Here is a 60,948-nt window from a genome sequence, read left to right as displayed (position 1 = left end):
AATACGGTGTGAGTGTGGTAAAATATACACTGGTCACACTATTCGTACCGTCAACGACAGATGTGTTGAAAGTCATCGCTATACGCGATTATTACAACCTGACAAATCTACGGTGGCTGAACACTGTGTTACAGAAGGACATAGGATGCTACACAATGAGACACAAGTGGTTACAAACGCCTCGCGTTACTGGGATTGTGTGTTAAAACAATCTGTTGACATCATACTAACACAAAATACCTTTAACCATGGTAATGAAAAATTTGGAGTTCTGTATTGCCAGATATGAAGAAATGACGGCATAAGAATAGGCCGGCTATGAGTAGTAATTTTTAACGATAGATCGTTTTTCGACGGTACTGAGCACTGGAGGCGCTGCAGCTCTTCTTGCGCCAGAAGGCAGCCTCAACGACTAAGCGCTTGCGCAGTTTACCTTAGCGCATGCGCGTTCCTACCTTCGCTACACACAAAGGTTCCGTCGTTCGCGGTTTGAATCAGTTATCGGCGAGTGCCGCTTAGCTTTTTTCACCTGATGATGACAGACAGGTGGAGCACGGAAATATTGTGTGCTGATGACACTTTCAATCCGGTTGAAGAGCCGACAGGAATTTCACCGGGTAAACTCAACCTGCTGCATCGGTGGGATGACTGCCTCAGCGCTCACGGCGAATTTGCGTGATTGGCATACCAATTCTGCTCTGTACGGCGGTCGAATGTAAACTTTTTGATCCCCCCTCGTACTGAGTTTGTAACGGCGCAATCTAAAGATATTCAGGGCAGTTACTACACACACATCCAATACTGTATTGGTAACTGGATAAGTTGATGACACACTCCACCCAAGAGGAGGAGGTATAGTTGGAAATGACCGATGATACGGGAAGATTTCAGTTGCATTACATCATTGTTCAGACAGAGATTCTCAAATCAGATATTGGATTGTAATGCGTACCCAAGAGTAGGTATAGAGTCAGATAACAATGCAGTGGTGATGAAGAGTAGGCTGAAGTTCAAGAGATTAGTCAAGAAGAATCAATACGCAAAGAAGTGGGATACAGAAGTACTAAAGAATGACGAGTCACCCTTGAAGTTCTCTAAGGTTATAGATACAGCAGTAAGGAATACCTCAGTAGGCAATGCAGTCGAAGAGGAATGGGGATCCCTAAAAATGGCGATAACAGAAGTTGGGAAGGAAAGCATAGGTACAAAGAAAGTAACTGCGAAGACACCATGGGTAACAGAAGAAATACTTCAATTGATCAATGAAAGGAGGAAGTACAAAAATGTTCCGAGCGACTCAGAAATACAGAAATACAGGTCGCTGGGGAATGAAGTAAATGCCGGCCTGGGTGGAAGAGTGGTTCTAGGCGCTACAGTCTGGAACCGCTGCCTCGGGCATGGGTGTGTGTGATGTCCTTAGGTTAGTTAGGTTTAAGTAGTTCTAAGTTCTAGGGGACTTATGACCTAAGATGTTGAGTCCCATAGTGCTCAGAGCCATTTGAACCATTTTTTCCACCAATACTAGGTGGCACAGAAGCCAGCCTGACACATATTCATGATCGCCGGACGTCTGCCGTATTTCAGTTTACGATATGCAGCTATGCAGTGTCAAGCGTCACGTGACTCACAAGGATAAGTTTGCTGTAGTCGACACTTACTGCACTGCACGCTCCTAACTGCTCCACAGCGTAGCAGTACACCGAGAGAGTAGTTCCTGGCTCAAAAAGTCTCTACAGAGCTTTCATATTGTGCACAGATGGCTGTCACATGGTATAGACCTTCTAACAATACCACCACTTGCAAAGTAGGTTAGAAATCAAATTAATAACGTTGCTCACGCCGCATATGTTCGCTTTATCGGGCAGCAACAAAGTTATTGACTGTGGATGGTACCGTCAGAACGGAAATAATGAAGTCACTGTAAAAAAGTCATTAATTTTGGCGCTATCTTGAATGGATTCTCACGTAGATTTCGTCGAAGTTGTTATGGCTCATCTTGTTGATTCTAGGGTGATTCCACTTTGACTGCTAGAAGGTCCAGATCTGTATTTTAGCAATATTTGATGACCTAACAAATGGGTTTTCCAGGAAATTCTTAATGATCAAACAATCCCAGATCAGAACAGTGGTATGGTAGAAATAATTTGTGACTTGGTGTTCACGATCCACATTTTTATTAAACTTCTTGTAAATTCACATATACTTCTTCATAATTGTCACATCATCAAGAAAACAGTATTGTATCAATCTTCATATATTTAATTTCCACTTTAACCAAACACAAGACTTGACTGTTCTTTTAAAAAGCGAAATAACAACTTAACTTCTGTGCATTCGCGCCAAAACACAAGTAAGTCAAAGATTATGACAGTCTCACAGAAATGAATACACACAAGAACCATATCACTGTAATATATCGATACATCGGAGTACCTATACATTAACAAAACCAAATGTGAATATTGTCATAAAAATATGTCTGTTACTTCGCAGAAAAGTAGTACGATATTACTGGTATCGAGAACTGGGGTTGGAGTGCCCTAATGGTCACGTAAATAAAGAACCATTACAACCTGCAGGGTATAGACTTGCAGGATAACTGAGTAATGGCTTTTAATACATGTTACCTGAATAAGTGTGTAAAACAACTCATGCCATTCTCCGGTGTCTGCTGTGTAAAATACAAATTAATCGCGACTAGAAATAATTACTTGTGTCACAAACCAGGTAATGTGGTGTTCATTCCCATTGCTCAGGATAACTGCAGCAGAATAGGATACCGACCATTACTCTAATACATGAGACCGAATGCACTATGTGAATACCGTATCTTTCATGAGCCTCTTTTTTTGAGTTATCGGTCTTCTGACTTTGATGCTGCCCGGCACGAATTTCTCTCCTGTGCCAACCTCTACACCTTACTTGCAAGCCAATTTTCAATTATTTGTCGAATGTATCTGGATCTGTTTTCCTCTACAATATTTAACCTCTAAAGCTCCCTTTAGTACTATGAGCATAGGAGTTATTGCTTGCCTAAATGATGTCTTATCATCTTGTTCCTTTTTCTTGTCATTGTTTTCCGTACGTTCCTTTTCCTCGACGATTTTGCGGAGATCTATTCCTTGTCTTATCTAGCCACCTAATTCTTAACATCCTTCTACAGTAACACATCTCAAACATTTAGATTCTCTTTTTTCTCAGTTTTCACTCAGTCCTTAGTTCACTAATACCCAATACTATGCACTAATCGTACCTTCACAGAAATTTCTTCCTTTGATTGAGGCCTATATTTGATGCTAGTAAACTTCATTTCGCCAAGAATGTGCTAGTCGACCTTTTATGTTGTCTTTGCTTTGTCTCTCGTGTGCTATTTTTCCTTCCATGTTAGCGGAATTACTGTACTTCGTCTACTTTACATCTACATCTACATCTACATCTACAGCCATACTCCGCAAGCCACGTGACGGTGTGTGGCGGAGGGTACCTTGAGTACCTCTATCGGTTCTCCCTTCTATTCCAGTCTCGTATTGTTCGTGGAAAGAAGGATTGTCGGTATGCTTCAGTGTGGGCTCTAATCTCTCTGATTTTATCCTCATGGTCTCTTCGCGAGATATACGTAGGCTCAAATGGTTCAAACGGCTCTGAGCACTATGGGACTCAACTGCTGTGGTCATAAGTGCCCTAGAACTTAGAACTACTTAAACCTAACTAACCTAAGGACATCACACACATCCATGCCCGAGGCAGGATTCGAACCCGCTACCGTCGCGGTCGTGCGGTTCCAGACTGTAGCGCCTCTAACCGCTCGGCCACTTCGGCCGGCCCTATAAACGTAGGAGGGAGCAATATACTGCTTGACTCTTCGGTGAAGGTATGTTCTCGAAACTTTAACAAAAGCTCGTACCGAGCTACTGAGCATCTCTCCTGCAGAGTCTTCCACTGGAGTTGATCCATCATCTTCGTAACGCTTTCGCGATTACTAAATGATCCTGTAACGAAGCGCGCTGCTCTCCGTTGGATCTTCTCTGTCTCTTCTATCAACCTTATCTGATACGGATCCCACACTGCTGAGCAGTATTCAAGCAGTGGGCGAACAAGTGTACTGCAACCTACTTTCTTTGTTTTCGGATTGCATTTCCTTAGGATTCTTCCAATGAATTTCAGTCTAGCATCTGCTTTACCGACGATGAACTTTATATGATCATTCCATTTTAAATCACTCCTAATGCGTACGCCCAGATAATTTATGGAATTAACTGCTTCCAGTTGCTGACCTGCTATTCTGTAGCCAAATGATAAGGGATCTATCTTTCTATGTATTCGCAGCACATTACACTTGTCTACATTGAGATTCAATTGCCATTTCCTGCACCACGCGTCAATTCGCTGCAGATCCTCCTGCATTTCAGTACAATTTTCATTGTTACAACCTCTCGATACACCACAGCATCATCTGCAAAAAGCCTCAGTGAACTTCCAATGTCATCCACAAGGTCATTTATGTATATTGTGAATAGTAACGGTCCTATGACACTCCCCTGCGGCACACCTGAAATCACTCTTACTTCGGGAGACTTCTCTCCATTGAGAATGACATTCTGCGTTGGTCGCCAATTCTGATGTGAAGTTTATCGTTACTGTAATTATTGCTACTTTCGTCATTCTTCTGTTTGCTTTCCATCCAGTTTCTATTCTCATTATGCTGTTCATTCCAATCAATAGGTCCATTAATTATTCCTCAATTTATTTGAGGATGACAACGTGATCAGTGAATCTTACTATTGCTATCCATACACCATGAATTATTTTCCTAGTCTTGAATTTTTCCGCTATTGTTGTGTACTGAGAAGTTGGAGCGAAAGACTGCATTCTTGTTTCACACCATTTTTAATCTGAGCATCTCATTACCGATAGATATTGGTACCGCAATAGTTAAATGGTTAGGTGTTTCAAAATTACCTAAATGGTAATAAATTGCTGTCACTAATTCGTGTAATCTCTTGTAAATAAAATAAATGCGAACTTCAATTAACCTAATATGAAGCAGCAAGTGCCCAGATCCTTTGGAGTGGAAGAAAGATTAACCAGACAGAAAACTGGATAACAGCGAAATTAAATGCACTGTCATAAACATGAAGCTTTACGGAAACGGAAAGATATCGCTAAATGAAAATAGCGTTCGAATTATATGAAATCGTACTTTGAATGTGCAGCGCTAACGAATAATCTGAACCAAAATATAATGCAAAATCGTTTTTTGAATGTGCAACGCCAACGGTTAGTATTACATGAACGTGTTGTATGAATGTATTATATGAACTAACATATTAAATGAAATCGTAATTTCTCTGTGCAAAACTAAGGATTAGCTGCTCTTACGTACTTTGACTATTTATGAAATCTGAGACAAAGAGCTCGAAATTCGCACTTACACACACGGTCGCTGTATACTGTAACCAATCTCGAGAAACTTCGGTGTTTTGTTTCTTTGGACACGCTTCTCGATATCGTTCAAATGGTTCCAATGGCTCTGAGCACTATGGGACTCAACTGCTGAGGTCATTAGTCCCCTAGAACTTAGAACTAGTTAAACCTAACTAACCTAAGGACATCACAAACATCCATGCCCGAGGCAGGATTCGAACCTGCGATCGTAGTGGTCTTGCGGTTCCAGACTGCAGCGTCTTTAACCGCACGGCCACTTCGGCCGGCCTCGATATCGTAGTCAAGATAATTAGCAGCTCATGCATCAAATCGACTATTACGGAGGAAATACCATTATGAAGCAGGCCGTATTTATTTGTCTACTTATTTATTTATTTTATTTATTTGTTTCTGAAATTTGATTGAGAAGTTAAAAAGCCAGAAAACTACTAGTCTGATTATTTACGAGGCATCTGTAATTCAATCCATCGAGAATTACACATCTTCATTTATTAACAGAAGACACTGAGAAAGTGCATCAGATCTCAGAAAAGACTGGTTAACAGTCCATAGATTTAAGTTCAACATTTTTGAAGACGGGAATAGATAGAGAATCCCACATGCCTGAAGATGACTATGACTGCGTAACATTTTTTGTTTCATTTCCCTTCACAGTAGAGACATATTGGGGATGAGGCACAAACACGTAAAGATCAATAAACATAGATTTCTAAAGGGAACTGAAAATTGGGAAGCCTTCGAACAACTGGACGCAGAGAAACAGAATGCTATAAAAACAACATTTACAAATGGGCGTAGATCAGCATAGGTGAAAGAATTTTTCATGTATTACGATTCATAACAATAACAATTTGACAGAAGCACTTCCAGAAAAAAATCGCACTGGGGAGTGTATGGAGGTAAATGGAAATGTCGTGTGGCTAGGGCCTCCCTTCGGGTAGACCGTTCGCCTGGTGCAGGTCTTTCGATTTGACGCCACTTCGGCGACCTGCGCGTCGATGGGGATGAAATGATGATGATTAGGACAACACAACACCCAGTCCCCGAGCGGAGAAAATTTCCGACCCAGCCGGGAATCGAACCCGGGCCCTTAGGATTGACAGTCTGTCACGCTTACCACTCAGCTACCGGGACGGACTGTATGGAGGTAAATGGGAGGGTTCCATTCTTTGCACCTCAAACGCATTCCCGGATTTGCTATACCTGGACGTGACTGCTGTATCGAAAAGACGCAACAAGTGTAATGAAACCGCTATGACTTACATAATGTGGAAAACGTGCTCCAATATCTTGGTGCATAATTCCTGATAACTTTGCCCAAAGCGGAAAGTCATGGGGTAGGGAATCTACAAATGTTTAAAACTAAATAAAAAGTCTGTGTTCCAAAAAGGAAATAGCTGAAAAATGTAATTTTGTGACTATACATTGCTGTTAATTCTGTTAGCAACACAATCTATCGAAAAAGAAATCTTCTTACTTTGTTCCAAAAATAAACATTTACCTCCATAATAAATGAAAATGCGTACTAGCAATAAAAAACAAAATAAACACTTTATTTTCAGGTATCGTCTTTTTTGGGAATGTTGTTTGAAACTTAATCAGTTTTGTAAGTACACCAAAATGTACACTGTTGATGAACAGATGCGAATTAATACGATGTAGGCTCTTAATAATTTACAACAACTGAAGCTTATTATAATATGTCGACGCGGTCTATATCTGCTGACTTTGTGTTCTTAAATACCACCATATTTGTCTGCAATTTCCCTGATGCTGTTATCTGGGAAACAGAGGATGAAACCAATTGCTAAAGTGACCATCACAATTTCCAGAGGTGAGCGGAATACCTGTAACTACAACAAACGTCTAGCAGATAACATTTAACTTTGTATTTTCATTTACAATACACACACATAGTTCTATAGAATGGTTTCACAAGCTGAAAGTGACGATTCTTGAAGCTGTCATCTCGTATCTAACTTCTCATGTCACTACCAAAGATTGCCATGTAGAAATGCATCAGTAAGTAAACAGAAAAACCTGTAGTGAACTCTGAGTGGGCTCTGGCTATGTGCTGTAGATCACAGCTGAAGAAATTATGAAAATATAGGAAGTTAAGGAAATGAGACTTGGATAAGTCGAAAGGAGCAGAGGTTGTTGAAAGTTTCAGATCGAACATTATACAACGGATGACAAGAGCAGGGGAAAGGAACACTGTAGAAGATGAATGGCTAGATCTCAGAAATGAAATAGTGAAGGAAGCAGAGGATCAAATAGGTAAAAAGAACAGGCCTAGTGAAAATGCTTGGATACCGCAGGGGTTGAACTTAACTGATGAAAGGAGAAAATTTGAAAATGCTGCAAATGAAGGAAGCGAAAGGGAATACAAACATCTAAAAAATTATATTGATAGGAAGTGCAAAATGGCTAACCAGGAATGGCTAGAGGACAGATTTAAGGATTTAGAAGAATGTTTCGCTAGGAGAAAGGTAGATACCGCTTAAAAGAAAATAGAGAATAGAGAAGAAGCTGTATGTAGATCAAGAGATCAGATAGGAAACCCGTCCTAACCAAGGAAGGGAAAGCTCAAAGGTGGTAGGAGTACATAGAGTATCTAGACAAGGAAGATGAACTTGAAAGAAATATCATAGAAAGGTAAGAGGACGAAGATGAGGATGAGATGGGAGATAAGATACTGCGAGAAGAATTTGACAGAGCACTGAAAGACCTAAGTCGAAACAAAGCCCCAGGAGTAGACGAGATTCCGTCAGAATCAGTGGTAGCCTCGGGAGGGCCATCCATAACAAAAATTATTCCATCTGGTGTGTAAGATCTATGAGACAGGAGAAATTACCTCAGACTTCAAGAACATTGTAATAATTCCAATTTAAAAGAAAACAGTTGCTAAGAGGTGTCAAAATTACAGAACTGTATGTTTAATATGTCATGGTAGTCATGGTTGCAAACTGTTAATACGAATTCTTTACAGAAGAATGAAAAAAGTGGTAGAAGCCGACATCAGGAAAGATCTTTTGGATTTAGAGGAAACGTAGGAACACGAAAAGCAAGACTCACCTTACCAATTAATTTACAGTACAGGTTAAAAAGTAAAAACTAAATTTGCAGTATTTGTAAACATAGAGAAAGGTTTGTGACGATGTTGACGTGAATACTCTAATATATACTGAAGTTCTAAAGGTGACTAAGGTAAGATGCAGGGAACAAAAGGCTGTTTACAACTTGTACAGAAACAAAATGGCTGTTATAAGAGTTGAGGAGCATAAAAGGAAAGCAGTGGTTGAGAAAGGAGTGAGACAGAGTTATAGCCTATCCCCATTGTTATTCAATCTGTACCTTGTACATTGCACAAGCAGTAAAGGAAACAAAAAAAATTGGAGTAGGAATTAAAGTTCACGGAGATGAAATGAAAACTTTGAGATCTGCCGATGACATCGTAATTCTGTCACAGACAGCGAAGTACTTGGAAGAGCAGCTAAACGAAATGGACAGTGTCTTGAAAGGTAGATATAAGATTAACATTACCAAAAGCAAGTCAAGGATAGCGGGATTAAGTCGAATTAAATTAGATGATACTGAGGGAATTCGATTAGGAAATGAGACACTTAAAGTAATAAATGAGTCTTGCTGTTTGGGTAGCAAAAGGACTGATGATGGCCGAAGTAGGGAGGATATAAAAAGTAGACGTAATAGGAACAAAAGCTTCTCCAAAGACGAGAAATTTGTTGATATCTAATATAGATTTCTACCTTTCCTGAAGGTATTTGTCTGAAGTGTAGCCATGTATGGAAGTGAAATGTGGAAGATAAATTGTTTAGACTAGAAGAGGCTTTTGAAATGTAGTGCTACGCAAGAATTATGAAGATAAGGTGGGTATATTAAGCAATTAATGAAGAAGTACTGAAAAGAGTTGATAAGAAAAGAAATTTGTGGCACAGCTTGGCGAGAAGAAGAGACTGGTTGACAGGACACATTCTGAGACATAAGGGGATTACGAATTTGTTACTGGAGGGGAGTGTGGAAGGTGAAAGTCGCAAACCGAGACAAAGAGATAATTACTGTAAGCGGATTCAAAAGGGTGTACGCTGCAATATTTATTTGGATAGGCACAGGAGAGAGTAGCATGAAGAGCTGCACCAAACCGTTATTCGGACTGAAGACCACAGAAAGAACAGTAGGACATTGTTCTCGTCTTCGAGTATTGGGAAGAGAATTCTGCACCGGCCACTGAACTGATTAGTGTCCGATAGCTATCGTAAAAAAAATTTATGCGGTTTTCGTGAAATCTGTAACTACAAGAAATCTGATTGACGTGGATGGAATCACTCACATTCCAAAATGTGTGACGTGATCCGTAGTATGCAAACCAGAAATGATCGACTGATTCCATGTTCGCTGTTGTACGAAGGAAGTATATAACATTTAACTGAACACAGTTTTGGAGTAGTGCCTCAAGAAGTACTAGAGTTGAACAGCGATTTCATAGTCCTCAACTGCTAGCATGTGAATCCATTAATGAAGTTTCAGTTTAGATTAAGAAAGCGATGGATGAGGTAGCTAACGTTTGCAGTGGTGTAGTACTTTTCTTAGCAATAAAGTGGTGGTAGCACATAGCAGTTTCTTTGTTTGATTTTTTTTTGTTTTACTCGGGATCAGGTCGAGTCTATAGGAAAGGGAATTTAAAGAATGGTTCACATGTCCAATTTCTCACGTCCAGTTGTACAAAGAAGAAAGAGTAGACGTTATTTCATTACACACCCAAAATTAAGAAAAGAGTAATTATTTTCTGATGTTCAGTTAGTTGAAGTATAAGAACTATTGGGAATTTAAAAGAATCAGCGAATAGTGCCCAAAAGAAAAACAATGACGAAGTAGTTTTAAGTAAGAGATACTTCAATTTGTTGCAAAATAAAGAAAATTCGCTCTATATGGAAATAGGAAATTGTAGATGCAGCACTGTTAATAGCACTTTTACTGCAGGATTTACGAGAAAGAGAAGTCAGCGATTGCTACACACTGTTGATTGCGTGAATATCTCAGGCAAAAGGAAAACAAAATGTGGAGATATAAGCCAGAGAGACTAGTCTCTGAATACTTTACGTAACTGGAACTATTTTTGTATTGCTTGCCGCATTGGCCGAGCGGTTCTGGTCGCTTTAGTCCGGAACCGCGCGACTGCTGAGGTCGCAGGTTCGAGTCCTGCATTGGGCATGGATGTGTGTGATGTCCTTAGGTTAGTTATATTTAAGTATTTCTAAGTTCTAGGGGGCTGATGACCTCAGATGTTAAGTCCCATAGTGCTCAGAGCCATTTGAACCATTTTATTATTATATTAAAATCGGATAATCCAGTTTATTGATGCGTGTTTGTACCCTTTTCGCTGTACAAAGCTTAAAAGGCTCTCTGCTGATGTGGAGCACACAGCAGTTCTGTAAAATTGTGACATGCTTTTATACAACATAATGACCTGTAGTGTGATCAGCTCAGTTACTCGAGCGGAAGTGAGGGCTCTTCAAGCAAATGCACGATCGCATCACACAAGACTCCAAAGCAGAACAGTTTGAACGATTTGCACTGGAACGGTTTGCAGTACAAGAGAGGATACTGTCCTATGATTTCTACAGCACAGCACAGGAGAAAAGTGTCTATAAAACGTAAACTGTATATCCAAGTACTGATGGCTGAGAGGAAATTTTTCTTACGCATGAAAAATCAGAGAAATGACATTTGGAGGTGTACAAAAAGACATTTATTGCGAGAAGAACAGTATGTTACATGGCGATTTACATAAATGAAAATCATTCAGTCTAGCTTTCCAAAAAGAAAGCTGCAGCAGTGACATGAAGAAGAATGTGTGCAGAGCGAGAGAAAAAGGCAGCACTGTGCGTGTCTTCTTGGGCGAGACATTTACAAGAGTCCCTTGCCATGGAGGTGAAGAGCAGCGCTCTGCGCAATTGGGCCGTGGAAGGACGTGCCCAGTTGTGCTCCGGCGGCCACCGAGTAGGAAGCTGACTGTGTTGCTCCACTGTAGGTCACAGTTGGAGCAGAAGCTGTGTAGGTGACAGCAGGCGCTGTCGTCACGGTCCTGGTGGTGTAGGTGACAGCAGGGGCGGAGGCGGCGTAGGTGTATCCAGCTCCGTACGACAGGCCGGAATTGTAAGCCAGGGCTGGTGCGATAGCACGTGCACCGTAGGCCAGGCCGGAGTAAGATGCGCGTCCGAGGTATGCGGCACCGACTGCGGGGGCGGCAGACGTGTAGGTGACAGTGGCAGCAGGGGCACCGTAGGAGTATCCAGCTCCGTAGGTCAGGCCAGAGCTGTAGGCGAGGGCGGGAGCTGCAGTAACGGTGCGAGCAGCGTATGTGACGGCTGGGGCAGAGTAGGTGACGGCAGCTGGGGCAATAGCACGAGCTCCGTATCCAGCTGAGTATCCAGCCCCGTATGCCAGGCCAGAGTAAGCTGCACGACCGTAGTAGGTGCTGCCGTAAGCTGGAGCTGCAGCGGCATAGCTTACAGCAGGGGCTGCGGCTACTGTGCGGGCAGCATACGTCACTGCGGGGGCACTGGCAGTGTATGCTACGGCAGGAGCAGCGGACACTGTACGAGCGGCGTACGTCACTGCCGGAGCAGCAGCAGTGTATGTAACTGCAGGTGCAGCGGCGACGGTGCGAGCAGCGTAGGTGACTGCCGGGGCAGACGCCGTGTACGCCACAGCCGGGGCTGCAGAGACGGTGCGGGCGGCGTACGTGACGGCGGGGGCGGCGGCAGTGTAGGCTACGGCAGGAGCTGCGGACACTGTGCGGGCGGCGTAGGTGACGGCCGGAGCTGCGGCAGTGTAGGCTACTGCGGGAGATGTGGCAACAGTGCGGGAAGCGTAGGTGACTGCAGGAGCGGCGGCGGTGTACGCGATTGCAGGGGATGCGGCAACAGTGCGAGACGCGTAAGCGACGGCCGGAGCAGCAGCAGTGTAGGCAACTGCAGGAGCTGCAGCAACAGTGCGGGCACCGTAGGCGAGGGCTGGACCTGCAGACACCGTCCTGGCAGCGTACGTGACGGCTGGAGCCGCAGCAGCAGTGTAGGCTACTGCGGGCGCAGCAGCGACGGTGCGGGCGGCGTAAGCGACAGCGGGTGCTGCAGCGACAGCTGGGGCGGCTGCAGTGTAGGCCACGGCAGGGGCAGCTGCGACAGCTGGGGCAGCTGCTGTGTAGGCCACGGCAGGGGCAGCAGCCACTGCGTGGCCAGCGGTGTAGGCCACGGCAGGGGCGGTGGCGACTGCGGCGCCGCCGTAGCCGTAGGCGTCGTTGCTGGAGCGCGAGATGGACACGCGCACGCTCGAGTGTGGCCCGTCGATGGTCTTGGAGTACTCGGAAATGCTGTTGAGACCGCCATAGCCCTTCACCGTCCTCTCGTGTGTAGAGCCCACAGCTCCAGCGTCTGCTGTGTTTGTAACTGTCTGGTAGGAGGCGGGGCCTCCTGCGTGTGCCAGTGCCACCAGGGCGAGGAGGAACACAGCCTGCAAACAAGACGAAAACAGTGTCTGAATATGTGTCAGGGCCACATGGAGTATCATTAATGACAGACGTAATGTTGCCAAGAGAAAACACAGAACGACCAAAGTGCTTTTCTGTATCATTCACTCTGTTACCAACCACTCCTGAGACAACTGGGTTTGGTAAATAACTGTCGTCTTAAATGTTTTGCATCATTGTATTGGGGATCCCTTTCCTACTAGGTGATGCTGCCGCCCATTACTGAAAGGAAAACAGCAGTAGAAAGTAAAATGTATGCCGTACCTGTATTTGCAACCTGAAGATCAAGGTGTGTAATCTAAGTACATCTTACGAAATCAGTTCCTTATTGGAGAGTGATTGATGCTGAAAGCAAAGTGGTGATTCAGTGAAATTCTAATATGTGGTAGTGTGCAGAAGTATGTTGATTATATCAACAGCCAGGAGGGTGGTGTGCTGACCACATGCCCCTCTGTATCGCCATCCAGTGACGCTTAAGGGCTGAGGATGATACGACGGTCTGTCGGTACCGTTGGGCCTTCAATGACCTGTGGTTCTTCTCCTATTTCAATCAGTTGAATAGAACTACCTATGATGGTTCAAATTTACCTATTTGTGATTTCATAATACAACGCTGTGGCAGTACTACTTCACAATGACTCGAAGGACCGCCATGGAAGATCAAAAAGCAGCGTCGCTTGGTTGCCTCGAAGTTATTCACACGGTAACTTTTACATAATTATTTGAAAATTATCCCTGCGAAAAAGATCTATTGCCACCACTGTGTATGTTGCTGAGAGATCATGACAATGATTAAGGCGAGCATAGAAGCGCATTGACAGCCACTGTTCGGTCGCTCAGTCCGTGAACTGAATAGGAGAAAAAAAAATCACTAATATCTATGCGAAATAACCGACGCCACACACTTTATAGGGATTTGTAGGGTACGTATGCAGTTGCAGATATACAGCTGCAGGTAGAATGTCGGTATCAGAAACAACACTCTAGACACTTTCCACTTTACCGTTTCTTCCAGTAGTGATTATCCTGCAATGTGTACAAAATGACGTTTGCATAGTTTAGAAGCAGAGAAGTGTCATATTAGCAGTCTGAACTACCGGGTGATTTAAAATTTTAAAAAAATTCAATTGTTTGTTACAGACGAACTACAAAAAACAGAAACACATGTCGTTGGATAGAGGCAGGTTAAAGTTTTGACAGGTCTATAGTGTTGTTCGTTTGTAGCATCATGGCGACTACAGCACAAGAGAAATCTTTTTGTGTGTTGGTATCTGCGCGAAGTCAATCCACTGTTCCAGTGCAATGTGCATTTCGCTGTAGATTCAGCAAGAAGCCGCGTCTGCACAATCATGTCTAGGATTTGCATACAAAATTCTTGGAAGTTGGTTGCGTATGCAAAGGGAAGAGCGTATCCGAGATGCGTTCACATGGAACTTCGGAAGTTCTCAAGAGGAGCAGGGCATTAACTCCTGCTTCCTGAAACAAGTTGCAGTTGCTTTAGCAATTACGTCCCGGCAACCGCAAAGAGAAGATACGAAATTTGCATTTCAGTTTTGCATCATATGACAGAGGACACTTTTTGCGAACGACTCATCTTTTCGGTCGAATCGAAATTTCATCTGTCGGGTAAGGCAAACACATAACGTAAGAATTTGAGAGGCACAAAATCTGACTTTGTAGTAGAACGTGAAAGAGACTCCCCGAAACTGGATGTGTTATGCGCACTTTCTGTAAACAAAGTTTGTAGAATTTCCATTTTTGCGGAGGAATCTGTTGTAGGAATGTCAAACCTGATCATGCTGAAAAATCGGTTGTTTGCTCAACTTCACTAAGATTCCGATGATTTGATTTTTATGCATGACGGCTTTCCGGCTTCCATCTTGAGGTGCGGCGTTGTCTTAACAACACCATCCCACAGAACTGGATATGAAGAGAAGAACCATAAGATCTCTTCAATGCTTTTGGCCTCCCACGTCACCAGACGTGATACATAAAAGACAAAGTCTTTGTCGCTCCTATGGCAGCTACTCTTCAAGAGCTGAGAAATCGTACTCTTGACGTTGTCGAAAAGAAAACCTGTCGACTCGTACGTAGAATGGAATGGACTACCATGTCGATTTTTCTCGAGCGACGAATGGTGTTCAAATTGAGTGCGTGGTGTAGTGTCTGTGTGAACACAGAACTTTGAACCTTCTCTATACAGTGACATGCGCAATATGTTTCTATCTTACATAGTTTGTCAGTAATAAACACCTTCTTTAATAAATCTCTTCTTCCTTTTTGAATCACCCTGTAAATCTTCCAGACTGCACAGCCGGTTGGAGAATTTCTAGCAAAAGACAACGGCCCAATCCAAGTCCCTAATTTTACGTGGCAGATTTCATACAAAATATTGTGAATAACGTCGTACTTTTATGCTGAGCAGGTAAGCAAAAGGGAAGAACAATGTGCGTCGACTGTATTCAGTGTCATTACGTAGGCTTGTTTCTCATAGTTTACGGGGGATATTATTTAGAAACTTAATAAATGTCTGTATCACAGACGCGCGGGATTAGCCGAGCGGTCATGGACTGTGCGGCTGATCCCGGCGGAGGTTCGAGTTCTCTCTCGGGCAGGGGTGTGTGTGTTTGTCCTTAGGATAGTTTAGGTTAAGTAGTGTGTAAGCTTAGGGACTGATGACCTTAGGAGTTAAGTCCCGTAAGATTTCACACACATTTGAACATCTGTATCACAAGTGATGTCAACGTGAAACAGAATCACTTCTACAACGACAGTGATGGCTCCCGGAAGCCGCCAATTCGCACCCTTAATTATTCCTGTACGTCCCTTTATTACAGACAACCATAAAACACAAGGACGAAATTCAGTGACTTACTTTCTCGGTGGCGTATTTAAGCTTGCTGTGGTACTGTTGTTTAAGAGACGTCAGTTCTCAGTAACGATATCTTGCTAATTAGAAATTCAGATCCGCATCAGGAGCCAGTCTTCTTTGCTCTCTCCGTACTTTACGGAAGATTAAACTCGCTTCCGTTCCGAGGAAATGCGTAATTTTCAGAGTGACAGATTTACTTTTCTTTCAGAGCCCGGCGACCCGTATTTGTCTCCCGTGCTTCCCTTCGCAGTTCAGCCAATGCTCTCGGACAGAAATATAAATAGCAACTGCGCTTTTGTTAACAGCTGTCGTATTCGCATTCGTGGAAGCGGATAAAGAAGAGGGGAGACAAATTACCGAATTTATACCATGGAGAGAGTTAATTCAGACCTATAGAGCATTAATCAGATACACAATTCTATTGAAAAACATTTCGAAGAAGTACACCTCAGACAACCAAAACAAAACTCCTAAAATGAAAAGTCCTGATTCATCGTCAGGAGCTGGTGTTAAAATTTCTTTATTGTACAACTATTTGCGGTCCACGGACCATCATTTGGTATCACAAAATATTTCCAACAGGCTACAAGGTGACAAAAAATCAATAGCATCACAAAATATAATTTCTTATTCGTCATTTTCGTCAAATAGTAGCAAAAATAGGAACCTCTCTCCTTCACGTTATGTTAGCAGTCAGCTTACAAAATTACGGAAGGAGACACTATACATATAAAAGCATGTGGAGTACCCGCTCTAGTAATTTTATAACTTGACTGTTAATACAACTTGAAATGGAGCAGTATCTGGCATATTTTTAATACAGACGATATAATCTGTATTACTATTTAACTAGAGTGATGAGTTTTGGTTATTACACTTTCTGACGCCATTGATTAAAATCAACTTGTAAGGTGTCGGTAAAAATTTTACTATACCAAATGATGATCTGTGGACCGAAAGTCGTATATTCAAGAAATTTTAACAGCAACTCCTGACGCTCAATCATGACATTTTTCTTACATTTTATACCTTCTTAAACCGTAAATTTTTGCATATTTTTTGTAGTGTATTGTCTTTTTTGATGTGCTTTCCAGCGCATGTTGCACGCAAACATAAACAGTAATATACAACGTATTCCCAAAATTGCTAATAGAAAATGAAGCGTAAATGAGTATTCAGAACGACAGACTGAGCAATGAAAAGTATTTTCAGTCAGCGAAAAGATAGTTAAGAATACTCGAATTCTGCTCCATTATTTCTTTCAGAAACTAGAAGTACATATGTAACTAACTGCATCTTCGTTTCTCTCAAAGACGAAATAAAGGAAGAGAAAATACCCTTTACAATCGTAATTGAAGACTGTAGGGAACAGGTGTAATCCTAAAAATCACTGAGCACTTCCGGTCTAAGTTGGTGCATCCAGCATGCTTAATATGGAATAAGCGGCAATAGTAACTGAAACAATAACATGAAATGAATTCGTATGGTATGACTGGCTGAAGGACCCCCAAAAGCGATACTCAGCCACCTGTTTACAAATTCTTTCAATTGGACACCACTTCAGCAAGTAGCGCGCACCCTAGGAGATAGGAGATCTGCAGTTAAACATGGAATCTAAATCACGTGTCCTTCCTGGTATATCTACCACTGGACCACAAAACAATGACATGATATAGGCTATTAGAAAGCTGGAAACTGACGCTCTAAGCTTTAGCATTAGAATAAGAAAGGTTGTAGAAAGTAGTACTATACGGGGTGACCAAAAGAACGTTTGAAAAACAGATTGGTGAATGTGAAGAAGTCTTGCTTCGACACATCTGCTATACTGGTCTGAATCTTTATAAGAAAATTATTAGACGGTTACTAACTCTGTGCGCAGCATGCTGTGGATATGGAGATCGGTCAATAGGAAACCGGATATCGAAAAACTGTAAGCGTTTTAAATGTGACGCTGCGAAAGTGCATTAAATAAACGTCTGTACATAAGTGTCAAGTGAATACAGCTTATTTATGAGGTATCTAGATTTGAAATCACCGGAACTGGACAGGAAAAGATGCAAAAATGCACGGAGCTGAAACTCCTGAAGTATATAAATTCATACTAAACGACTTGATAAATATATCTTTAACAGGTATCAAGTGAGCTAGTTATTCCGCACATTCAATTTATCTGTCTCTGCTGCTAATAGCGATAGTAGGGCTGCAGTCATGATGGCTAACTATTGAAAACTTACATCTTATATAAAGCCCGTCTTTAAAATATAATTTCAGTTCTTGTTGCTTATTATAACCAGCGACTTAGTTTCTGAACTATATCGCAAAAATATTCAGAATTTAGCCTGTTTACGTGAAGTGTACATAAAATTAAGAAGCATCTAAACATTGAATTCAAAACTCAGAAATCATGTGGTTTTTCACATTACAAGTAAAGACTGAGCTAGTATGATACCTTGCGAAGGTAATACTAATTCAGAATTCTTTGTGAACGTAATTCCATTTTGACCTCAGTCAGAAAAGACAGATCCTCTTTCGGGCTGTATTTGTGAAACCTCTGCGACAGGTTACGTCCGTATGCTCCCGAAATTCGAAAATTTTGTAAATTTTTTGTCCCTAATGAAATAAGAGAAAACTAAAGTGGACGTTCTGTAAAAGACACATTTCAAGAAGTGGACGGATGTTGTTACTTCGGAAACTGAGTAGATAAGGAAGAAAGATGCAAGAAAGACGTAGTTGGAAGATTAGATAACACCTCCTAAGATCCGAAAATGCACTGCTACACTTGAAAATTACAATACCAGTAAGGATAGCAAATAACGCCGTTACTTGTGCATACACAGTATAGCAGGAACTATATACGCTTTAAGAAAAAACAAATGGCGCACCGTGAAGAAGTTATCGGAATGGGACGGACCGACCGATGTGATTATGCGTACACACAAACAAATGGTTACAGTTTCAGGAAAAATGGATGGTTTACTAAAGAGAGAGAGCTTCACAAATTCAACAAGTCAGTAAAGCATTGGTTCACCTCTGGTCCTTATGAAAGCAGTTATTCTGTTTGTCATCGATTGACTGAGTTTTCAGATGCCATCCTCAGGGATATCGTGATAAATCCTGTCTAATCTGCGTCTTTTATCGTCAAAATCTCGAGCTGGTTGGAGGGCCCTGTTCATAAAGCTCCAAACGTTCTCAATCGGATAATAATCCGGCGACGTTGCAAACCGAGGTGGGGATCGACAAACACGAAGACAAGCAGTGGAAACTCTCGCCATATGACATATGCGTATGTTGTTTAAGAACCTTTCTGCGAGACATAATTATTGTTCAACTCAGTACTCTGAATGAAACCCGCAAAGACATTATGCCCTGGTGTCGATAGTCCATCGTCTTCTATTCTTTCCAGCTGCACGGTGAAACTGCACTTGCGCTGCAGAGTCACGCATTCATCCATTATGTTTATAGTTTTGAATTTTTCTTCGATACCTGTGTATTAATTTGTGACCAATTTGCCGTTCTCCATGCGACGTTTTGTATTTAATAACCTGCAGTGTATAAATCATGAGCTAGAAAAATATGTCTGGAAATCTGTGTTAGAAGTACAGCGCATAATGTGTGTGAGGCATGGACAGCTGGAAGACAGAAGTTAATGTGTTAGAAGCCTTGAAATTGTTGTATTACGGGAGACTGTCAACTATGGAATGGACTGTTCGCGTAAGAAATAAAGACGTCATAACACCTGCATGCAGTGTTCTGTAGAATCCTAAGAAGGATAGCATTGGCCAAGAAACTACGGCTGAAGTGACATTGTTGTTAAAATATTGGACGCGTGCTTGGGAATAATGCTGTTGATTTACCCACTTGGGCCCCGTTTTCAATTCTCCTTGGTTTCCCTACATCAGTTCGAAAGAATGACAATAAAAATTCCTACTGAACGGAATTACACACATCTAGGTCACCAATGCAATTTTCTATGAACACCTACTTACACGTTCCGGGATATTCCTATCATCAGTCTGTGGTAGATACATAAAATAAAAAAACCGCCAATTGCTGTGAAAAAATAAATTGAAAATTATACAATGTGCCGCTAACCAAAGACATTTTTGTGTGTTGCTTGATGTGAATGTGTCTTTGTTACGTTGAAATATTGTAGATTTACTGTTAAAAAATTATTTTTGAAAAGGAAAGACGAGTGTAATTCTATAGTGTGTGCTAATGATGATCGCAGTTCTCCTTAAAGGCTTCTTGTCAAAAGTTATAAAAAATTCGAACGTTGCCGTCATAGTCCAACTGAGATAATGATTCGTCTAACCTGGATATCGACGGATAATTCTTGAGGAAACCATTGGGAGAGAAAAGAGCGAACACAGCTACGTATCTAATCAGAGAAATTTAAACAATTAATCCCGATGAATAAGGAACCAAGGGACTGAAAATTCACAGGTTTCAAACATAGTTAAACAACATATAGATAAATACCGGGAACAGATATATACAGCAGCTAAGCTTGCAAATTCATGTAGCACATTACCATAGACAGCTAAGACAGGACGAGACGTAGCTTCTGAACACACTGGAGATTGCGAGAAGTGACACAACGAAAGAACGCTGGGTGAGCACAAAGGTCGAAAGGATTTCATTCAGATGTCGTAGACCATAGCTATCCAAAACGAAAAGAAGATGGCGAATGTGCTACCTAGCTGAGACACAATCTGACTTTATTCTGTCCGTTGTTGTTTTTGTTGCTGCTGTGACGGCATTAGTTTTTTAAAATACAAAACAAAACTTACTTCAGTCACAAATCGTGATTTTGTGACTCAGGAGGTTTGTTTCCTTTACAAACTGATTTCTTCAATGCAAACCTATGAGGCAACTTATGGATCTCTGTATCGTCCACGAGACTCAGAGGGCCATAGACAGGGGTTCACAGGTAGATGTCGCGTTTCTTGACTTCCGCAAGGCGTTCGATACAGTTCCCCACAGTCGTTTAATGAACAAAATAAGAGCATATGGACTATCAGACCAATTGTGTGATTGGATTGAAGAGTTCCTAGATAACAGAACGCAGCATGTCATTCTCAATGGAGAGAAGTCTTCCGAAGTAAGAGTGATTTCAGGTGTGCCACAGGGGAGTGTCATGGGACCGTTGCTGTTCACAATATACATAAATGACGTGGTGGATGACATCGGAAGTTCACTGAGGCTTTTTACAGATGATGCTGTGGTGTATCGAGAGGTTGTAACAATGGAAAATTGTACTGAAATGCAGGAGGATCTGCAGCGAATTGACGCATGGTGCAGGGAATGGCAATTGAATCTCAATGTAGACAAGTGTAATGTGCTGCGAATACATAGTTAGATAAATCCCTTATCATTTAGCTACAAAATAGCAGGTCAGCAACTGGAAGCAGTTAATTCCATAAATTATCTGGGAGTACACATTAGGAGTGATTTAAAATGGAATGATCAAATAAAGTTGATCGTCGGTAAAGCAGATGCCAGACTGAGATTCATTGGAAGAATCCTAAGGAAATGCACTCCGAAAACAAAGGAAGTAGGTTACAGTACGGTTGTTCGCCCACTGCTTGAATACTGCTCAGCGGTGTTGGACCCGTACCAGATAGGGTTGATAGAAGAGATAGAGAAGATCCAACGGAGAGCAGCGCGCTTCGTTACAGGATCATTTAGTAATCGCGAAAGCGTTACGGAGATGACAGATAAACTCCAGTGGAAGATTCTGCAGGAGAGACGCTCTGTAGCTCGGTACGGGCTTTTGTTAAAGTTTCGAGAACATACCTTCACCGAAGAGTCAAGCAGTATATTGCTCCCTCCTACGTATATCTCGCGAAGAGACCATGAGGATAAAATCAGAGAGATTAGAGCCCACACAGAAGCATACAGACAATCCTTCTTTCCACGAACAATACGAGACTGGAATAGAAGGGAGAACCGATAGAGGTACTCAGGGTACCCTCCGCCACACACCGTCAGGTGGCTTGCGGAGTATGGATGTAGATGTAGATATAGGTGTTCATTCCTCTCACGCGCTATACGAGATTGGAATAATAGAGAATTGTGAAGGTGGTTCGATGAACCCTCTGCCAGGCACTTTAATGTGATTTGCAGAGTATCCATGTAGGTGTAGATGTAGATGTGTCCTGAAATATAGCCTTCTTCAGAATTCGGTTTCTTCTTTTTAATACACATATAAATCTGCCGAGAAAGTGATTAATACTGTCGTGCAGCAATTAAATGTCATGCCTTCTGACGCAAATGATATGATAAGAAATACTTCTATGTGTGAATACTCATTCGCCGTAAAATGCTGAAACTACTTTAAAATTACTTGTATCATTTACCTTTATTGCTCTACGTAACTTAAACTTCCATCATCTCCTTGAAATTAGGTAGGTATATTTGTAACTAACTCGTAACTGCACTACAATGCAATGTAACTATAAACGAGTCGATTATTAACATGATAATTCATGGGACTTCTGGTTGGAAGAGTTACCAGCCGAAACTCGCTTATTGAACTGTAGTTACTACCGTAAGTAACTAGATAGAAACAGGCACTGCTTTTGCTGTTTCCTCTGGAAGTTAAAATGTATGCGTTCTTCATTAATAAATTGTAATGTTTTATCGAGTGAAGCACGTTCGTTACATATTAGCATTTCACCGTTATGTAAAGGTGTTTGTTGAAACAGTTTAGCACCAAATCGTTTTGTGTCAGCAAACCCGAGGTCAGATTTTGCGACGAAATATGTAATTTAAGAAATTATATCATTATAGAGCAAGAACTTTCCCAGAATCGGACAATTTACTTTCCCATAATATCCATTTTCCATATTACGTCATAAACGTTAATGCGTCTTGCCGAGAAGGAGTTATTTTATGTACTGATAGCCTAATTTACAAGCCATGACATTGTGAAGACCTATAAGACTTAGATACCCCAAATATTAACTGGTGTTCGACGTCTGTGATTCACTTTGATGATGAGCCTATGAAAAATTTTCTTTCTGAAGTCTCTTATTTTCATAATTGGAGCTGTTTGTGAGGACAGAAATGAAAATTTTTCTGACAGACTAATCCTTATGCTGCGGCAAATATATTGAGATGTGGTGGTCAGATGATAAATGAGGAATTTCTCGGCATTAGAGGCTAGGAGAGCAGTAGTTGGAATAAAAAGAAAAGAATGATGTGCAATGTGATAGGACATGTGTTGAGACATGAAGGTATGACTTCCATGGTACTAAATGGAGCTGCAGGGGGCAGAAACTGTAGAGGAAGATAGGGATTTGATTGTAATATTCTACTTGGAACAAACACACGTGAAACTGTTTATCTGCTGAAATGGTACATTCATACGCTTATTAATTGTTACTGAAAATATTTATCGCACGTAGCTCTTCCGAGAGTAGTCGACCATCACGTCAACACGTTTCAAATAGAACAACAGCTCCAGCTTTCACGACAGAATCGTACCGATGGAGGACTGTAAACAGAATTTTACGGTCCTGCGATTCACGCTCTATAGAGGACGTGGCTGAGCCAAACTTTGTACTGTATCGATCCTCCAGGGGGTTCTAGTGCTACTGCACCGTAGGAGAGTTTACTTGTTTGGGCGCAGTTACGAGACGGCAGTCAGAAGTTGAAGCTCTCAGTTTTCCAGGGGCGTTGCTTTGGCTGGCGAATTCTACGAGTAACCCCCCCCCCCCCCCTCTCCTCCGTTTTAGCTTGTCAAACCAATTAACACAGTCATTCTACGTGGAGCTTACGCTTAACAACAATTTTATCTGTTATACTTATTGCAGAGTTCGTGTTCGTCGTTGACATATAACGTGATGGTCGATAAAGCTATTTGTTCAGCTCTGTAGCAGTCTTCTATAGTCAAATTCCTTATCAAAATATATCATCTCTCACAAGGACTCGAAAGTGACACCTCAGTTCTTAGAAATATCTAGAATACACGGGAAAAGTACATTACACTCAGTGAATGAAATCCACCCTTATTCCCGTTTAGATAGTGGCTGAAGCTAAAAAGAACGAAGTGCTAAGAAGTCTTAAGAAAAGACGTTCACCACCAGACAAAATAATAAATAATTCTTCGCAACGACCAGTCAAGTAGTAAAATACGAGGGCTATTCGGAAAGTAAGTTTATAATGGTCGCAAAATGGAAACGATTGTAAAAATCCAATGTGGGCAGTGTCTCTAGTATGCCCGTCGATCGCGTCACGTCGGTCTTTGCAGTCCTAGGAGCACAGTCAGCACGTAAGGATGGCTAGGAAATAGCATCAGCCGGCAAGTATGGGGGCCTGGTGAGGGACTTCACCTGATCTCACGCAGCCTGCATAGCAAAACTGTCACGCGGTTTCTTCTTCATGACAGTTCTCGGCCACACTATGCAGGGGCTACGAAGATACTGCTGCAGCGTTTTCGATGGGGAGTGTTTGCCCGCAACTTGCTGCCCCTGAGTTTCATCTGTGGTTAACCGCTGACTGTGAAGACAAATTTGGTACAGACAATGAGCTGTAGAACAGATTAGAGAATTGGCGAAACGCACAGGCGGCTGCCTCCTGTGACGAATGTATTAGAAAGTAGGTACAACACTACGACAAATGTGGAAGCTGGAGCGGCGTCTATGTAGAGAAGTAGCTGCAAGGTTTTACTGAATGTTTCGAAAGGGTTCGCATTATTCTACACACATTTTCAAGAACTCTCGGATTCTGTAAGGGTAAGTAGGTATTTGCTTCAAATGGAGCTATTGCTGCTCAATATATCTGTGCATGAGACACGAACGAGTGGTAACCATATGAGGCAGGTCACTTGCCTGCATTAATTGGTCGCAAATGTTGTCTACATTACCACTTCCAGAGTGGTGTATGGCAGGGCTTACTCACTCTACAGACGACTTTTGCACTTGTCTTAAAACATTAAAAGGTGGTGAATGCAATATCCTACCCCTCCCATTTTGTCTTCGTGGTCACATTAGAGGGAGTAAAATGCTCTTTCACCTCTCTTGCGACTTTCCTACTCGTAAGTTTCATACGTGTCGCAGGTAATGTACAATGAGATTCGTGCGGTGTACCCTACTCCATGTAACAGAACGTTTCTGGCGCTAATAATCAACCTAGTAAAAAAAGAAGTTCGCCTCTCTTATCTATATCTTGTCAGTACACAAAACAAAACAAAAACTTGTCACTGCTGCTTAGCTCTTTTCTTGTAGTGTCATTGTTCACAGTCTAATTGTCAAACATGTTAATGCAACTTCTCCCTGGTAGTTACCGCAGGCTGTTGAAACAAGTCTCAGTTTTCTTCAAATCTGGCTAACTGTGTACAATTACAAATTTCCTCAGGAAGGAAAAAAATCAACCAGCTATGGAAGTGAATGCGATCTCTACTGGATAATATTTTAATATCTCCACAATACGTACGGGGGAAATCACAGATATTGAATTTAACCCCATCTGCCCGTATGGCTTAACACAAAGCTTGTCTGGAATCCATTAAGATGAGCAAGAATCGATTCAGTTCTGGGCGCCGAAGGTACAGATTCAAAAATGGTTCAAATGGCTCTAAGCACTATATGACTTAACATCTGAGGTCATCAGTCCCCTATACTTAGAACTACTTAAACCTAACTAACCTAAGGACATCACACACATCCATGCCCGAGGCAGGATTCGAACCTGCGACCGTAGCAGCAGCGCGGTTCCGGATTGAAGGGCCTAGAACTGCTCGACCACAGCGGCCGGCTGTACAGGTATCAGAATGGTTACCCTCACTGCAATTATTCTTTTATCCTTTTCTCCGGAAACTATAAGCTAATTTTTTGTGTCCGTCCGAGTCATACACCACGTATACATTTGAAATACGAATGCAAACTGAAGCAAATTGTGACAAGCTACAAAAAAATGATGTGCAAAACTCTAGATTATGCCTCAGACGCTTCAAGCGGTAAGGGTGGCATCCCACTAAAGCAATTTTAGAAAAACAACAGTTTGTGGATGGTTTGTGGACATTTAGAATGCAGCACGAATGCTGATGGGGTCCCGTCAGTATGTGCGTTATCAGAGACGGCCAGAAAATATTTCAAGCACCTTAACATAGGCAACCTGCCGAAACTGTGGGTGATGTAAATTGGGTTGAATGAAACATTTTCTGGCCGAGTTGTGTTACGACCACCCTGTACAGCTTCCTAGTACTTGAAGACTAGCTCGAGCATTGATTTAAGGGAATCGACAAGAAATCTCAAACAGAATTGACAGCGAAGGATTCGTATACCTTTCTCACTTCTTACTCACTGTAAATGCACATTTTTCTACCAGTTCTGCAACGACAGGAAGAAAATTACGTTGTAGTCGTGAATGAATTATCTTGTCAATCTCTAAACGCTTTTTAGGAGAACGTAAACTGGCATGATGGACCTGGGATCTAAGCTTCACTGCTCCCAAATATTCTTCTGATATTTTAATGACTGCAACAACTCGGTCAGCGAGAAACAGTAAAGCTGAGGGTTGAACTAGACTAAGCTGAACTACGCAACGCTTAAGTACCATAATCGGCTACCGTCTGTATTGGAGAATCTATGTGAAGCATTATCGTAAGCAGATGCTATTATTGGAGGTAGTAACAACAGAAGACGACAACATCTAGTGACAGTCTTTGTTGTATGTTCAGTGCCTGGTGCAGAGAACCTGCTTCGCTTAACAAATCCAAGTACTAGCGGACCAGAGCCAATGTACCCGGCCCCGTAGCTCAGGTGTGGTAGCGCCCGACAGGTTGGATGAAACTGTCGCTCCCAGTATTTGGCCAGCAACGGGAGGAGAGGTGGCGGAGTAAATTTCTTCATCACCAATTTCATGGCTTAAATCCCACATGTCTCCATTGCGTCTCTTGAAGGGAGGGTATTCGTCACTGCTTATTGGTTTGGTTTTGATTTTATTTTGCTTTAGGGCGCAAAAAACCACTGGAGTCATACGCACCCAAGTCAGAACTATAGAACACCAAGACATAGAGGAGTTAAAAAACGACTATACGTCAGTCAAAATTGACAAAATAGAAGACAGCTAAAAACAGGTACTTAGAAAAAGGGCTAAAAAAGACACCATCCAGAAACGGATGTCCAAAACTAAAAACTGAATGGCCTCTGCCGTATTGCTTTGGCGGATAAAAAGTAAAACGCGGTCGACAGTCCCCACCTAATTTGCTAAAACGGCCTGTAATTCAGACGGCAACCCCAAGCGAGAACGTAAACGGTTAATAAATCACTGCTGTTGGTGATCCGCCCGGACGTTAAGCCTGAGAGGTCACTTGTGGTTATTCGGGAGGAGTTGTATACGTCCCTGCACCATCTCCCTACCCTCATCACCACCACCACCATCATCATCATCATCAAATAAATACAAACGTAACACTACACTATACACGCATCCGTTACACTCGCCTACATTCCCCAAACTCACAAATGACATAGCGCTCGTAAACTGGCATGAATATGGGCCAGTTTGTATACGGGAAGAACACTGCTTCAGCTAGGGGAGTGAAACCATCCTACGGGATTTCGCAGCCAGCATTACTACACGAGAATGAGGTTTACTTCCAACCCCAGTGCGCTACACAGTTGAGTCCTTGTAGCCACTGATTACCTCAGATTTTAAGTCCCATTGTGCTTGGAGCCCTTGTAGTCGGTGGAGTGAGATGCTAGTGAGCAGACAGCAGCGCTTACTTACATCACGGTAATGCGGAAATTCGAGAAGGTTAGTCTAGTTTGTCGATATGAGCAGCAGTGTCTCGCTTTTGCTCGTTTACGCGCAAGTAGTGTTAGCAACTGGGATACGAACTGCTTGTGATCTGAGCCATAGCTACAGAGGTCTTCTGGGAAGCCTTAGAAGGTTCTTTGTCTCCTAGGCTGAGAGCCCTGACCACAGTGAAAATCACCTGCACTCTTGCCTTGAACTACACTGTGGTGCTGATAGTCGTAAAATCAGATGACTTCTGCTTTGTCTAGTACGTGCATTTAAGCCACACTGTCTCAGTTTTACTCTTGTACCCTCAAGCATTGTTACCATATTGGATGCCGACTGTCTGTGATTTGGATCGTAGATACGAGGACTTCTTAGAAGCGACAAAAAAACCCTAGTCAGCAATTTAGGATGCTTCTGGATACTCTAGTACGTGTATATGAGAAGCAGTCTCTCAGTTTTACTCCTGTTCGACGAAGTGGGTAGCGGCCTGCTTATGGTTTGGACTGTACCTACAGAAGTCTTCTAGGAAGCCATATGAGACTTTATCCAGGTAGTCAGAGAGCCCTGACCACAGTGGAAATCACACGCAGTATTACCTTGATCGACATTGTAATGCTGCTGGTCGGAAATTCTGGAAGATAGCCTCTGGTTAGTCTAGTACGTGGATTTAAGCAGCACTGTCTCAGTTATACTTGTGTTGGCGCAAGTAGTGTTAGCAAGTGAGTTATGGACTCTCTGTGATTTGAAGGACTTATGGAACGCCATAAGAGACTCTATAGCCAGTTATGAAGAGCGCCCTAACACAGTGGTAAACACACACGCTCATAACTTTATCGACAATGTGGTTCCAGGGCTCGGAAATTAGCAAAGGTTACTTCTGGTTAGTCTAGTACGTGCATATAAGCAGCAGCGTCTCAGTTTCATTCCTGTTTGCGCAAGTAGTGATAGCAAGTGGGATGAAGAGTGCCTTCGATTTGGATCGTAGCTACTGAGGACTTCCTGGGAAGCCATGAGAGATTCTAATCAGCTAGGCAGGGAGCCCAGACACAGTGGAAATCACACGCGCTCTTACCTTGATCGACATTGTGGTGCTGGTGGTCGGTGCGGGTCTGCTCATCGAGGGACGGGCGAGCGTCTTTATAGCGGGCCGGCGGCTGGACGGGAGGGGATGCGGTGTCGAGCAGATCACAGCTGGTCCGCAATGGCCCCTCACCTTTCACCGCAGCGGCGGACGCGACCACGCCTGCCCGTGGAGCCACTTGCCGTCCCACCGACAGATGTGGGTCGCGACATCGTGCCTCACACACACACGCACACACACACGAACACACGCACAGCCACACACCCTGGCAGAGAGTAAAAGTGGTCCCACCGCTTCGTCGCATCGCTCGGAGCACGCAGTCGCCCGCCGAAAGCGAAGCCGCGCCACCGTGGCACGCCGGCCGGCGTCATTCCGCCCGTGGCCGGCGTGTTCGAAACGCGGCGGGCGATCTGGTCCTCGGGCGCCTTTCGTCACCGTCCTACCCCGCGGTAGCTGGCCGGAGTGGAATTTCCGTCGACATTCTATCCGTCACCACAGGCGGACCACTTGTTACGAGAGCGGTTTAGGCGAAACGGTGGCGCGTTCAAATCTGTGCTCCACACTTACGAATGTTCTCCCTACTAACGCAGGAGAAACACCACTGAGTATCGGAGGGAAGAAAAACTTTCGATTTTTGGTTTCTCCTTGGTATTGGTGAAAAACAGACTTGATTGCAATTTTAGTTTTTTATTTTTCAACGACGCGTTTCGCCTTATTTAGGCATCTTCAGGTTATCTTAATTTGGTTTTTCTTAGAAAGATCCTTTAGTCAGTGTAGCCAAAGGGCATCGTCGAATATGCCAACATCGCCTGAGTTAAACTCAGTAAAAACTTTTCTAGATGGACGCGAGTGACACCAAGACCTGCATAAGATTATTCTGTTACTGAATAACATTATTCTGTTACTCGCTCCTATGAACGGGAACGCGTTATGCAGGTCTTGATGTCACTCGCGTCCATCTAGAAAAATTTTTACTGAGTTTAACGAAGGCGAAGTTGGCCTGATACATTCGACGATGCTCTTTGGCTACACTGACTAAAGGATCCTTCTAAGAAATACCAAATTAAGATAATATTTTAAACATAGCTGCACAAAAGCAACGGTTCCACGAAATAAAATTAAAAACAGCCGACCAGTTGCAATGGTGAAATAAATTCTTTACCTAGGTTTCGACAAATATAAATTTGTCTTCTTCAGAAGGTAACCTAAAGGCAGTGAACGTCATAGCTTAAATTAGAAAAGTACGAAACTTATAAGCAAAGAATAAATTTTAAGACAAATTAGAGAACTTTTGCATTACAGAAGTATGATAACGACGACTGGTACTTACAATTTTACATCAGTAAGGACTAATATACCATCGCCGTTTTTACAATTGACGGCATAGATCCATGTGTCAAAAATAAAATACAGCCATAGAATATAACTGTAACGTCTCCTCTACAGATAACAGTTTAAAGAGAAATCTTGTACATTCAGTAGAGATCGCCGGCGATTGTTTTTCCAATTCAGGGGTTTACAAACTAACCTGTAACAACTGTCCTTCATATTACATTGGTCAAACAGGCAGAGCTGTGAAAACAAGATATAAAGAACACCTATTAGGTAAAAAAGGATCGAATATACACAATTCTACTTTTGCTCAACACCTCCTGATAGCCAGCCATACGCCAAAATATTTAGAAGACACTGCTATCCTACACAGAGAAGACAAAGGGCGTAGATTAGATCTGTGGGAAGAGTTACAAATTTTCAAACATCTTGAGCTCAAGGACGGTAATATACTGAACGAGCAGATGAACCTTGCTTCTAGACAATTTTTCGAAGGCTTTAAACCAGTACTGTTTACGGTATAACATTAATGCTGGTAACCTTAGTGGTTTATTTCCTCAGGAAGCTATGATGCACCTTCAGTGCTTTAAGCTCACTACCCCTTACGTAATGGTGGTTTTGTCACGATGTATGTCTGCTACTGCATCGGCCCTTATGTGATTTTGCCTGGCTCTAAAATTTTATAAAATTGTAAGTACCAGTCGTCGTTATCATACTTCTGTAATGCAAGAGTGCTCTAATTTGTGTTAAAATTTATTCTTTGCTTATAAGTTTCGTACTTTTCGAATTTAAGCTATGACGTTCACTGCCCTTAGGTTACCTTATGAAGAACACAAATTTATATTTGTCGAAACCTAGGTAAAGAATTTCTTTATCCATTGCAACTGGTCGGCTGTTTATAATTTTGTTACCTGAAACCGTTGCTGTTGTGCAGCTATGTTTAAAATATTAATTTGGTATTTCTTAGAAGGATCCTTTAGTCAGTGTAGCCATAGGGCATCGTCGTGTATATCCCGCACAACATCGCCTTCTTTAAACTCAGTAAAAACTTATCTAGATGAACGCAAGTGACACCAAGACCCGCATAACGCGTTCCCGTTCACAGGAGCAGGTAACAAAATAATCTTATTTAGTAACAGAATAATTTTATGCAGGTCTTGGTGTCACTCGCGTCCATCTAGACAAGCTTTTACTGAGTTTAAAGAAGGCGATGTTGTGCGGGATATATACGACGATGCCCTATGGCTACACTGACTAAAGGATCCTTCTAAGAAATACCAAATTAAGGTAACCTGAAGATGCCTAAATAAGGCGAAACGCGTAGTTGGAAAAAAAAATTACTAAAATTGCAACCAAGACTTTTTAACTAATACTGTTAAGCACTGGTTTGCTGTATGCCACATATGGATTGGAAGTTTTTCCTTGGTGGTGGACCACAGTCACGTAGAAGTTTTGGAAGATATTTCCACCATTTGACTCTAAATTACTGATCACTTGTTACACACAATCACAATTTTGGCGTTATAGTCATACTTAAATGCATGATGAAAGGGAACAGATCGCAAACGTTAAAATGTTGCAGCTTCAGATATATTACAACATTTCAACAGGCACCTGACAATGGCTATAAAGGCGAAAAGATGTTCGAGTGAAATAAATGAACAGTACTCTACACACTGACGGATGCTCTCCCTGTTAAGGCAGGGAGAAACACCACTATCAGAGGGAAGAGAAAGTTGCTATTTGTGATCTTTCCTATGTGTGGGGCCACCGTCATGTAGAGTGTTTTGGAGGGAATTTCCACCATTTGAGTCTAAGTTACTGTTCATTTATTTCACACAACCACGAGTTTGGCTTTATGGCTATTCTCGGATGCATGATGAAAAGGAACAAATCCCATACGTCGAGATGTTATAAATCACATATGTTATAACATTTCAACATGGCCGGCCGGGGTGCCGAGCGGTTCTAGGCGCTACAGTCTGAAACCGCGCGACCGCTACGGTCGCAGGATCGAATCCTCCCTCGGGCATGGATGTGTGTGATGTCTTTAGGTTAGTTAGGTTTAAAGTAGTTCTAAGATCTAGGGGACTGATGACATCAGAAGTTAAGTCCCGTAGTGCTCAGAGCCACTTGAACCATTTCAACATGCGCCGGAGATTGCCTATAAAGCCGAAATCATGTTTGTGCGAAATAAATGAACAGCAATTTGCAGTCAAACAGCGGAAATTTCGTGAAAAAGGAATAAGTCCATGTTCAAGTGAATCTCTCAAACAGCAAATCATTTAATCAGCGGATTAATGAAACATTGGTCAGACACTGAAAGATTTTACTGTTTCGCTAGAAACATAAGAAAGAGACTGGTTATGAAATCTCTCCAGTGGTGAAACTAGCGAGAAAATAAAACACAGATATGCGGAATCTTACAAGAACTGCTACTCATTTATCTTGCCCTTAATTAATCCGTATCTTCAAGGGATCGGAAGTTTCGTGAATAAAAGCGTGTAGGTAGGTTATTAAAAGTTCTTTATTTATTCCGTAGTTTCGGATTAAGCCGTCATCAGATATCTCCAGTTAAGATAGAAGGAACATAAAGAGAAACAGGAGTTTGTTATACAACAACAACCTAACAAAAAGGTTAAACATATTTTTAAAGGTACGCTCATCAACAAATTTTGTAACTTATAAATGAAGGTTCTGTGCCAGTGCGGTACTAAGAAACTATGCGTAATCGGGGGAAGCGTGGGATTATAATTGAAATCGTGTTTCATAATTTCACTATGAATGTTAATGTCTTAGAGACGATCCATCTTTCTTTGAATGCAATGTGCCGAACAATAGCGCCGCTTGACGATTAAAACTTACATCTTTGTAAAATATTTTAACCGAGGTATTAGCTGACACTCCAATTCAGCATTAGATTTTTAGCACTGACACAGAATCTCCTTTCAAAAGTTATAAGCTTTTTGGTGAGTGTATTTTTAATTTCTTTCACCTTCTAATTTATTATATTTTGTTGCACAATGAACTCCTGTGTCTGTTTTCGTATTCCTCCTATCGTAACTGGAGATATCTGATAATGTCAGTAGCCGAAACGTTGTAATAAATGAAGAAATTTTAATAAGCGATCTGGACAAAGTCGACATGTTAGTCTGAATTTGACACGGTTGGTGGAAGAAGGTAACTAGATGCCATTCTCGTCACCATCCTTAAACGCCCCCCCCCCCCCCCCCCCCCCCCCGCCAGCTTCACCGGGATGGAATTTGTGTATTGTGTATCTCATCTGTCTGTCTACTATAGTGTTATCCCATGCGAAACTAAGAGAAAATGTTCCAAATGTTTGCGAATCATGTAACTGAGGCAGGACGTGGATACCAGCCAGATATTCACCTAATCGAACTGGGGAAACCGCCTAATAACGACATCCACGACGTCCGACATACTGGCCCATCTACCGCAAAGCTGATCCGATCAGGGTCGGGCTCACCCCCCTGAATCCTGGGAACGGGATGCTAAAGTGCACTGCTTTCCGTACCGTATTTATCCTCCAAATTAGAATAGTGAAATCAACATTTTGCTCTGTACCGACTTTCTGAATCTGACGATTATTTACACAGATTGATTGAAGACCAACGACTGCAACTAAGTGGGATGCGAAAAATACTACCCTGCAGAAAACTGTCAAACCCTATATTCCCTAAAGAAAGCGGCTTCAGTTTATAATGCAGAAGCCACTGCAATTAGGGAAAAAATACGGTAGATCTTCCAAATTAAGTCGTATGGTAGTATCAAGCGAGTTTCTAAGTACACTAAAGATCTTCCAAAAAGCAAAATGGATCAAATTGTGTCTCTCATAATTAATCACAGCATTAACGAAGACGATACAAAATAGTTGCTTAGCTATAGTAAGAAATATGTTGTGGGTTCCAGGGTATATTGGTATCTTCCATAATCTAACCGCCTAATAACGACATCCACGACGTCCGACATACTGGCCCATCTACCGCAAAGCTGATCCGATCAGGGTCGGGCTCACCCCCCTGAATCCTGGGAACGGGATGCTAAAGTGCACTGCTTTCCGTACCGTATTTATCCTCCAAATTAGAATAGTGAAATCAACATTTTGCTCTGTACCGACTTTCTGAATCTGACGATTATTTACACAGATTGATTGAAGACCAACGACTGCAACTAAGTGGGATGCGAAAAATACTACCCTGCAGAAAACTGTCAAACCCTATATTCCCTAACGAAAGCGGCTTCAGTTTATAATGCAGAAGCCACTGCAATTAGGGAAAAAATACGGTAGATCTTCCAAATTAAGTCGTATGGTAGTATCAAGCGAGTTTCTAAGTACACTAAAGATCTTCCAAAAAGCAAAATGGATCAAATTGTGTCTCTCATAATTAATCACAGCATTAACGAAGACGATACAAAATAGTTGCTTAGCTATAGTAAGAAATATGTTGTGGGTTCCAGGGTATATTGGTATCTTCCATAATCTGGTAGTAGACAGCTTAGAGAAGTGAGCAATGACATTATGCAACGTCATAAATAGATTCCTTTACCAAGAAATGCTGAACTTAATACACGAAAAATCGTTGAAAGTCTGGCAGAGGCAATAGCATTCGGTCAAGATATCCAAATGCGAAAAAGAGCTAAAAACATGTAATATAGAAATATCTAACAATACATAAAGAAAAACAAAATACTTCTAATACCAATCTACAAGAAAGACGAACGAAGCCTTGGAAATACATAAACAGGAAAGAACAATAATTATTAACCAACTGTCTACATAATCATTTCTGTTATTTATGCAAATATAGCTATTTCCGAAATAATTTTTAACTGAAGTTAGCTTTGAAACGTGTTTATTGAATTCATTGTTTCATAGATTAAACAATGTAGGAAGGAAAACTATGTGGTAAGTGCCGCATCATTAAATTAAAATCACTCACACAGAACTTGCAGTCAGCGACACAAAAGACATAAAACGTTTGGTGTTTAAGATACCTAAAGGCCTGGACAATAAAGAAACAAAAGATCTTTGTCATGCTTTTTGATTTAATGATGTCTCTGGGGATGTGCCGTTCTATAGAATGATTTAGGTTTCGTGTGCAGACTGCACATTTTGAAAGATAAATGCAGTCGCAAATGTACTAAAATAATATGGAAAATAAATTCTTTGAATTCTTGTTTTTCTGTAGGAGCTCTGCAGTTCGATTTGGAAGGGAAAAGTATGTTTATTGTTGTCAATAACTGATTGTTGTACAACAAGGAAAGGTGAATGCTCAAGGCAAGAGAGAAAGAAACATGGAAAATAAATTCTTTGAATTCTTGTGTTCCGTAGGAGCCCTGTTGTTTTATTTTACGAGGGCAACGTATGTTTGTTGTTGTGAATGGCTGATTGTTTACTGTAAGGAAAGTTAAATCCCCGAGGCGAGAGAGAAATAAACAAATTCGAAAATTACAGTTTGTCTTCAGGACTACATACTTCTGTTTTGTAGTAAATCGTCAAAACAATTTTAGATGCTCACAAATTGTAGAGCGGTTTTATTCCGTTATTTTATGTAATGGTATAAATTTCCTTAGTTTAATTATAAAACTGTCTAGGAGAAGATAATGCGGAATAGCCGATACAGTATCTGATCTGAAAAACTCTTGACGTCCATAATAGCTTCAGTGTCCGTCACAGCACAGTTCCGATACCGTCATCAGCGTACAGGCCTGTAGTCAAGGATATGGATGATTTAAATTGGATTGCCTCTCTTAGAGGCATATAATGTGTATCAAAATCCATGTGGCCTTTAATTGAAAAGCGTGCAGTCCCACAGTTTATCACCATCATCACAGCTTCCCAATTTAAATAGAAATTTTAATAGATAACTTAAAATTATCTTTATGTCTTACGACTTTTAGTCTCTCTGAATTTGTTTTTAGCACAAATGCTAGTGACTCAGTATAGTGTTCCACTCTCTTCTGTCGCTGCCGTCTCAGTGAACTGATGGAATGAAAGGTGATATCTTATGATGTTCATTAAACTGACTTGTATTATTCTGAAGATTTACTTTGTTTATTTCTATTATTATTTTACTTACACCTTGTTCCCATCTGGTAAATTTTAATGTTGTTTTTGGTGTGGTCTTCAGTCCTGAGACTGGTTTGATGCAGCTCTCCATGCTACTCTATCCTGTGCAAGCTGCTTCATCTCCCAGTACGTACTGCAGCCTACATCCACCTGAATCTGCTTAGTGTATTCATCTCTTGGTCTCCCTCTACGATTTTTACCCTCCACGCTGCCCTCCAAAGATTAATTTGTGATCCATTGATGCCTCAGAACATGCCTTACCAACCGGTCCCTTCTTCTTGTCAAGTTGTGCCACAAACTCCTCTTCTTCCATATTCTATTCAGTACCTCCTCATTTGTTACGTGATCTACACATCTAATCTTCAGCATTCTTCTGTAGCACCACATTTCGAAAGTTAATATTCTCTTCTTGCCTAACTATTAATCGTCCATGTTTCACTTCCATACATGGCTACACTCAATACAAATACTTTCAGAAACGACTTCCTGACACTTAAATCTATACTCGATGTGAACAAAGTCCTCTTCTTCAGAAACGCTTTCCTTTCCATTGCCAGTCTACATTTTACATCCTCTCTACTTCAACCATCACCAGCTATTTTGCTCCCCAAATAGCAAAACTCCTTTACTACTTTGTCTCATTTCCTAATCTAATTCCCTTAGCATCACCTCACTTAATTCGACTACATTCCATGATCGTAGTTTTGCTTTTGTTGATGTTCATCTTATATCCTCCTTTCAAGAGACTGTCCATTCCGTTCAACTGCTCTTCCAAGTTCTTTGCTGTCTCTGACAGAATTACAATGTCATCGGCGAACCTCAAAGTTTTTACTTCTTCTCCATGGATTTTAGTTCCTACTCCGAATTTTTCTTTTGTTTCCATTACTGCTTGCTCAATATACACATTGAATAACATCGAGGAGAGGCTACAACCCTGTCTCACTCCCTTCTCAAACACTGCTTCCCTTTCATGCCCCTCGACTCTTATAACTGCCATCTGGTTTCTGTACAAATTGTAAATAGCCTTTCTCTCCCTGTATTGTACCCCTGCCACCTTTAGAATTTGAAAGAGAGTATTGCAGTTAACATTGTCAAAAGCTTTCTCTAAGTCTACAAATGCTAGAAACGTAGGTTTGCCTTTCCTTAATCTTTCTTCTAAGATAAGTCGTAGGGTCAGTATTGACTCACGTGTTCCAAACTTTCTACGGAATCCAAACTGATCTTCCCTGAGGTGGGCTTCTACCAGTTTTTCCATTCGTCTGTAAAGAATTCGCGTTAGTATTTTGCAGCTGTGACTTATTAAACTGATAGTTCGGCAATTTTCACATCTGTGAACACCTAATTTCTTTGGGATTGGAATTATTATATTCTTCTTGAAGTCTGAGGGTATTTCGCCTGTTTCATACATCTTGCTCACCAGATGGTAGAGTTTTGTCATGACTGGCACTCTCAAAGCCGTCAGTATTTCTAATGGAATGTTGTCTACTCCCGGGACCTTGTTTCGACTCACGTCTTTCGGTAGTCTGTCAAACTCTTCACGCAGTATCGTATCTCCCATTTCATCTTCATTTAGAGCCTCTTCCATTTCCATAATATTGTCCTCAAGTACATCGCCCTTGTATAGATCCCCTATACAGGGTGTTACAAAAAGGTACGGCCAAACTTCCAGGAAACATTCCTCACACACACAGAAAGAAAATATGTTATGTGGACATGTGTCCGGAAACGCTTACTTTCCATGTTAGAGCTTATTTTATTACTTCTCTTCAAATCAGATTAATCATGGAATGGAAATACACAGCAACAGAACGTACCAGCGTGACTTCTAACACTTTGTTACAGGAAATGTTCAAAATTTCCTCCGTTAGCGAGGATACATGCATCCACCCTCCGTCGCATGGAATTCCTGATGCGCTGATGCAGCCCTGGAGAATGGCGTATTGTATCACAGCCGTCCACAATACGAGCACGAAGAGTCTCTACATTTGGTACCAGGGTTGTGTAGAAAAGAGGTTTCATATACCCCCATAAATGAAAGTCAAAGGGTTGAGGTCAGGAGAGCGTGGAGGCTATGGAATTGGTCCGCCTCTACCAATCCATCGGTCACCGAATCTGTTGTTGAGAAGCGTACGAACACTTCAACTGAAATGTGCAGGAGATCCATCTTGCATTAACCACATGTTGTGTCGTACTTGTAAAGGCACATGTTCTAACAACACAGGTAGAGTATCCCGTATGAAATCATGATAACGTGCTCCATTGAGTGTAGGTGGAAGTCATAGGCCCAATCAAGACATCACTAAAAATTCCTGCCCAAACGTTCACAGAAAATATGTGTTGATGACGTGATTGCACAATTGCGTGCGGATTCTCGTCAGCCCACACATGTTGTGAAAATTTACAATTTGATCACGTTGGAATGAAGCCTTATCAGTAAAGAGAACATTGGCACCGAAGTGAGGATTGACACATTGTTGGATGAACCATTCGCAGAAGTGTACCCGTGGAGGCCAATCAGCTGCTGATAGTGCCTGCACACGCTGTACATGGTACGGAACAACTGGTTCTCCCGTAGCAGTCTCCAACAGTGACGTGGTCAACGTTACCTTGTACAGCAGCAACTTCTCTGACGATGATATTAGGGTTATCGTCAACTGCACGAAGAATTGCCTCGTCCATTGCAGGTGTCCTCGTCGTTCTAGGTCTTCCCCAGTCGCGAGTCATAGGCTGGAATGTTCCGTGCTCCCTAAAACGCCGTTCATTTGCTTCGAACGTCTTCCTGTCGGGACACCTTCGTTCTGGAAATCTGTCTCGATGCAAACGTACCGCGCCACGGCTATTTCCCCGTGCTAATCCATACATCAAATGGGCATCTGCCAACTCCGCATTTGTAGACATTGCACTGACTGCAAAACCATGTTCGTGATGAACACTAACCTGTTGATGCTACGTACTGATGTGCTTGATGCTAGTACTGTAGAGCAATGAGTCGCATGTCAACAAAAGCACCGAAGTCCACATTACCGTCCTTCAATTGGGCCAACAGGCGAAACTAAAATGAGCTCTAACATGGAAATTAAGCGTTTCCGGACACATGTCCACGTAACATCTTTTCTTTATTTGTCTGTGAGGAATGTTTCCTGAAAGTTTGGCCGTACCTTTTTGTAATACCCTGTATACTGCCACCTTTCTGATTTCCGTTCTTTGCTTAGAACTGGGTTTCCATCTTACCTCTTGATATTCATACAAGTTCTTTTCTTCCAAATGTCTCTTTAATTTTCCTGTAGGCAGTATCTATCTTACCCCTATTGAGATAAGCTTCTACATCCTTACATTTGCCCTCTAGCCATCCCTGCTTAGCAGTTTTGCACTTCCTGTCGATCTCATTTTAGAGACGTTTGTATTCCTTTTTGCCTGTTCATTTACTGCATTTTTATATTTTCTCCTTTCATCAAGTAAATTCAATATTTCTTCTGTTACCCAAGGATTTCTACTAGCCCTCGTCTTTTTACCTACTTGATCCTCTGCTGCCTTCACTACTTCAACCCTCAAAGCTACCCATTCTTCTTCTACTGTATTTCTTTCCCCCATTCCTGTCAATTGCTTCCTCATGCTCTCCCTGAAACTCTGTACAACCTCTGGTTCTTTTAGTTTATCCAGGTTCCAGTTCCTTAAATTCCCACCTTTTTTGAAGCTTCTTCAGTTTTAGTCTACAGTTCATAACCAATAGATTGTGGTCAGAGTCCACATCTGTCGCTGTAAATGTCTTACAATTTAAAACCTGGTTCCTAAATCTCTGTCTTACCATTATATAATCTATCTGAAACCTGTCAGCATCTCCAGGCTTCTTCCATGTATACAGTCTTCTTTCATGATTCTTGAACCAAGTGTTAGCTATTATTAATTTATGCACTGTGCAAAATTCTACCAGACGGCTTCCTCTTTCATTTCTTAGCCCCAATCCATATTCACCTACTACGTTTCCTTCTCTCCCTTTTCCTACTCTCGAATTCCAGTTACCCATGACTATTAAATTTTCGTCTCCCTTCACTACCTGAATAATTTCTTTTATCTCGTCATACATTTCATCAATTTCTTCATCATATTCTTCATCATCTGCAGAGCTAGTTGGCATATAAACTTGTACTACTGTACTAGGCGTGGGCTTTGTGTCTATCTTGGCCACAATAATGCGTTCACTATGCTGTTTGTAGTAGCTTACCCGGGTTCCTATTTTCCTATTCATTATTAAACCTACTCCTTCATTACCTCTATTTGATTTTGTATTTATAACTCCGTATTCACCTTACCAAAAGTCTTGTTCCTCCTGCCACCGAACTTCTCTAATTCCCACTATATCTAACTTTAACCTATCCATTTCCCTTTTTAAATTTTCCAACCTACCTGTCCGATTAAGGGATCTGACATTCCACGCTCTGATCCGTAGAACGCCAGTTTTCTTTCTCCTGATAACGACGTCCTCCTGAGCAGTCACCGCCCGGAGATCCGAATGGGGGACTATTTTACCTCCAGAATATTTTACCCAAGAGGACGCAATCATCCTTTAACCATACAGTAAAGCTGCATGCCCTCGGGAAAAATTACGGCTGTAGTTTCCCCTTGCTTTCAGTCGTAATTTTTAATGTATTTAATCAAAAATTCGTTGTTGGTCGTCTTAATACGATGACGCAATGGATCGTCTGCCATTGTCAGAGCCTAAAGTGCTCATACCAAGTTCCAGATGACACCTATCTTCATACCTATCCTATCTTCACACGAAGTCCCATGCCGATTTATGAGAGCTATTTTATTGTAAAGTTGATTCTGATGCGTAAAAGTATTTAATGATCTTTCCACATTAATACCGTGTTGAAGATAGGCCGAAAACATAGGCTTCGGCGATTTTCGTCTTCCATCTCATCATTATAATCGCCTTTTCTGTCTTTAGCTTTTATGTTAACTACAGCATATGTTTACAACTTACTAAACAGAAAGAACGATTATTATAGCCACTATGATCTCTCCATCGGTTAATGATTCTGGATGAGTCTCGCATTCGGACCGCCGGGAGGGATTACTGAAGGGGAGCTGACCATTACAGAAAGATGGAATAATGAATCGGATCTTGTAATGCCAGAAGTAGAACATAGTAAGACAGGGAGGAAATCTGAAAAGGGAAATGTAGGGTCTCAATCTAAATAAGGGTGGGCAGGTGGGGGTTCAGTGCAATGAAATAGAAATAACATAAAGATTGTTGGTCAGACAAATATAGCTCACATCTGCAGCAGTAGTAACTGTAACAACGGTAGTAGTATTTGTTGTGTCTAGACAAGACAGCCTAGACACAATGAGAGGAAGCCGAAAGGCACGCGCTAAGCTAAAGCAGGATGGCGTGAGGTCCGAAACAGGACACGTAATGAATGCTATAAAGAAAAGTACAGGGTGGCCCAAAAAGGATGGTCACATTTTAAATAACTATAACTCCATCAGTTTTACAAATTAATTTTATTCAATTACGTAACTAAATGCTCCCAGGCACCCAATTACAAGAACTAACCACAAAAAATCATGTACGGAAAATGACTTCCGGAAGATGGTGTCCTTCCTCGGTGATGCATTCCACAAGTCTTTCCTCGAAATTTTCCATCACTTTCACTACTGTTTGCTCTTGAATTGCCATAATTTCCGCACTGATTGCCTCCTTCAGATCAGTTAAGTTTCGGGGCTTCTTTACGTAGACTTTTGACTTTAGGTATCCCCAAAGAAAAAAATCACAGGCTGAGAGGTCAGGTGATCTCGCGGGCCAGTGGACATCTCCAAAACGCGAGATGATGTGGTGGGGGAACATCCGCCTTAAAACACACATGGAGTCATTGGCTGTGTGGGCCGTGGCCCCGTCCTGTTGAAACCAAATTCGATCTCGATTTACATGTAACTCTCGCTGTTTCGGCACCAAAAAGCTACGTAGCATGTTAACGTAACGTTTCGAGTTCACTGTGACTGTAGCGTTGTTCTCCTCAAAAAAATAAGGACCAACAATCCCCAATCTTGAAATTCCACACCAGACTGTTACCTTAGCACTATGAAGAGGCTTTTGGTGCAATTCTCTGGGATTATCTGCTGCCCAATACCTGCAGTTTTGTTTACTGACATAGCCGTCTAAATGGAAATGGGCTTCATCTGACATAAGAAGCACAACATCATTATTAGAGTACAAAATGTCAAGCATTGATTCACAAAATCGTCTTCGCTGCTCAAAATCACGATCATACAGCTTTTGCGTGATCATAATTTTGTATGGGTGAAACTGTAACTCACGGCTTAAAATACGCTGCAACGAACTACGGCTGAGGCCTAAAGTTTGAGCACGACGCCTAGTGGAACGACGCGGGCTTTGCAGCACTGACGCTCTAACATCATCAATGTTCTGTGGAGTAACTGCCGTACGTGTACGCCCTGTAGATTTACCACTTTTGACAGACCCTGTTGTCCGGAATGCAGTCACCCAACGTGATATGGATCTGCGATCTGGAATGGGTCCATCACGCGCTACACCAAAACGTTGTCGAAACAATCGTTGCACAGTAATAAACGATTCATCATTTCTGAAAAACTGTTCCACAGCAAAAACACGATGCTTGACCGTCCACTGCGCTATCTCGTGGCAAACTGGGTGTAATGGCCGACTTGCAGACGGCCGGCAGTGGTCCCCCCTCCTCACCTTTCAATGGTACTACGCAGTACCATCCTTTTTGGGCCACCCAGTACGTAGCTTCTGGAATACTTAACTTTAATCCATCCTTTTGGTACATCTGGAGATTGTGGCGATACAAGTGAGACACTTTAGATACATGCAATGTTTCTAATGGCGCCTTGCTAGGTCGTAGCCATTGACCCAGCTGAAGGCCATTCCAACTATCGGCTCGGCAAAGGAGCGAGGCTTCGTCAGTATAGTCGCTAGCTACGTCGTCCGTACAACTGGGGCGAGTGCTAGTCAGTCTCTCGAGACCTGCCTTGTGGTGGCGCTCGGTCTGCGATCACACAGTGGCGACACGCGGGTCCGACATGTACTAATGGACCGCGGCCGATTTAAAGCTACCACCTAGCAAGTGTGGTGTCTGGCGGTGACACCACAGTATTTGTTAAGAATAAGAAAATACGAGAGAGCGTTGGTTATTGCGAACAGTGCAATGGTAGGGTAGTTCTAGTCAGAAGTGATACCATGCCAATAATGGCAGCAATAGTTCTGATGTACACTCGACAGCAAAAAAAGTGGGTCACGCCTGAATTCCAACGTGTAGGTTGCACCTGAATGTATGCAACCAACATAGCATATTTGTGTTGCACATCGTCGCAACCCTTCAAAGTACAGTCGTTGTAAGATACATAATGGGTACTGCTAAAGACTACTAGAGAACACCGGTCTTTATGACAGTCCGTCCAGATATAAAGTGACACCACGATAGTACAGACAGTCCTTAACGTTTGTAAACAACTTAATTACAATAGGTGACATTTCAAACGTTATGGGACAACTAATTTTGTCACATAAATCGTTCAGTAATCCGTAGGCACAATTAAATATTGGAGACAGTATATAGATTTATAAAGTTGTATGGCAATTGGAAACAAGTTGTTTGCTGTCTAAAAGGTTTACCCAACACATGATGCACGTCGTTCAGCGTTCAACGGGGACTGGTTTCGCATCAACTTTATGTAATACTAAGCTGTTAAAAGGAAACGTGATTAATGGCGGTAAGCACTCTACGGAAATCCCAACATTAACAGTGAGTCACGGAGCTCCATCTGAGAGGACGTCGTGGTACAACGACATTTTCACTGATGAGAAGGTGTTTTCTACCAGTAACGACGGTGGCCGCAAGGGACTCGCCATCGACGTGAATATGTAACCACGACGAGAAGAAGTGGCCGGCTATCTGTTATCTGCATTATGTTCTGGGTTTGCATCCGGATCCAGAACGAAGACGTTGGTCATGTCATTTAAAGTACAACTTTGTGTACAAGTAACTGTTGATGAGTAATGTGAACAATTATATTACTTGTTAACCAAGCAAAGCTTTCTACCTTGTCGAGACTCGATCACTAGGCAGAAAGAGACGTCAAATATTGACGTTTGCACCAGTATCAGTTATCAATTCTCAACTTGAACGTAAATGACGATAATGTTTCAACCAAACCAGGAACGCTAACATGACAATTACCTTCTTGGCAATTAACCTCGAAAGACAGTGTATATTGTTCTATTGTCAAGGAACAAAGGATACACATGTTTAAAATAGAAATTCCATCACGTAACGCTGGTGACAAGGAGCACCTAATCGGATTGTTGAATAAGTACGTAAAATCAGAATGTAGATATCACAGTTTGTCACCAGTAGTGAGGCTGTAACCTTAAATGACGACTGAAGTTGTATTGCCTGACCGGGATTCGAACCCGGCGCCTACCGCCGTCGTTGTCTAACCAGGAATAGATGAGAAACGCCCAATTTTGGTCCACCATTAGCGAGATGTGCGCAAGTTTAACTAGAAATAAGGCGACGAAAACGTCTATGCTGACAGAGTCGAACGCCACACACATGGTTATGAAGACACGTTAATAATCAAATTCTTATTCAGTAGTAGCTAGGAGTAGCATGTTTAGTTGCAAACCTTAAGGCCTTTCTCATCCCTAGTAACGTGTTGCCTAATATCTGCGATACCGTGGTGTTAATTTACAAGTGGATTGACTGCCGTAAAGAGCAATGTTCTCTAGTAGTCGTGTATCATTGAGATGTAAATGAAGTGTCCCAGCAGAAAGTAATATCCGTCGTGCAGCACGTATTGTTTAAGAGACACTGAGTACGTTATAAGTGCGCAAAACGTGTGTTATATACTACGTATATTTGGAGACGCTGCAGCCAAACCTGTTTACTTTTAGATTCCGCTTAGTTGTCGTGGTTGACTACAGATTTTCTTAAGGCTTCACCTAATGCAGAGCGCTTACAAGAAAGAATAGTTTCCCGCGTCATGCTATTGCTAGCTAGGTGAAATATTTTGTGGTAGCTATGTTCAAAATGAATATATTTTTGAACGTATTGTTCGTCAAATATTTGAATGAATCGTCAACTGTAGGTGTGCCTGCACATGTTATAGCATAATAGTTGTAGCTGCGTTAGTTTATACTACAGACCTGGGTAGGTTAGGTGTAACTTTTGATCCTTCAATGGGCGATCGTAGCCTTGCGGCCCGGGTCTGTACTAGCAGCTGCTCGCGAGTTACGGGCCAGCCATGCTGGTCGAGGCGAGACGGAAGTGAGCGAGCTGGCGGTGGCGTAGGTGGGCCAACAGCCCGGGACCAACCAGCACGGGTGCGCCGCGTGCCTCTGCCTCTGCCGCTCCGTTTGATGTAAATATGTTTACCTCCTCTCCTGGCATCAGTATAAGAGCGGCAAGCAGAAATACACATCAGGCTGTCTGCAGTAATGGCTCACTGGGAGAGGTCTATTCGAGATAGATTCGTCGCTCTCATTGAAGAAGGATGTTCCATCAGAGAGGATGGCAGACGATGTGGCGTACCACATACCACTGCAACGGGATGGTGGAGGATCTGCCTTGAAAGAGGCACCACCAACAGGGCTCCTGGCTTATGAAGAGAGTGAACTCACAGCAGGAAGACAGGGACCTATTGTCTAGGAGCAGAGAAAATCCCTTTCTGAACGGGAAGCAGTTGCGGCGGGAGACCAACTTCCCCGGCTCCAGTGACACGATTCACCGAAAGGTGAGGGACGCTAGACTGCATGCACGACGATCCGCCGTGAAACAAGAGCTCAGCGAAGACAACGTTTTATACCGGCTAGCATTTGCGGAGTCCCATTTGAGGACGTCGTGGGACAACGTCATTTTCACTGATGAGAAGGTGTTTTCCACCAATAACGACGGTCCACGAATCGTTTACAGGCTGCAAGGGACTCGCCATCGACGCGAATATGTAACCACGACGAGAAGAAGTGGCCAGCTATCTGTTACCTGCTGGGGTTGGATTTCTGCGAGAGGGGCGGGAATTCTTCACAGGATAGAAGGAACTCTGAACAGCGTGCAGTATGCCCACAGATTGGAAACTGTGATGCTTCCGTCAGTGCGAATGCTGTACGCAGAAGCGGACGTCACATTGCAAGACCATTCTTCCATTAACAAGTCTGCATTTGTTGAGCAGCTGTTCTCGACGATTGGCGTCAACGTCATGGACTAGCCACCACGGATGGCTGATATGAACTCCATGGAAAACATGTGGGCTAAGGTTGCCAGAACATAAACAGAGAACTGGCCACGAAACCAACCAACTACTGCGGACGCTCTTTCGGACTGCGTCCTGGAAGCCTGGGACGAAGTTGCTTCTTCAGGCTGTTGCGTCCGACGGCTTATACATTCTATGCCAAGACGCATGATAGAAGTACAAAATAATGAAGGATTCTGGATAAAATATTAGAGTCCTTAAAATGTTTTATTATGTCTTCTTTTTCGTCATTTTTCCTCATTGGGAGCTAGTGGAAGATCACGTCGCAACAGAAAAGATACAATATGGTTTAGTTTTCCTTTCAGTTGCCTTTTTAATTCAAGTGCGTTCCTTTTGAATATACAGTTAGTTAAATATTCTATTTTGATTTCATTTATACCCCGTCTAGATACTTACAAACTAATCAGCGTAGATGGACTGTCACAGTAGTTTTTGTTATTTCATATATATCTCAATCTTCCCCTCCATCCATGAATACACCCTCCGTCCTCCACACAATACGCAAACGATTTCATATTATGTTTACTCGTTGTTAATATCTCCTCTATTCTCTCTCTCACACACACACACACACACTCTCTTTCTCTCTCTGACACTATCGCCGTAAGTGCCCTTCTATTCCATTCCCCAAAAACTTTATAAACTAATCTAGCGGTTTCCATTGACGCTACATTTTCTCTTTTAATTGCTGCCGTCTTTACTTTCTGTCATTCCTCTCAACATCTATCAAACCGTATTCTTTGATCTCCCTTCCCTATAACCCATTCTTCGTTCTGAAAACAGTCCTTCCTTGTCTCTCGGTCCTAAGATAAAAAGAACTGTGGTATACATCTAAGTAAGCAATACTTTGCAAGAATTTCACGCTTATATTTTGCACTTATGCACTTCTATCCATTCCCAGATCCCACCCTTCTTCCTGTTACCCGTCCCTTGACATCTGCATGTACATCTAAATGAATACTCTGCAATTCATAATTGTGTGCTTGGCAGGGGGTTCTGTGGTCTGGTGGATTAATCTTGTATTGATGGGTAAAACGTGTAGGTTCACATCTCGCGTCAGGCTTAGATTTTTAACACACACATGTAACTCTCCTTCAGCCCTAGTAACGCCAAGTGCTGAACGCCAGTAAGCTCCGTAGTTCAATATCCGCAGTAAAGATAACATCCCTTCGCTGGCGTCTGTGGCAGAGTGGCATTCGTTTGAGCTGTGAAAGATGGAGAAACCCCAGAAGGCAAAGACTCTGTCACCAGCAAGCCGTCGTAATCTAGAAAACGTATTTCATTTAATGAACCAATGGCCATGTAACTTCATGGGACTCTTACTTTATTTGAAACTAAGACACTGAAAATTGTGGTGCTGGACTGGGATTCGAATTCGATTTCACTGTGTTCCGCAAGATTGCAAACTCTTCTAGGCCTCCTCGAAAGGCACCTATCTGGTTTCGAATCCTGATCAGCACAAAATATTTATTATTTCATTTCAAGCACTAGCATGTGCACTCCGAACTACGGGAGAAAAATAGTTGCATTTTCAACGTCTCTTCGTGCGTTGTCAGCTGTAACGTGTTCTTTTCAACTCACAGCCACATGATGAGCTTTTTATCACAACATCAGAAGATCAAACGTTTCCTTCAATCTTTTCAAGTTCAAACATTCCTCTCCATCCTACTGGCGAAAACGAATTTAGGTTTGACGTTGTGTTCGCTGTGATCACCAACGACGGTATGTTGTGGATTCAACTTCTATCCAGCAGAGTATTTTCCATCACATCATTGAAAGTACAAACATGCCACTCCTAGCTATTATTGGAAAAGAATTTGATAGTTAAAGTGTCTTCATGACCACGTGTGCGGGGTTTGAATTCCATTCAGCACAGAACTTTTCGTCGCCTGATGACTAGCTAAACATACGCACATCTCGCTACTGGCGAACCAACAGTAGCTATTTATCGTCTGTTCCTGGCTATAAAACGACGGCGCTAGATGCTGGGTTCGAATCCCAGTCAGGCAAAAACAATTCTGTCGTCATTTAACGTTCCAACAACTCGCTATTGTTGAAAACATTTGATATTTAACTTCTGATTTTACGTACTTCGTTAAAAATCCGATTAGGTGCTGGGTTCGCAACCCTGTCACAAATTTTACATGATGGCATTTCAATTTTAAACATGAGCATGCCTTGTTCCTTGTGAATGACACCATATTAAACGTCGTTGGGGGTAGTTCCCAGGAAGGTAACTGTTATGACAGGATTCCCAGTTCAGTACAAACATTTTCGTCATTTATTTTCATGATCTGAATTGATAACTGATACTGGTGCAAACGTCTATACTTCACGTCGCTTTATGCCTAGTAATCGGGTCCCAATGAGGCACAAACGAAGCTTAGTTAGCAATGGCTATAGGTGCTGGGTTTGAATCCAGGTCCAGAACGACGACGTTGGTCATGTCATTTAAAGTTCAAATTTGTGTACACGTAGTTGTTGATGCGTTACGAGAATAATGATATTACTGGTGATTCACTGTTAATTTTGAGATTTCTGTAGAGTGCTTGTTGCCGTTAATCGCGTTTTTTTACTGGATCATCAAATATCCAGTTCCCAGAGCCACTCGCGGTGAGTGACGTTCAGCACGTGGATGGAAAACCTTTTCGAGAGCGAAAAACTTTTTTCCAATTGCCGTACAGCTTTGTAACTCCATATATTGTCTCAAGTATTAAATTTTGGCTAAGGATTACTGTACGATATATGTGAAATAATCCGTTTTCTCACAACTTTTGGAATGTCACTTGTTGTAATAAAGGCTAGTTTATGAGTGTTATGGGGCGTCTCATCGCTAAGAACGTGTTTTCTAATATGTTTTGTATGACGATATGAGTTGACGCTTAGACTGACTGCCATAAAGACCTTTGGTCTCTAGTAGTCTTTTGCGGTACCCATTGTGTGTAGTCAAACGACTGTACCCCACAGGGTTTTGGTGTTTAGAGGACCTGTAACACAGCTACGTTATGTTGGTTGTACTCGGCAGTGACCCACTTTTTTTGCTGTCAAGTGTACATACCGACGGCGCAACCAGATGGTGAAGAGATAGAGAAAGTATATGAGGATTTTGAACTGATAATTGAGTACATAAAGGGAGACGAAAATCTAATAGTCATAAAGGCTTCGACTGGGGTTGTAGTGGTTTTGTGGTACGAACGATACAGGAGAAAGATTAACTGATATCTGCAATAAATTCCCGCTAGTAATAGTAAAACACTGTTCAAGAATCATAGGAGGAGTAGGTATACTTGGAAAAAGCTCGGACATACGGGAAGAGTCCAGCTAGTCAACGATTCCGGAATCAGATATTGAATTGTAAGGCGTATCTAGCAGCAGATATAGATTCAGATTAAAATTCTGTAACTATGAAGAATACACAGCAGTTTGAGAAAAGAATCAGTATTGATGAAAGTGTGATATTGAAGTATTCAGAAATGATGAGACGCTTTTGAAGTTCACGGGAGATGTCGATACTGCAAATAGGAATACCTCAGTAGGCAGTTCAGTTGAAGAGGTGTGGTTATCTCTACAGGAAGCAATCTCAGATGTTGGGCAGACAGATGTAGGAATACGGAAGGTAACTGTGAACAAGCCTTGGGTAAAGGAAGAAATACTTTAGCTGTTCGATGAAAGAAGGAAGTACAGAAATATTCAGGTAAAGACACGAATACAGCAGTATAAATTCGCTAGGAGTGAAATAAATAGGAAGTGATGGGAAGCCAATGCGAAAATGCTGCAGGCAGAATATAAAGAAACTGAAAAAGAAATGATTGCCGCAAGTCTGACTCAGCATACAGAAGAAACCAAGCCCCTTCGGTGAAATTAGTAGCCAAGTGGCACCATTAAAGAGTCTAACAGGAATTCCACTGTTGACTGCGGAAAAGAGAGTGAATAGGTAAAAAGAGTAATCTCAAGGCCTCTGTGAGAGGAAGCAGTTATCGGATTATGTGGTAGAAGAAACAATTAGACTCGATGTGGATGATATGAGGGATCTAGTATAGAAATCAGAAAATAAATGAGCTTTGGAAGACTAGATATAAAATAAGGTAGAAGAGATAGATCACATTCCATCGGAATTTTTAAATCACTGAGGAAGTGGCACCCAAACGATTATTGAAACTGAAGTGTAGAACGTGTGAGACTAGCGACATACCATTTGAAATTAGGTGGAGTTATAAGGTAAGGAAGGAGGAGGTTCTCTGCGTAATAGGCAAGGAAAGGAATATAGGAAAAACACTGACAAGAAGGGACAAGATGATAGGACATACGTTAAGACATCAGGGTATAATTTCCATGATGGGTAGAGGGAGCTTTATAGGATAAAAGCTGCAGAGACGAAAGCACATCCAACAACTAACTGCTGATGTAGGGGGCAAGCGCTACTCCGAAATGAAGACTTTATTCTGAGATCAAGAGGTCGACACTCAGAAAAGTAAAAAACTATTGGATCTCCATCCAAGGACAAGTGCTGCGAATTACGTAAGGCATTGGCAATATGAGCATTTGCAGAAGTTAAACAACACTTGTGAGCTGCTGAGGTGATTCTCGATTCTAGCAACGCTCGGCGTTGGTGGAAGACAGGGTTGGAAAATTGTCTGCTATCTGTGTCTACTCAAATCATGGACAAAGTAGGATTACTGAGCCGTGATATTGACCCTAGTTGGCGTGGTTTGATGGGCACCTTAAAGGCTGTACGAACAGTTATTCAGAGCTATCTGCTGGGTCGCAGGTTTCTTTATACAATGTGTTCTGACCAAACTAAGCAACACTAGTCCGGCCACAACTGAGTCCTTTGGTTGCTCTTGGCTATGGTTCACCTGAACTACAATATAATATTAGTTCACGTTATTATATGAATTATAAATACTCGTAGATTTTCTTAACGTGATACAATCCTTCGCCGCAGGAGTGCTCTACAATTAACAACTGTCATGACTATTAAAGCATCACTTGATGCCCTAGTTAACCATATTGAAGTACAATGTTCAGCATTTACATAAGCACATTTCCATCTCAAACTTAATAACACGTTACTCTTCTTCGATGATGTTAACCGCTTCAGCTCAGGACACAAACGGGGACGAGTGTCGGGAGATGGGGGTTAGAGAACTTCCATGCTCAGCTCTATATTTACCTCCACGTGAGGGCGCTGCCATGCTCAGGGAGAGGGCGTGACTTCTTTGCTTTCCTTTCTTGTTGTGGCAGATTGCAGAAAGATATCGCTAATGTCTGTGATATCGAAATGCGAGCCATCTGTGGTGTGGCACCACATCATTGGACAATACCACACAACATGTTTTATATCAGCAGCTCACTGGTACCAACTCGGCTAACTTACATTGCTAAAATTGTTTTTTGCCACAGTTATACATGTGTGTCAGTTACAAGCCCTATTGGTAGATTGTAAGTATATTGAAGGGGGATTCCGCTTAATGTCCCGCTGTAGTTCATAGTAGTCATCCCCTTTTAATTTACATACAGTGTTTCACAGCTGCGGGATCTGCGTGGTGTCTGTTCTTACCGAAGGAACAGACACCATGCGTTCAAATACACTACTGGCCACTAAAATTCCCACACCAAGAAGAAATTCAGATGATAAACGGGTATTCATTGGACAAATATATTATACTCGAACTGATATGTGATTACAACTTCACGCAATTTGGGTACATAGATCCCGCGAAATCAGTACCCGGAACAACTACCTCTGGCCGTAATAACGGCCTTGATACGCCTGGGCATTGAGTCAAACACAGCTTGGATGGCGTGTAAAGGTACATCTGCCCATGCAGCTTCAACACGATACCACAGTTCATCAACTGTAGTGACTGACGTATTGTGACGAGCCAGTTGCTCGGACACCATTGACCAGACGTTTTCGATTGGTGGGAGATCTGGAGAATGTGCTGGCCAGGTCAGCAGTCGAACATTTTCTGCATCCAGAAAGGCCCGTACAGGACCTGCAACATGCGGTCGTGCATTAGCCTGCTGAAATCTAGGGTTTCACAGGGCTCGAACGAAGAGTAGAGCCACGGGTCGTAACACATCTGAAATCTAACGTCCACTGTTCGAAGTGCTGTCAGTGCGAACAGGAAGTGACCGAGACGTGTAACTAATGGCACCCCATACCATCACGCCGGGTGTGATACGCCAGTATGGCGATGACGAATACACGCTTCCAATGTGCGTTCACCGCGATGTCGCCAAACACGGATGCGACCATCATGATGCTATAAACAGAACCTGGATTCAGCCGAAAAAATGACGTTTTGCCATTCGTGCACCCAGGTTCGTCGTTGAGTACACCAGCGCAGGTGCTCCTGTCTGTGATGCAGCGTCAAGGGTAACCGCAGCCATCGTCTCTGAGCTGATAGTCCATGCTGCCGCAAACGTCGACGAACTGTTGGTGCAGATGGTTGGTGTCTTGCAAACGTCCCCATCTGTTGACTCAGGGATCGAGACGTGGCTGCACGATCCGTTACAGCCATGCGGATAAAATGTTTGTCATCTCGACTGCTAGGCCGTTGGGATCCAGCACAGCGTTCCGTATTACCCTCCTGAACCCACCGACTCCATATTCTGCTAACAGTCATTGGATCTCGACCAACGCACGCAGCAATGTCGCGATACGATATACCGTAATCGCGATGGGCTACAATCCGACCTCTATCAAGTCGGAAACGTGACAGTACGCATTCCTCCTCCTTACACGAGGCATCACAGCAACGTTTCACCAGGTGACGCCGGTCAACTGCTGTCTGTGTATGAGATTTCGGTTGCAAAGTTTCCTCATGTCAGCACGTTGTAGGTGTCGCCATCGGCGCCAACCTTGTGTGAGTGCTCTGAAAATCTAATCATTTGCATATCACAGCATTTTCTTCCTGTCGGTTAAATTTCACGTCTGTAGCACGTCATCTTCGTGGTGTAGCAATTTTAATGGCCAGTAGTGTAGTTCATAAGCCTGGCTGGGCCACTGAACGACTTTCTTCAGTGCGAATACACCAATATGTCCGACTTCCTGTGGGAATCTCTAAGTAGCGAAAAGGAGTGTAATGGACAGGGACTGTGGACGGGTGGCGCTCGATGGGAGAGTGCATCGGCCGTGAGGCGTACCGGGATACTCCGTGCAGTTGCAATAACGCTGTACCCCGGATGGCGAACTGGTTATCGGACCTGCATAGTAAGCAAGAGATCCTGGGTTCGAATACCTGTCTGGAACACATTTTTCGCTCGTCGCCGCTGATTCCGCATATGTCCCACTGCAGTTGACACTAGTCATCCCCCTTCAATTTACATATACTAGATCTTACTACCAGCTGTTTTAATTGAAGTCATGTGGGCGCTTTCCCTTTTTAATTTTATTCATCCATTCTGTTATAGAACTAGGAGTTATTGCAACGTTAATTCAAGCTACGTAAGTTGCTGAGTTTTACATTGCGCTGACTGTTTTAATGATGCAATGGCTATCTGCTCATGAGAGTTAAAATAATATTTCTCCGATTTGAGTAAAGGCTGTTTTTCCTATTGTTTTGTAGTTGATCATTGCTTGTTCTGATCTGGTGTTCTTACAGGTGTTAACTGATGTATTAACTGAAGTTTATTGATGTTTGATGTATTTTTTTAGAACATATGTTAACTGAAATGATTTAGTCTCTTCTAGTAGTACCTAATATTGTGATTTACTGCATTTATTTTGAGACAGAAACACTACGCAATGTTGAGATTCGAAACCTCAACCGAAAATTGCTCAAATTTCAGATATTAAATTTTTATTGGTCAGTTTCTTGCATTCATTTATGTTCAACAAATTTGGCGTCTTCGAAAATATGTATAGTAGCCGTTTGCGTAAATAGATTGGCTTTTCTGGATGAAGCATTATATTTTGTGGTCTGACATTTTACCACGCCTAGCTGCTCATTTGCCAACGTGTTTCACGTGGGGGCTACCTTCTGCATGGTCATTGCTGATTCGAAGTTGTTGGTGGAAAACAACTGACGGAGAGCTCGTGCGCGTCATCGATAAGTTGGGGCGGTAGAGAGCACGCGTGCCCTGTGCACTTTTAGGAAAAAAGGCGAATAGATTACTTCATGCAGCACACAGGTCACCATTCGCAGGAATAATCTAAATCACAACATGATTAATTTCGTGGAGAGGGGAGGGGTATGTGAGGTGACAGCAGCAGGCTGCCAGCGGTGTACGGCGAGCGAAACTGTAGAAGGCTGCAGCAAATATTCCAAGAACGCCATCATACAGGGTGACAGGTGGGTGACGCGTGCTCAATAACTGTTCAACGGTTAGCAGAGATTATGGAACGCCACCTTCGTGCGCCAGACCTTCCTAGCTTAAACTCAAGCACCCCCGTGGTAATGAATACAAAGTTACCTAAAGAGGAACAGTCACTTACGACCATCGGGAGGCTGATAGGCGTGTAGCCGTTAGATATATTTTGTTGGAATAGTATAAATGTATGCAGGATGTTCACAACAGAAGTTGCAGTTTAAAAACGCTGTAGAAAGAGAACAATTACTCAGAATGACTTAAAATTTGAACAGCATATCATTGATGCAGGGGAAACGTCATGGAACAAACAAAAAATTAACGAACATTTGACCATTAGATGGCGCAGTAAGAGTCAAAATATGCACACCAACAGAGGTGCGCCACGCGGCTGTTCCTCAGTTCTCTTTGGAGGCGCCCAACGTGACAGTCTACATGAAAGATGACACGTTGCTGGTAAAGCTCTTTTACAAGAACGGTGACTGTGCACCAGTAGCAAAAGTACGGGACACCAAAGGGTCTGAAAAAAAAAGATAGCTTCTTTTGAAGTGCAATGTGGCACCCTAGACAATCATTCCAGGTTTTCGGAGCGTATATCCAGTGAAAGTCAGGCTGGTATCCAACCACTGTCCTTGGCGTGTCCAGACCCGTCATCGGCATAGACTCTCATAGACTGGAGCAGAATTGTCTTCAGCGGTGTGTCCCGGTTCGAACTGAGCCCTGATGACCAGTGAAGGATGGAGACATCTCAACATTCGTGCGATACTAATCTGTTGCCCCCCATATAGACCGACAACTGGGATTCAGGTTTGTGGTGCCTTTGCTTGTCAGCTGCCATACCCTTACAGCACAGTGGTATGTACTGATTTGAACTGAGCCGTTATGGCCAGTGGAGGATGGAGACATCTCAACATTCGTGCGATTAATATGTCTGTTGCCCGCCATACAGCCAGACAAATGGAATTGATGGTTTGGGGTACATTTTTTGTCATCTGCGGTACCCTTACAGCACAGTGGTATTGCCGGATTTGAACTGGGTCCTTACGATTAGTGAAGGACGGAGACTTCAAAAGTCGTGTGATTAATACAACTGTTGCCCGCCATACAGCCCGACAAATAGTATTGATGGTTTGGGGTGCCTTTGGTTGTTACCTGCAGTACCCTTACAGCACAGTGGTACGTCCCAATTTGACTGAGCCCTGATGACCAGTGAAGGATGAAGACATCTCAACATTCGTTCAATACCAAACTGACTGTTGCCTGCCATATAGACCAACAACTGGGATTGAGGTTTGTGGTGCCTTTGGTTGTCATCTGCGGTACCCTTACAGCACAGTGGTATGTCCCAATTTGAACTGAGTCCTGATGACCAATGAAGGCTGGAGATACCTCAACATTTGTGCAGCGCCGACTGTTGCCTGCCATACTGCCTGACAACCGGGATTGATGGTTTGGGGTGTCTTTGGTTGCTATCCACAGTACTCTTACTGCACAGTAGTGTGTCCCAATTTGAACTGAGCCCTGATGACCAGTAAAGGATGGCGACACCTCAACATTTGTCTGATACTAATATGACTGTTGCCCGCCAAACAGCCCGACATCGGGATTGATGGTTTGGGGTGCCTTTGGTTGTCATCTGCGGTACCCTTACAGTGCAGCAGTACGTCCCGATTCGAACTGAGTCCTGATGACCAGTGAAGGATGGAGATGCCTCAACATTCGTGCGATACTAATCTGAATATTGCCCACCATACAGCCCGACAACCGGCACTGTTGGCTTTGTGTGCCTTTTGGTTCTCATCCGTGGTACCCTTACAGTACAGTGGTACGTCCCGATTTGAACTGAACCCTGAAGACACTCTGTAGCAATTCTGGACGTGTGGGTATCGCATTGTCCAGCTGCAATTGCCCAAGTCTGTCGGAATGCAGAATGGGCAGAATGGATGCATCGATCTGACTGGAAGCTCACATACCTGTCATCTGTCAGAGTCGCATCTGTACTCACCAGAGGTCCCATATCACTCCAACCGCACACGCCCCACACCATTACAGAGCCTCCACCAGCACTAGCTAAGACAGTCCTCTGCTGACATGCAGCGTCCATGGATTCATGAAGTTGTTTCCATACCCGTACACGTCCATCCGCTCGATACAATTTGAAACGAGACTCGTCCGACCTGGCAACATGTTTCCAGTAATCAGCAATCCAATGTCGGTGTTGACGGGCCCAGGCGTAAAGCTTTGTGTCGTGCAGTCATCAAGCGTTCACGAGTGGGCCTTCAGCTCCGAAAGCCATATCGATGATGTTTCCTTGAATGGTCCGAATGCTGACACTTGTTGATTCTGCAGCACTGAAATCTGCAGCAATTTGCGGAAGGGTTGCACTTCTGTCACATTGAACGATTCTCCTCAGTCGTCGTTGGTGCAGTTCTTGCAGGATTTTTTTTCCGGCCACAGCGATGTCGGAGATTTCATGATTCAGCGGATTCCTGATATTCACGGTACACTGGTGAAGTGGGGTACGGGAAAATCCCCGCTTCATCGCTACCTCGGAGATGCTGTGTCCCATCGCTCGTGCGCCGACTATAACACCACGTTCAAACTCACTTAAATCTTGATAACCTGCCATTGTTGCAGCAGTAACCGATCTGACAAATGCGCAGACATTTGTCCCATATAGGCTTTGCCGACCGCAGCACCGCATTCTGCTTGTGTACATATCTCTGTATTTGAATACGCATGCTTTCTTTGACGCTTCAGTACAGTTACTACGATTTCAATGATTTTATTGCTGGTTAGCACAGCTAGGCTTTGCACACCCTACAAATAGATTTCCTTTCTTTGCAAACCACGAGAAATGGTTCGAATCTGACGTAATATCATTATGTCCCCTTAAGTAAACGTAATATTCTAAATGTAAACAGTAGTTATTCATAATACAGTATAATCTCCTGTATATGTTATCGTCATTAGAAACAGAGCAAAATATCAGGTGAGCAAGTATGAGAAAGAGAGTTGCTTGTGATCTCTTTTTGAGGTGGTATTCCAACAGGCAACTAGGTGACCAATGAGGATTTGAATATGTGTAGATGTTTTCAGTTCTACTATTTAATAATATCTTACTACAAACAGCCAAGAAATTAGCCTAAAGCTTCCTGTTTTCATGTCTATAATGACACTTTGAGGGAAAAACTATGAAAATCCGTCACCGTTTGAAGAAATTCGAATACAGCGGGGTTGCATATCAACGACCGATCTTCAGAAGTTGCAGTCGAAATCCCCTCTGCTGGATACAACTTAATGTGAGGTATCATTTTGCGCCGATCGAGTATTGAATGGTTTTCGGTTGTCAGAAGTGGACCGTCTGGTGCTCCTCGCCTGTGCAAGTTGGCTCTCGGTAACTGTGGTGAACGAAAGTGTTAAGTACGTTTCCATTGCTATTGTCTGAGTGACCCCTTGACCTCGATATGATGATCGTTTACGGCGCAGTATTTTGAAGACTGACTTCGCATTTGACCAACCCCGCGCTAGAATTCTTGGCTTTTCAGTAAAATCAGTCGTGCAGAGGGCGAAGTCCGTGTATACCGCATGTCTTTGTTACTAACACCTTCAATGTTAAGGATATCAGAGAAGAGAAGCGTGCTAGAATCATGGACACAACGACAGAACTTCTACCTCCGCGCTCAGCAACAATGATGTCAGTACAGTAGAGTTAAGCTATACCGGTTTCGGGCTGAGGACTGTTAAGTTGCATAAACTGACTTTCGAACCTGATCATAGCGTCTTGTGCCAGTCCCTCTCGTCTTACGGAACATTTTACAGTATTACAAATGACAGCTCGGGTGGTGGCACAGCGGTTCAAATTACACTCATGCTCATAAATTAAGGATAATGCTGATACATGGTGAAACAACGTTCTGGTGGGCAGTTTGCGGGTTTAAATAAGATCAGGGTATGACCATGCGGTGCATTTGACCTGCGGTCGTCGCACGGTGGCGCTGGCAGCAGTCCACTTACGCAGAGGTATGTTGGTACATGTCAGAGTACGGTGCAGCGAATAAGAGCGCAGACGTTTTCAGACGTGCTAATGGTGACTGTGTGCTGAAAATGGCTCAGATAACATATATTGATGACCTTATGAGGGGTAGAATACTAGGGCAACTGGACGCTGGTCAAACACAGCAGGTCGTCGCACGGGCCCTCCGTGTACCACAAAGTGTGACAACGATTCCAGCAGACAGGAAACGTGTCCAGGGCCTACATTACGGGTCCACAGTGTGCAACACCACAAGAAGACCGATATCACACTATCAGTGCCCGCAGACGGCCACGGAGTACTGCAGGTAGCCTTGCTCGGGACCTTACCGCAGCCACTGGAACAGTTGTCTCCAGACACACAGTCTACAGACGACTGAACAGACATTGTTTATTCGCCCGGAGATCTGCAAGGTGCATTCCACTGATCCCTGGTCACAGGAGAGCCCGTAAGGCCTTGTATCAAGAACACAGTACATGGTAATTGGAACAGTGGTCCCAGGTTACGTTCACGGACGAGTCCAGGTGTAGTCTGAATAGTGATTCTCGCCGGGTTTTCATCTGGCGTGAACCAGGAACCAGATACCAACCCCTTGAAACGGACCTGTATGGAGGTCGTGGTTTGATGGTGTGGGATGGGATTATGATTGGTGCACGTACATCCCTGCATGTCTTTGACAGAGGAATTGTAACAGGTCAGGTGTATCTGGACGTCATTTTGCACCAGTATGTCCGCCTTTTCAGAGGTACCGTTGGTCCCACCTTCCTCCTGATGGATGATAACGCACGGCCCCACCGAGCTGCCATCGTCGAGGAGTACCTTGAAACAGAAGAAATCAGGCGATTGGAGTGGCCTGCCTCTTCTCCAGACCTAAACCCCATCGAGCACGTCTGGGATGCTCTCGGTCGGCGTATCGCTGCCCGTCTTCAAACCCGTACGACACTTCAGGAGCTCCGACAGGCACTGGTGCAAGGATGGGAGGCTATACCCCAGCAGCTTCTCGACCACTTGATCCAGACAGAATATGCCAACTCGTTGTGCTGCCTGTGTGCGTGTGCACGGTGATCATATCCCATACTGATGTCGGGGTACATGCGCAGGAAACAGTGGCGTTTTGTAGCACATGTGTTTCGGGACGGTTTTATCAACTTATCGCCAATACCGTGTCGTGTGTGTCGTGTCTGATCCCTATGTGCCTACGCTATTAGCGCCAGTTTTGTGTAGTGCCGTGCCACGTTGTGTGGCACCGCATTCTGCAATTATCCTTAATTTATGAGCATGAGTGTTGATTACGGTGTTCGCACAACAAAAATTGATTTACGATGACATGTTCCGTAATTTTATTTTGTTAAGCAATTCCACGCATTGAAAATATATGACTCGCAACTTAGAACTTGCTCTGTTTGTAACTCTACAGAACAGTAATCTGGGGTCGAATGAAGTCGCCGCAAACCAGCTAGGCTAGGTTATGGAGAAACGCGACTGCCCCCAATTACTCTGACGTCATACGAGGAAGTAGAGTTGCCGTACATACGCCGATAGTTCTCCTCAGGATCAAAACTGTGAACTAACAGTTTTTGGAGGCAATAATTTGAATGTAGGTCGAATAGGCGAGACGTTTGACGCATTAGTACAACTAACACTAACAGCCTTAGGTTTCGTCGGTTTCCGATACAAATCAGCCACTGACTTCGAATTGGATAAGAAGCAATATGGACAGAAACCAGCTCTTATAGGTCTAGGTAGCATATAAGACAAACCGTCCAAATAGACTCCGAAACAGGCTGCAAATCATACTGCAAAGGAAACGGCTCTGTTTCCCAGGTCTGGTTAGGCCACCGCACACAAGGAAATCATCTGACGAAGACAGTCTGCTAGCGTCCTCGCCCAACAATAAGAAAATTCGTATCGTCTGTGGCAGGCCTCTGGGCACCACTAAGAAGCTACAGGCAAACCTATGTAAAGCCATTGGAGGCCAGGACTCAACAGAAACAGGAAAAGTGTACAACGACTCGGGTAAGGAAATCTATAATGATGAGACTGAGATTCAAGACTCGAATAGAGACGAATGATGGAAAATACGGATAAGCTGGACGATGGAATCACCCTTAATGATACTAACTGGATACTAACTGAAGTCAAAATTAGATACCATAGACATTTTCTGTATTTAACTGCACACATG

At 42.7% G+C, this 60,948-nt stretch overlaps 1 protein-coding gene across 1 annotated transcript; it reads right to left on the bottom strand.

The window, feature by feature from the left end:
• Nucleotides 1-11,189: 11,189 nt before the first annotated feature.
• On the bottom strand, nucleotides 11,190-28,698 carry LOC126453250 (ice-structuring glycoprotein-like). Its single transcript, XM_050091130.1, has 3 exons — nucleotides 28,687-28,698; nucleotides 12,713-12,975; nucleotides 11,190-12,625 (listed from the first exon to the last, which is right to left on the bottom strand). Exons 1-3 carry the CDS (start codon nucleotides 28,696-28,698, stop codon nucleotides 11,371-11,373), a joined length of 1,530 nt encoding a protein of 509 aa, XP_049947087.1. The 3' UTR covers nucleotides 11,190-11,370.
• Nucleotides 28,699-60,948: the final 32,250 nt, after the last annotated feature.

The sequence above is a fragment of the Schistocerca serialis genome, chromosome 1, assembly GCF_023864345.2.
Source record: "Schistocerca serialis cubense isolate TAMUIC-IGC-003099 chromosome 1, iqSchSeri2.2, whole genome shotgun sequence".
NCBI classification, from domain to species: Eukaryota; Metazoa; Arthropoda; class Insecta; order Orthoptera; family Acrididae; genus Schistocerca; species Schistocerca serialis.
This window is presented reverse-complemented; position numbering and strand designations above follow the sequence as displayed.

Excerpts from the sequence above, each read along its gene's own strand:
- LOC126453250 (XM_050091130.1), bottom strand. Across the intron at positions 12,626-12,712 it reads GCCACCGCCCCTGCCGTGGC|CTACACTGCAGCCGCCCCAG; the intron begins CTACACCGCTGG and ends CCCTGCCGTGGC.